The sequence below is a fragment of the Rutidosis leptorrhynchoides genome, chromosome 7 (genome assembly GCF_046630445.1).
Source record: "Rutidosis leptorrhynchoides isolate AG116_Rl617_1_P2 chromosome 7, CSIRO_AGI_Rlap_v1, whole genome shotgun sequence".
Taxonomy (NCBI): Eukaryota; Viridiplantae; Streptophyta; class Magnoliopsida; order Asterales; family Asteraceae; genus Rutidosis; species Rutidosis leptorrhynchoides.
In genome coordinates this window covers 48034091-48106179 of record NC_092339.1, presented here as the reverse complement: position 1 = coordinate 48106179, position 72089 = coordinate 48034091, and the positions used below count along the sequence as shown (strand labels likewise).

The 72089-nt window shown below is 33.2% G+C and overlaps 1 protein-coding gene and 1 long non-coding RNA gene across 2 annotated transcripts; one reads left to right on the top strand and one right to left on the bottom strand.

The window, feature by feature from the left end:
* Positions 1-38670: 38670 nt before the first annotated feature.
* Positions 38671-40294, bottom strand: LOC139856819 (monolignol oxidoreductase AtBBE-like 15). The gene has a single exon (XM_071845526.1). The coding sequence runs from the start codon at positions 40292-40294 to the stop codon at positions 38714-38716; it is 1581 nt and encodes a 526-aa protein (XP_071701627.1). The 3' UTR covers positions 38671-38713.
* Positions 40295-47056: 6762 nt separating this feature from the next.
* On the top strand, positions 47057-49250 carry LOC139857625 (uncharacterized). Its single transcript, XR_011762612.1, has 3 exons — positions 47057-47817; positions 48265-48339; positions 48496-49250. It is a non-coding gene; the product is annotated as an uncharacterized lncRNA (long non-coding RNA).
* Positions 49251-72089: the final 22839 nt, after the last annotated feature.

Sequence of the window (72089 nt, the reverse complement as noted above, 5' to 3'; positions counted from 1 at the left end):
TTCAAGGGTGTCCCCTGAGATCCATTTTTTTCGTCTCAACTTTATAATGGCAACAACAAAGTTCCGCGACTGAATCCCATGAGCTTGTTACTAAATGTGTTTTGACGGACCTTTGATTGTGTTTTTGGAGTATTCGGAAGTATTTTGAGTGACTCCTTGTATATTAGTTGATTAAGGACTTTGCTAGGTTGGATTACATGTGTTGGTTATGTTAGGAGATGGGGAAGTTTCATGTGTGTGATTCGCGTGTTGGCACTTGTGTTTATTTGTGTTGTATAATTGGTTAGTTTTGGGTCTAGCTCAATGTAATTGGTTTGTGTTAGTTCAAGTACGGAGTCATTCTATGTTAACTCAAGTAAATTGTAGAATATACTCAAATATATCATTAAATTGTATTTTTTTTTACCACAGAACTATTGGTTGAGTGGTAAAAAGCTTCAGTTGATTCTGGACCCGTATCCTTGAAAAAATAGGTGCAGGTTCAAATCCTGAGGGGGGGAGTTTTCTCCAAAGGTTGTGTCTCTGGTATCCTTCACTCTGTGCGGGCCAAGCACTTAACTTAAAGCATTCTGGGTACGCTTTGCGCGATGGATGAGAGGATTCGAGACCGAAATCGCCTTTCTAAAAAAATTGTATTTTTTTATTTATTTATTTATTTATTTATTTTTTATTTTTTATTTATTTTTTCTCTATTTATTGGCTGGAGGTTCTCTTGGAAAAAAAAATCTTTTTATATGGTGAACAGAGAGAGAGAGAGTAGTTGGTGCCATTTCCTTCAAAAAAGTCAAATGAAACGAGTTAATCATATAGAATATCAAGAGTAGTCAATAGTATTTCGTAGCGTAATATGAACTTATTTATAAAAGCTCTTTCTTTATATTAGCGTTTTATACTCTTTAATTCGGGTAGTACCTACCCGTTAAGTTCATACTTAGTAGCTAACATACCATTTCAACTACTACAATTCTATATGAAAAACTAATCACAAAAAAAAAATTATCATATTCAAACCTTTATACAATAACTTGCAAACTTACAATACCGCTATTTTACATATAGCATGAAATATAGCACATAAAACTTTGATACAAAGTAGTTGCGAAGATAATTCTAGTTAATAAATAAGGCGTTCAGCAAAGGCAATAAAGACACGTAATTCATACGTCCAGAAACAAGTCATGCATTCTGGTTTTACTAATACCACTTCCCATCCTTGGTTTTGTGGAACATAACCATTGTGACCGATAGTATGAAAATGTGTTGTAACATTGTCAAAAGGATGAAGGTTACGTAATGACCAACAGTCTCGTAATAACCTAAAAACCTCATTTCTTACCCCAATTACCGACTCCGTCACTTGTGGGAATGTTTTGTTTAATAGTTGTAGCCCGATGTTCTTGTTCTCACTTTGGTGAGAAGCGAACATTACTAACCCGTAAGCATAACATGCTTCTTTATGTTGCATGTTAGCCGCTTTTTCTAAATCATGAAGTCCTATATTCGGATATATTGAGTCAAAATAATTTCTTAACCCATTGCGTAAAATAGCATTTGGGTTCCCCGCAATATATGCGTCAAAGTAAACACATCGTAATTTATGGATTTTCCAATGTGATATCCCCCATCTTTCGAACGAAAACCTTTTATAAACCAAGGCATTCTTGGAACGTTCTTCGAATGTCTTACAAACTGATCTCGCCTTAAATAGTTGTGCCGAGGAATTCTGACCGACTCTAGACAAGATTTCATCAATCATGTCTCCGAGTAGGTCTCTTAAAATATTGGGTTGTCTATCCATTTTGTGTTTTTATACTGTAAAATAGACAAGAGTTAGATTCATAAAAAAAATACTTATTAATACAAGCAATTTTTTACATATATCATAAAGCATAAGCATACTATATTACATATATTACACCACACGAATACAACTATCTTATTCCGACTCGCTCGTTTCTTCTTCTTTGGTTTTGGTTCGTTTTGCCAAGTTTCTAGGGATATATGATGTTCCCCTAATACGAGCCGTCATTTTCCACATTGGTTTAGAAAAAATCTGGTGGTTTAGAGGTTCCCGGGTTATTGTCACAACTTAAGAAATACGGGTGTTGACGATACATATAAAGTTCATCGGGTTTGGAATCAAATTTCTCTATTTTTATGCCCTTTCCCTTATTGTTCTCTTTTGCCTTATTAAATTGTGTTGGGGTAATTTCTATAACATCATCGAAATCCTTGTCGGGATCCGATTCATCGGAGAATTGGTAATCCTCCCAATACTTTACTTCCTTGGCGGAAACACCATTGACCATAATTAACTTTGGTTGGTTGGTTGAGGATTTCCTTCTACTTAACCGTTTTATTATTTCCCCCACTGGTTCTATTTCTTCTTCCGGTTCTGATTCTTCTTCCGGTTCCGATTCTTCTTCCGGTTCCGACTCTTCTTCCGGTTCCTCTTCGGGAACTTGTGAATCAGTCCACGAATCATTCCAATTTACATTTGACTCTTCATTATTATTAGGTGAGTCAATGGGACTTGTTCTAGAGGTAGACATCTATCACATAATATCAAACACGTTAAGAGATTAATATATCACATAATATTCACATGTTAAAAATATATAGTTTCCAACAAAATTTGTTAAGCAATCATTTTTCAAGTAAACACGGTCGAAGTCCAGACTCACTAATGCATCCTAACAAACTCGATAAGACACACTAATGCAAAATTCTGGTTCTCTAAGACCAACGCTCGGATACCAACTAAAATGTCCCGTTCTTATTGATTAAAAACGTTCCATATTAATTGATTTCGTTGCGAGGTTTTGACCTCTATATGAGACGTTTTTCAAAGACTGCATTCATTTTAAAACAAACCATAACCTTTATTTCATCAATAAAGGTTTAAAAAGCTTTACATAGATTATCAAATAATGATAATCTAAAATATCCTGTTTACAAACGACTATTACATAATGGTTTACAATACAAATATATTACAACGAAATAAGTTTCTTGAATGCAGTTTTCACACAATATCATACAAGCATGGACTCCAAATCTTGTCCTTATTTAAGTATGCAATAGCGGAAGCTCTTAGTATTCACCTGAGAATAAACATGCTTTAAACGTCAACAAAAATGTTGGTGAGTTATAGGTTTAACCTATATATATCAAATCGTAACAATAGACCACAAGATTTCATATTTCAATATACATCACATACATAGAGATAAAAATCATTCATATGGTGAACACCTGGTAACCGACATTAACAAGATGCATATATAAGAATATCCCCATCATTCCGGGACACCCTTCGGATATGATATAAATTTTGAAGTACTAAAGCATCCGGTACTTTGGATGGGGTTTGTTAGGCCCAATAGATCTATCTTTAGGATTCGCATCAATTAGGGTGTATGTTCCCTAATTCTTAGATTACCAGACTTAATAAAAAGGGGCATATTCGATTTCGATAATTCAACTATAGAATGTAGTTTCACGTACTTGTGTCTATTTTGTAAATCATTTATAAAACCTGCATGTATTCTCATCCCAAAAATATTAGATTTTAAAAGTGGGACTATAACTCACTTTCACATATTTTTACTTCGTCGGGAAGTAAGACTTGGCCACTGGTCGATTCACGAACCTATAATAAATATGTACATATATATCAAAGTATGTTCAAAATATATTTACAACACTTTTAATACATTTTGATGTTTTAAGTTTATTAAGTCAGCTGTCCTCGTTAGTAACCTACAACTAGTTGTCCACAGTTAGATGTACAGAAATAAATCGATATATATTATCTTGAATCAATCCACGACCCAGTGTATACACGTCTCAGGCTAGATCACAACTCAAAGTATATATATTTTTGGAATCAACCTCAACCCTGTATAGCTAACTCCAACATTACTGCATATAGAGTGTCTATGGTTGTTCCAAATAATATATATACATGGGTCGATATGATATGTCAAAACATTTGCATACGTGTCTATGGTATCCCAAGATTAAAAAATATATTAGAATACATGTATAATACAATATAAATTAGCTAGGATATGATTTGTATAGATTTGTTAAACATTTCCCGTAGCTAAAAAGATCAAAAATATCCAATCTTGTTTTACCCATAACTTCTTCATTTTAAATCCGTTTTGAGTGAATCAAATTGCTATGGTTTCATATTGAACTCTAATTTAAGAATCCAAACAGAAAAAGTATAAGTTTATAGTCGGAAATTTAAGTTACATGTCAATTACTAAAGAGGTAGTCATTTCTGTCGAAAGAACGACATCTTGATGACCATTTTGAAAAACATACTTTCACTTTGAGTTTAACCAAGATTTTTGGATATAGTTTCATGTTCATATGAAAAATCATTTTTCAAGAAGAACAACTTTTAAATCAAAGTTTATTATAGTTTTTAATTATCCAAACCAAAACAGCCCCCGGTTTCACTACGACGACGTATATCTGATTTTATGGTGTTCATCGTGTTTCAAGGTTTTAAATCATTAAGTTAGCATATCATATAGATATAGAACATGTGTTTAGTTGATTTTAAAAGTCAAGTTAGAAGGATTAACTTTTGTTTGCAAACAAGTTTAGAATTAACTAAACTATGTTCTAGTGATTTCAAGTTTAAACCTTCGAATAAGATAGCTTTATATGTATGAATCGAATGATGTTATGAACATCATTACTACCTCAAGTTTTGTGGATAAACCTACTGGAAAAGTGACAAATGGATATATCTTCAAAGGATCTTGGATGGCTTGAAAGTTCTTGAAGTAGAATCATGACACGAAAACAAGTTCAAGTAAGATTTTCACTCGAAATAAGATTGTTATAGTTATAGAAATTGAATCAAAGTTTGAATATGAGTATTACCTTATATTAGAAAGATATATTACTATAAATAAGAAAGATTTCTTGAGGTTGGATGATCACTCTACAAGATTGGAAGTAAGCTAGCAAACTTGGAAGTATTCTTGATTTTATGAAACTAGAACTTGTAGAATTTATGAAGAACACTTAGAACTTGAAGATAGAACTTGAGAGAGATCAATTAGATGAAGAAAATTGAAGAATTAAAGTGTTTGTAGGTGTTTTTGGTCGTTGGTGTATGGATTAGATATAAAGGATATGTAATTTTGTTTTCATGTAAATAAGTCATGAATGATTACTCATATTTTTGTAATTTTATGAGATATTTCATGCTAGTTGCCAAATGATGGTTCCCACATGTGTTAGGTGACTCACATGGGCTGCTAAGAGCTGATCATTGGAGTGTATATACTAATAGTACATACATCTAAAAGCTGTGTATTGTACGAGTACGAATACGGGTGCATACGAGTAGAATTGTTAATGAAACTGAACGGGGATGTAATTGTAAGAATTTTTGTTAAATAGAAGTATTTTGATAAGTGTCTTGAAGTCTTTTAAAAGTGTATGAATACATATTAAAACACTACATGTATATACATTTTAACTGAGTCGTTAAGTCATCGTTAGTCGTTACATGTAAGTGTTGTTTTGAAACCTTTAGGTTAACGATCTTGTTAAATGTTGTTAACCCAATGTTTATAATATCAAATGAGATTTTAAATTATTATATTATCATGATATTATGATGTACGAATATCTCTTAATATGATATATATACATTAAATGTCGTTACAACGATAAACGTTACATATATGTCTCGTTTCAAAATCATTAAGTTAGTAGTCTTGTGTTTACATATGTAGTTCATTGTTAATATACTTAATGATATGTTTACTTATCATAATATCATGTTAACTATATATATAATCATATATATGTCATCATATAGTTTTTACAAGTTTTAACGTTCGTGAATCACCGGTCAACTTGGGTGGTCAATTGTCTATATGAAACTGATGTCAAAGCTAAGGGGTATAAAATACTATTAAATTTAGCAGGAAATACTATTAAATACGATACAATTTTACACAAGATATTTATTTATTTAGAGAATGGATATACTTAAACCTTGCTACAACACTTATAGGCAGTATACCTAATCGTACAGTAGTGTAGTTTTTAGTAAGTCCGGTTCGTTCCACAGGGAAATCTTTAAACAAAGCTTAAAGCTATATTAGTTTACTTTTATAAAAATACAAATATATATATATATATATATATATATATATAAGTAATATTATTATTATAAAGGGGGGTTTTTACCGTTTAATGACCGGTTTGTCGATTTTAAAACTTTAGTCGCAGTTAAAACCAAATGTAAAATAATAAATAAATACAAGACTTAATTTAAAGCGTAAAGTAAATAACGATAATGAAATTGCGAATAATAAAAGTGCGATAAAATAAACTTGCGATAATTAAAAAATGCGATAATTAGAAGTGCAATTAAATATAAAATAAAGGAAATTAAATATGAAATAAAAGAATTATGCTTATTTAAACTTCCGTAATCATGATGTTTGACGTGTTGATTTTAGTTTTATGCCCATGGGTTAATTGTCCTTTGTCCTGGATTATTTAATATGTCCATACGGATTTGTCCATAATACTCCATCAGTCATAAATATAAAGAGCGAAAGCCTTCGTCAAATTATTTTTATTCCCGAAGTCAAATATTCCAACTAATGGGGATTCGAATTGTAACAAGGTTTTAATACTTTGTTTAATGAATACACCAGGTTATCGACTGCGTGTAAACCAAGGTTTTACTACTTTGTTAACAATTACACCAATTACCCTTGAATGTAATTCACCCCTGTTTCAACAAGTCTATTAACTATTAATCCAGTTCCGTATCCGGTAAAATGAATAATTATTAGTATTTATAGATATCCCGCCCACCGTACCCAGTCAAGCGTATGTGGTTATATATAAATACGTCGAATTATAAGTTTGTATATTAAATTAACAAGGTATTGTTTAGTTAATATAAAACCCATTAATAGCCCATAGTCTAATTTCCACAAGTGTCGTTCTTTTGTCCAAACCCCAATTATGGTACAAAGCCCAATTACCCAATTTTAGTAATTAGCCCAACATCATGATTACTTCGGATTAAATAAGCATAATAATAACTTAGCTACGAGACATTAAATTAAAAAGGTTGAACATAACTTACAATGATTAAAAATAGCGTAGCGTTACACGGACAGAATTTCGACTTACACCCTTACAACATTCGCTAACATACCCTTATTGTTAGGATTTAAAATTAAAATTAAAATTATAATATATATATATATATATATATATATATATATATATATATATTACGTATATATTGAGAGAAGAAGGAAAAAAGATGAGAAAGATGATCAGAATTCGGTTTGCTTTATAGGGAGTTTCAAAACTTGGGGCTCCGCGACTCGCGGCCCTTTTAGCCTTCAAACTCCGCGAGTCGCGGAGATTGAAATTACAGCTCAGTCCCTTTTGGAGTCTTTCTTGTCGACGGTTTTAAATATTAATATAATATATAAATAATTATAAGAATTATTTAAATATTATATTATATTTATGTGCATAGTTGCCTTGTAATTTTTAGTCCGTTGCGTCGAGCGTTGAGAGTTGACTCTGGTCCCGGTTTCGGATTTTCGAACGTCCTTGCGTACAATTTAATATCTTGTACTTTGCGTTTTGAATCTTGTACTCTTGTAATTTCGAGACGTTTCTTATCAATAATTGGAACCTCTTTGATTGTCTTTTGTACTTTTGAGCTTTTTGGTCGTTTGCGTCTTCAATTCGTCGAATCTGTCTTTTATCTTCACCTTTTATTATTTAAACGAATATTACTTGTAAATAGAACAATTGCAACTAAAAGCTTGTCTTTCTTGAGGAATAATGCTATGAAATATATGTTCGTTTTTAGCATTATCAAATATTCCCACACTTGAGTGTTGCTTATCCTCAAGCAATATCGTCTTGAAATACTAGAATCACTTCTTTATTCTTCACACTTTGTACATCAGTGATTTCTATACGGCGGTATAAACAATGGTAGTAACGATGTGGTTTACAGTCCCACATGACTATAAAATTTAGATCCTTTAAGGAAATTGGATCTTTATGAAAACATTTGATCTTTTGAAAATTAAATCTAGTTTTTACCCTAGATAAGTTTTCCGGAATAACCCTTCACCGGTGTTTGCAAAATATTTTTGTGGTTTTGGTGTTTTTCAGATTTGAAAATTTTAGCTCAAAACTTATGGTTTTGTGTCACCCACTTGCTAACCTTGTATTTGGAAAGCAACACGTCCAGTTTACTTGTCCCGTATATTACCTTTCGGTAAACTACCGTCCGGTTGTAAAGGAAAGCGTTGAACAAGCAACTGTTAAGGCAATGTCTAATGACATGCATTTGATTATGGTCTATAACGTGTCAGACGCAATTACTATCCTTGGTAGGAGCAATAGTAAAGCTCACCCTTATGATTTTTCGGTCTGGCACAAGGTCCCGTCTTTGACCACTATGCAACCACCGTTCTTACGGTTGACACCCAATTTAGTTCATGTGACCTAATGAATTCTAGGTGAATTCCTAGGATTTTACGTTCAAAGGTAATGAACGCATTGAAAATAGGGTTTTCAGAAAACAAATCGGTTTGTAATTTTGATCAAAATATTTTCTCGTTCAAGTTCGAGTTTAGATATCATTGAATTCCATGAGTTTGTAATTCTCAATCTTTAAGGTCAATCTCAAGGATTGAGTAATATCAGTCTTAAAAGCTGATTTTTTGATCTTTAAGGAGATTATCCTTTCTGGGGATCTGATTCATTAGTCTTATCAAGATAATTTGCAAGGTGCCCCCCCATTGTACGAGATAAATCCTTCTCATGGTTAGGATAAATCTGACCACTTGGCGACCCTGTTTAATGCTGAGGTCCGTGGATTTCCTGCTGATTTTAGTGATGACTTTTCTAGATTTTTCATCAACCTACAGCTGGTCTGGACGACAACTTCATGACCTAAATCAAGAAGCGCGTTTCTTTTTCGGAAGACTTTACTTCCTTTTAATGATGGAATGGATTCATCGTGTAGATCCATCTTTCTTACAGTAAATCAGGTAAAACTTTTTAGTTTAGTCCAAAGCAAAAGTATTTTCAGTTATTTGTTACAGATATATGTGACATATGTTTAAGATAACTTGGTAAATTTTCCCACACTTGGCTTTTATTTTCCTTTTTATCGTCCTCTATTCCATTTTAAATGAATTTTAACATTTTGGTTTGTTTCTCAATTTATGTCCTTTCCGAGGTAACAATAATTTCGGTGTTAAAACCTAGTTTTATCGTTCATAAATATGTATAAACATGATTTTGAGTTCATTTAATTGAAAATTTGTAAAAATTTTACTAGAATTGGGTAGTCAGTATATAAGACTAGGGCTGTTCTTTATTATCAGAGAGCACTAGATTCTAATACAACTACTGCTTTACTAGTATTTTTAATGGTAACCAAGTGTTTAAGATAAAAATTTTAAAATCCGAAAGAATTTAACCCCTTCCCACATTTAAGATCTTGCAATGCCCTCATTTGCAAGAAATCAGTAACAATTTAAATTATTGAGGGTGATTTATGTGAAAATGATTAAATTTTACCAAAGTTTCCAAATATAATGGCGTTTGTTTGCTGAATGATAAATGGTGCACATCATTTGTTCATTCCGTCTTGTTGTTATTTCACATATATTTTGCATCTTGTCGTCAAAATTAGTTGCTTTTGCTGAACTTAATGCCAGTCTTTGAAAATGCGTTGTTTTACCCTGTTGTGTACATAAGATAAACTGCAAACATATATACATATTTTTGAAGTTTGGTATATTACCCCACATTCAAAAATTATTAAAATCTAAGAATAAAAGTTAGAAAATTATAAAAACTATTACAATATTAACATAAGTATTAAACGTATCAACATTACAAATTACAAAATAAATAAAACTAAGTAGACTAGGGATGATATTGATACCAATAGGGGTTCCAGGCATAACCATAGGTGCTATAGAATGCTTCGGCAGGGTTATACGTAGGATACGGTGGTTGCATCTCTATAGACCAGGGAGGGAATATGGGTTTTGGTGTAGGAATATAGTTTCTACCTATATGTTGGCAATGAGCTATGATTTGGTTCTGATGAACTTGCCAATCTTCAAATGCTCTCTGTCTAGCATTTTCGTACTCCTGTGAAGCTATAAACCTTTGCATTTCTTGCATCTCATTTCCCCCTCCTACATTACCTTGCTGTTGGCTTCTCTCAACCTGTGGATGTCTACCATGGTATTGTACTGCGGCGTTATTTCGCCTCTTCAAAACTTTCGCACCATGGTATACATTTAAACCTATAGTATCGCGGAGTTCTGGTTCTTCTACTAATAATCCCCCCCGACTTATATCCACACCGAGATATTCAGCAATCAAAGTAATAAAAATACCACCTCCTATTATGCTATGTGGTCTCATCCCCCTAACCATAGCTGATAAATAATAACCCACACAATAAGGTATACTTACAGCGCTTTGTGGGTCTCGAATACACATATGGTAAAACAAATCCTGTTCATTTACCTTTTCCTTGTTCTTACCTCTTTGTGTAATCGAATTAGCTAAAAACCTATGAATTACTCTTAATTCAGCTCTATCTATATCCAAATAAGAGTAATTTCCCCCTTTGAAACGATGATGGCTTGTCATTTGACTCCACACACCGTGTGTATCAAAATTTTCATCTATCTTTCTACCATTTAGTATCAACCCTCTACAATTGGCAGATGCTAACTCCTCAGGCGTATATATACGTAAAGCCTGAGCCATGTCTAGTAAAGACATGTGGCGCATCGAACCTCCTAACAAAAATCTAATAAAAGATCGATCGGTTAAACTAGCTACCCGATCATTCAACTCTATACTACACAACAATTCTTCACACCATACTTTATATACAGGTCTACGCATGGTGAATAAACGTACCCAGTCATTAAAAGTAGAATTACCATACCTCTGTACAAGTAATTCCCTAATTGGCTCGGCCAATTCTACAGCTTCTAAGGGTCCCCATTCTATGACCCTAGGTACCTCAACAACTTTGGAATGAAGAGTATGCAAACCCCTTTGATATTTTGGATAATCAATCCAAAGTCTGTCAAATCTCAGGTTCGGGTGCAACTCTTCCAAGTGCATATCAGAAAATGTCATGACTGGATGAGGTATATCCTGCTTGTAGTAGTGATCCACCTCCTGTTGTTCCGCATTCTCAGCAGGAGCATTGCGGGCTTGGGATGAAGATTCACCCCTTTCAGTCTGCAAAACACATCAAACACAATTTTTGTGCATCCAAATATGCATTAGTGTCAGCAAAATCATCAGTCAAAATAATTACAATGACATGATCAATTTATATCAAACTTAAGCTCATTTTTATATTTTCATCAAATCTACACTTTTTCAAATAAGCATATACGAAAATGTTCGCCAAGTTCATAAGCATTCAACTCAAATAACATGTCAAAATAATCATTACTAGCAATTAAACAAGTTTCAAATGGCATTATCTCTCAAAAATCAAGTTCATGAATTTTAGACTTGAAAAGGTCCACTTTAATTCTCAAAATCATGTTTAGGCTCAAAGTTTGGATCATTTAACTACCTAAACATGTTACACTACTTAATTTAGCAACAATTCATGACAAAAATCGGCCATAACCTGTTTATATCAAAAAGCCCTAAATTTGCTCAAGAACACAAACCCTAGATTACTCAAAATTTGAAGTTTAAGGCTTCTAATCATGTTAAATAGCATCAATCTAAGTTATACAAGCATAATACATAAACAATTTAAGCATAATTACACTAAAAAGCATCAAAATCAAATTGGGGAAAAAATTTGCTCAAGAACACAAATTTCGGATTAAATGGTGTTTAGGTGTAGAAATTTACCGTTTTTCTTGAGTAATTCCTTGATAGCATCCTTCTCAACATGATTTTAGTAAAAGATTTGAAGATTAATGGTTAAAAATTGTGATTTTGGGGTGTATTTTTCGGGTTTTTTGCGCAGGTTTTCGCAGTTTTTTTCTTTGTGGTGTGTTGGGACTGATCAGTTCCAGCTCTTATTTTTTTCTGTAATCCGATATCTCCGCGAGTCGCGGAGATTAAACCTCCAAACTCCGCGAGTCGCGGAGTTTGGTATTTTTTTTTTTTTTAAATCTTATACTAATTAAAACAATTAAGTAATTAATTTTAAAATTTTGTTTCCCTTGTTATTTAGGACGAGGTCGTTTCGGATCGATGTCCTAGTCCGTCCTTCGACAAAATTTTAAAATTTGTCTTTTTGTAGCGATTGTTTTAAAAGCTAAGATTTTTGGGTTTTTTAATGTTTTTGGCATACTTTAATTCAATAAGATTAAAAATAATGATAATAAAAGTTCTCGTCCCTCCCTCGGGTAAAGCAATTTCGGTTCAAAGACCTAGTCTTCAACTTACGACGAATTTTAAAAATCATATTTTTAACTTAATGAGATAAAGTAAATTTTTGTTTTTAAATTCACACAATTTAAATATAAAATTCAAAATTAATATTAAAATTCACACCAAACTTAATATTTAAAATGCATAAAATTAAAAATTCATATTTTAATAATTAAAAAAAAAAATTCACACCAAACTTAATTTAAAAATTCATATTATAAATTCACACCAAACTTATATTAATTTTTCAAATATTTACAATTTTAAATATATTGTTTTTACAAAGTTTACAATATTAATTTAAGATTTAAATATTAATTTTAAAAATATGGTAAAAATAAAATTAAAAAACTTTTTGGCTTTTTATCCTACTTTAATCAATCAAATATTATCAAAAATATACGCCCCTCTTTTCGGTAAAGTAATTTCGGTTCCAAGACCTAATTTAACTCATGACGAATTTTTGAAATATTTTGGGTTGATTGATTAAAGATATTTATACCTTAAGAATAAACGTTAAATTTCGCAGTGATGTAATAAATTTTTTGAATGATATCAATAATTTCGGTCGCCAAACCTAATTTTATTCAATACCAATTTAATACTTTATAGCGAACAAATTAGCGTTTATTATCAAAAGGTTAAAAATAAAAAAATAAAAAATAAAAACTGTACAAACATACCTGTGAAATAGATTTCTTAGTTATATGATCTATCCCATTCATAAGATAGTCGGTTTAATTGGTTTTCCATGGCTACATAGGCGTAACCTCGAGCATTCAGTGTCTTTTCTTCTAAACATATGAACGGTCCGTCTCTGCATAAAGTAACAAATTTGGTATTTGAATAGGTTTGATTATTTGAACATTTACCTCCATGTGACCATTTTCCGCATTTATGACATCTTTCTAGGTGTCGTGCTCTTCTTTTCGCTGCGGATTTTGATTTTCCTTTACCAAATTGTAACTTATTATCTTCGCATCTGGATTCTTTTCTAACTCCGTCCATTCTTTCTCTGATTACTGATACTATTTCACTCGAAAGTGTGTCATTATTACGTTTAGTGATCAAAGCGTGTAGCATTAGACCATGGTTTAGTTCACAGGCAGTCTTCATTTTATAAAAACCTAAAAAAAATAAAAATTCAGAATGGGGGGAGAAGACTAGTTCTTTAGGGTCTGCTTGGGAAAGACCATTCGGGTTCCATTTTCGAGAACTACACGAAAACAGACAATCTAACTCTAACAGAAATACATATTATCCTTTAAAGACTTGATTCTCCCCACACTTAGTTAGCTGTGGTGTCGAAATTGTGGTTAACTTCGTTGTTGACTTCCATCGGACCATGTATGTAATGTTTAACTCTGTGACCATTAACTTTAAATTCAATCCCATTTGAATTTATTAATTCTATCGTTCCGTATGGGAAAACTCTTTTGACTATGAATGGTCCAGACCATCTTGATTTCAATTTTCCAGAAAATAGCTTGAATCGTGAATTGAAAAGAAGAACTCTGTCTCATTCCTTAAATTCTTTTGAACTTCTGATTCTTTTATCATGCCATTTCTTCGTTCTTTCTTTATAAATTAACGAATTTTCGTATGCTTCATGTCTTAATTCTTCTAATTCGTTTAGTTGACTTAATCGTAGACGTCCGGCTTCATGAAAATCAAGATTACATGTCTTCAAAGCCCAAAACGCTTTGTGTTCAATTTCTACTGGAAGATGACATGCTTTTCCATAAACAAGTCTAAAAGGTGTGATTCCAATTGGAGTTTTGTAGGCTGTTCTAAAAGCCCAGAGTGCATCCTCCAATTTAATGGACCATTCCTTCGGATTTGATCCTACGGTTTTCTCTAGAATACGTTTTAAAGTTCGGTTGGTATTTTCAACTTGTCCACTTGTTTGTGGATGATATGCGGTGGAGATTTTATGAGTTACTCCATATCTTTTAAGAACTTTCTCAAGTTGATTATTACAGAAATGAGTACCCCGATCACTTATTAAAGCTTTCGGTGTTCCAAATCTTGCAAAAAGACGTTTTAAAAAGTTGACTACAACTCGTGCATCGTTAGTTGGGAGAGCTTGTGCTTCCGCCCATTTAGATACATAATCAATGGCTACGAGTATATATAGATTATTATGAGATTTTGGAAATGGACCCATAAAGTCAATACCCCAAATGTCAAATACTTCACATACTTGGATGACATTTTGTGGAATTTTATCACGTTGACTTATTTTTCTGGCCCTTTGACATGCATCACAGGATTCGCAAAGAAGGTGTGCGTCTTTGTAAATTGTAGGCCAATAGAATCCAGCATCATAAACTTTTCTTGCTGTTAGTTGAGGCCCATAATGCCCTCCTGTTGGTCCTGTGTGACAATGGTTTAAAATTTTACTAGCTTCATCTCCAAATACACATCGGCGTATTATTCCATCGGGACAACTTTTAAACAGATGTGGATCTTCCCAAAAATAGTGTTTTATATCACTGAAGAATTTCTTTCGTTTTTGGTACGATAATCCTTTTTCAAGAAATCCACAAACTAAGTAGTTTGCATAGTTTGCAAACCATGGAATTTCTTTATAATCTATCATCAATAGATATTCATCAGAAAAGTTGTCTTGTATGGCCGATTCATTTAGAACTTCTAATTCGGGATTTTCAAGACGAGAAATATGATCAGCGGCGAGATTTTCTGCTCCTCTTTTATCTCGGATTTCAATATCAAACTCTTGTAAGAGTAAGATCCAACGGATTAATCTTGGTTTAGCATCTTGTTTCGAAAATAGGTATCTAAGAGCAGAATGGTCGGTATAGACCACCGTTTTTGCTAGAACGAGATATGATCGAAATTTGTCAAAAGCAAATACAATAGCAAGGAGTTCTTTTTCAGTAGTTGTATAGTTCGTTTGTGCTCCTTGTAACGTCTTACTAGCATAATATATAGGTTGAAATCGTTTTTCAATCCTTTGTCCTAAAACGGCTCTCATTGCAAAATCACTTGCATCGCACATTAGTTCAAATGGTAGATTCCAATTTAGTGTTATCATGATCGGCGCATTAGTGAGTTTTTCTTTAAGAATATTAAAAGATTTGATGCATTCATCTGAAAAGATGAATGGAGCATCCTTTTCTAGGAGTTTATTCATAGGAGTGGCAATTTTAGAAAAATCTTTTATGAAACGTCGGTAAAAACCGGCATGCCCTAGAAAACTCCTAACTCCTCTAACATTGGTGGGATGTGGAAGTTTAGCAATTACATCTACTTTAGCTCTATCCACTTCAATTCCTTCTTTTGAAATTTTATGTCCAAGAACGATGCCTTCTTTAACCATGAAATGGCATTTCTCCCTATTAAGAACTATATTTGATTGTTCGCATCTAATAAGCATTCGTTCAAGATTAACTAGACATGATTCAAATGTATCACCGAAGACTGAAAAGTCATCCATGAAAACTTCCATGCATTCTTCTATCATGTCATGAAAAATCGCCATCATACACCTTTGAAAGGTTGCAGGGGCGTTACAAAGTCCAAATGGCATGCGTTTGTAAGCAAAAGTACCATAAGGGCACGTGAATGTGGTTTTCTCTTGATCTTCGGGTGCTATTGGAATTTGAAAATATCCAGAAAATCCGTCTAGAAAACAATAGTAACTATTTCCGGCTAATCTTTCCAACATTTGATCTATGAAAGGTAAGGGAAAGTGATCTTTTCTGGTGGCGTCATTTAATTTTCTATAATCAATACATACACGCCATCCTGTTACAGTCCTAGTAGGAATAAACTCATTTTTTCATTTGTAATGACAGTCATGCCACCCTTTTTAGGCACGCATTGAACTTGGCTTACCCATGGACTATCAGAAATTGGATAAATTAGACCTGCATCTAGCAGTTTAATAATCTCTTTTTTAACTACATCTTGCATATTATGATTTAGTCTTCGTTGGCGTTGCACATACGTTTTATGACCTTCTTCCATAAGGATTTTATGTGTGCAATACGAAGGACTTATTCCTTTAATATCATGAATCTTCCATGCAATGGCTGGTTTATGAGCTTTCAACACAGAAATGAGTTGTGATTTCTCATTTTCAGTAAGAGAAGATGATATTATTACAGGTAATTCAGATTCACCATGTAAATAAGCGTATTCCAAATGGTTTGGAAGTGGCTTTAACTCTAATTTCGGAGGTTCTTCTATCGATGATTTGTATCGATATCTGTCTTCTTCTTTTAGCATTTGAATTTCTTCTGTTGTTGGTTCATATCCATTAGCTATAAGTGTAGCTAACATTTTAGCTTCATCAATTGGTTCATTACCTTCTCCTAAAGAACATTCTCCTGTTCCTTGTAATTCTGGAAATTCTTCTAATAATTCTGCATGTGCATCTATAGTTTGAATATAATAACATGTATCATCTGCAGATTGTGGTTGTTGCATTGCTCTATCAACTGAAAAAAGGTAACACTCTCATCCTCTATACTTAGGATCAATTTCTTACCGAACACGTCTATCATTGCTTTAGCCGTGTTTAAGAATGGTCTTCCTAATATGAGAGGAACTTGAGAATCTTCTTCCATGTCCAAAACAACAAAATCTACTGGAAATACTAAATTACCAACTTTAACTAGCATGTTCTCCATTATCCCTCTAGGATATTTTATTGATCTATCGGCTAGTTGTATGCTTATTCTGGTTGGTTTCAATTCTCCAAGGTCTACTTTAGTGTATAGTGAATACGGCATTAGATTTATACTAGCACCTAAGTCTGCCAATGCTTCTATTGAACTAAGACTACCCAGAAAACATGGAATTGTGAAACTTCCTGGATCAGATAATTTTTCTGGTATCTTATTCAACAGCACTGCTGAACAATTAGCATTCATAGTAACAGCTGAGAGTTCTTCCATTTTCTTTCTATTTGAGATTAGATCTTTCAAGAATTTAGCATATCTAGGCATTCCTGAAATCACATCAATGAAAGGAAGATTTACATTTATCTGTTTAAACATATCCAAGAATTTGGATTGCTCGGCTTCAAGTTTCTCTTTCTTCATTTTACTCGGGTAAGGAAGTGGTGGTTGGTATGGTTTAACATAAGGTTTAGCCTTAACTGTGTTATCTTCATTAACCTTTTCAACTACCGGTTCTTTTTCCTTATCTTGATCAGGTTGTGGTTCTTGTTGAGTAGGAATAGCTTCATCAGAAGTTACAGGTATTTCAGGTGGTTTAAGTGTTGTACCACTTCTTGTGGTAATGGCTTTAGCTGTTTCATTCCGGGGGTTAGCATTTGTATCACTAGGTAGACTTCCCGGTTTTCTTTCACCTATTAACCTTGCTAGGTTACTTACTTCTTGTTCCAGATTTTGAATAGAAGCTTGTTGATTTCTAAATGCTTGAGCATTTTGTTCATTGGTTTGTTTTTGAGATGTGAAAAACTGCGTTTGAGTTTCAACTAGCTTCGTCATCATATCTTCTAAATTCGGCTTTTTATCATCGGTTTGTTGTGGTGGTTTGTTTTGAAAATTAGGTCTTTACTGATTGTAAGTATTATTGGATACTTGTTGATTGCTAGGACCTTGTTGGTTGTTGTATGGAATATTTCGGTTATAATTCTGGTTTTGATTGTAAATCGGTCTTGGCGGTTGATAATTATTCTGATAATTATTTCCAGGCTTTTGGTTTATATATGAAATATTCTCTCTTTGTTCCATTGTTAATTCAATACTGAGACAATCTTTTGTCAAATGTGGTCCTCCACACTGCTCACAACTAATTCGTATTGAGTGAATATCCTTAGTCATCTTTTCCATTCGTCTCTCCACAGCATCTATCTTTGCGGAAATAGAATCTAAGTCATGGCTAGAATCGGCTCTAGCTGCTTTAGATGATCTAACGATATCTTTTTCTTGGTGCCACTCATGTGAGTGGGAAGCAGTGTTATCAATAATTTTGTAAGCATCAGTTTCGGTTTTCTTCATAATAGAACCACCAGCTGTTATATCTATGTCTTTCCTTGTAGTGATGTCGCATCCTTGGTAGAATATTTGTACTATTTGACAGGTGTCTAAACCATGTTGCGGACATCCTCTTAACAACTTTCCATATCTTGTCCACGCCTCATATAGAGTTTCATTTAGCTTCTGTGTGAACGTAACAATTTCTGCTTGAAGTCTTACGGCTTTAGATGCCGGAAAGAATTGTTTAAGAAATTTTTCAACTAAAACGTCCCATGTATCAATCGCCCCTTCAGGTAACGATTCCAACCAATCTTTGGCTTCTCCCTTTAAAGTCCAGGGAAATAACATGAGATATATCTGTTCATCCTCCACTTCTCGGATTTTAAATAGTGTGCAGATCCTATTAAAGGTACGTAAATGTTCATTTGGATCTTCCTTCGGTGCACCACTAAATTGGCATTGATTAGTCACCATGTGTAGAATTTGTCCTTTGATTTCATAATCTGGCGCATTAATGTCTGGATGAGTAATTGCGTGACCTTGGCCAGTACGTTTAGCTCTCATTCGGTCTTCCATACTTAAAGGTTCCAGATTCTCCATAATTGAATTTGTTGAATCGGAATCACTAGAGGATTCTGATTTAATGGTTCGTTCCTCAACAATCTCTGTTTGAATGATTGGTGGTTCCGGAGGAAAGTTTAGTGGTTCAGGATCTACGAATCGTTCCTGAATATTTTCCGAATTCTCAATTGTGAGGTCGGGTTCAAAAAATGGATTATCGGAAATTTGAACTGAAGTACTTGGTCGACTGGATGACGATTCTAAAGAAAAATCAACGGCAGTAATATTTGCTAAATGTCTTGATCTAGTTACAGGTGGTGAACGTACAAAAGGTGGTGAACGTCTTGCTCGGTGCATTCACTGAATATCCTATTAGTTTTTAAAAGGAAAGAAAAATTATAATAAGTTATCCAATCAATAGACTTTTTTGATTTTGCCCACGTTTCGAATAGCCAAAAGATGCAGCAGAGGGGCAGGATTCGTTTGGTCTCAATATAATTGAGGACTGTTTGGCTCCAATAACCCGGTCCACGTACAAATCCAACTATTACTACGAACCAGAAAATTTTGATGTCTATCAATTTAACCACTTAAAATAAATTTTCGTAATTTTAAGAAATTTAGATAAGAAGTAGAATAAAAATCTATGTCCTAAAACTAGAATAGCGAGAAATAAGAAAGAAAAAGAGCTCGTCGAAAAAGGTCGAAAAAGAAAAATGGTTGAAAAATAAAAGGTGACGGAAAAATAAAAGAAACTTATAAAACTTAAAAATACTTGACTAACCTAACCTTATAACTACAACTAACTTAAAATTATAATCGCAAATTGAGATTACTAATTGGAATGATAATTGATACATAGGTAAAAGTCGTCTAAAAATATTAAAGCTTACAGGAAAAACTATATCCCAAAATAACTTAAAAAGAAACTAAACTTAAAAAGGCGTCGCAAAATTTTAAAGCACCTAAATCTTAGTCTAAAGAAAAAGCACTTAAGGAATTCTACGGCAAAGACTAAAAATCTAGAAGTAAAAATAACTATGGCAAAAACTAAGTTTAAAACTAAATATGAGCTAAAAATACAAAAGTTACGCTAAAACGATTAAAAAGGGACAAAATATAAAAATATACAAAAAGTTGTAAAAAATACAATTTTTATAAAAATATTATTTTTATATTATTTATTTATTAAAACTATTAATTTTATAATTTAATTAAACTAATTTAACTAAATAAAACAAATTAAATAAAAAGTAACTAAACTAATTAATAAATAAATAAAACCTATTTAGGGTTTTTAATTAAATAATAATAATAATAATAATTACACCGTAATTAATGCCTGATTAGGGCTTCTGTCGCGTGTCAGAGTACCTCCGCGACTTGCGGTATTCAAAGCATCAAACCTCCGCGAGTCGCGGGGTTCTAAAAATCAACTCAGGTACGTTTTTTATTCGACGTTTTTTTTTTTCTGTTTTTATATTTTCTGTTTATATTGTATAATAAAAACTTATAATTAAAAACTTAAATAAAAATAGAACTTACTTTATAATTTTTAAAAATATCTTAAAAATAGATTTATATATATTAAATTTTTTTATTTTTTCAGTTTTTTTATTTTTAAATAAAAATAAAATACTTAAATAAAACTTATATTTTTACAAACTAAAGAAACTTTATAAAACTTAAATATTTATCAAATTCCTAAAAATATTTATATTTTTGTTTTCTTTTTATATTTTCGAATAATTAAAAACGTATTTTTATAAAAACGAATTTTAATAAAAGTAAACTAAAAATCTTTTTTTTTATATTATATTAGCGTTGCGCTTCCGGCTTTTAAGAGATCCCCGGCAGCGGCGACCAAAAATACTTGATGTCAAAGCTAAGGGGTATAAAATACTATTAAATTTAGCAGGAAATACTATTAAATACGATACAATTTTACACAAGATATTTATTTATTTAGAGAATGGATATACTTAAACCTTGCTACAACACTTATAGGCAGTGTACCTAATCGTACAGTAGTGTAGTTTTTAGTAAGTCCGGTTCGTTCCACAGCGAAATCTTTAAACAAAGCTTAACGCTATATTAGTTTACTTTTATAAAAATACAAATATATATATATAAGTAATATTATTATTATAAAGGGGGGTTTTTACCGTTTAATGACCGGTTTGTCGATTTTAAAACTTTAGTCGCAGTTAAAACCAAATGTAAAATAATAAATAAATACAAGACTTAATTTAAAGCGTAAAGTAAATAACGATAATGAAATTGCGAATAATAAAAGTGCGATAAAATAAACTTGCGATAATTAAAAAATGCGATAATTAGAAGTGCAATTAAATATAAAATAAAGGAAATTAAATATGAAATAAAAGAATTATGCTTATTTAAACTTCCGTAATCATGATGTTTGACGTGTTGATTTTAGTTTTATGCCCATGGGTTAATTGTCCTTTGTCCTGGATTATTTAATATGTCCATACGGATTTGTCCATAATACTCCATCAGTCATAAATATAAAGAGCGAAAGCCTTCGTCAAATTATTTTTATTCCCGAAGTCAAATATTCCAACTAATTGGGGATTCGAATTGTAACAAGGTTTTAATACTTTGTTTAATGAATACACCAGGTTATCGACTGCGTGTAAACCAAGGTTTTACTACTTTGTTAACAATTACACCAATTACCCTTGAATGTAATTCACCCCTGTTTCAACAAGTCTATTAACTATTAATCCAGTTCCGTATCCGGTAAAATGAATAATTATTAGTATTTATAGATATCCCGCCCACCGTACCCAGTCAAGCGTATGTGGTTATATATAAATACGTCGAATTATAAGTTTGTATATTAAATTAACAAGGTATTGTTTAGTTAATATAAAACCCATTAATAGCCCATAGTCTAATTTCCACAAGTGTCGTTCTTTTGTCCAAACCCCAATTATGGTACAAAGCCCAATTACCCAATTTTAGTAATTAGCCCAACATCATGATTACTTCGGATTAAATAAGCATAATAATAACTTAGCTACGAGACATTAAATTAAAAAGGTTGAACATAACTTACAATGATTAAAAATAGCGTAGCGTTACACGGACAGAATTTTGACTTACACCCTTACAACATTCGCTAACATACCCTTATTGTTAGGATTTAAAATTAAAATTAAAATTATAATATATATATATATATATATATTACGTATATATTGAGAGAAGAAGGAAAAAAGATGAGAAAGATGATCAGAATTCGGTTTGCTTTATAGGGAGTTTCAAAACTTGGGGCTCCGCGACTCGCGGCCCTTTTGGCCTTCAAACTCCGCGAGTCGCGGAGATTGAAATTACAGCTCAGTCCCTTTTGGAGTCTTTCTTACCGACGGTTTTAAATATTAATATAATATATAAATAATTATAAGAATTATTTAAATATTATATTATATTTATGTGCATAGTTGCCTTGTAATTTTTAGTCCGTTGCGTCGAGCGTTGAGAGTTGACTCTGGTCCCGGTTCCGAATTTTCGAACGTCCTTGCGTACAATTTAATATCTTGTACTTTGCGTTTTGAATCTTGTACTCTTGTAATTTCGAGACGTTTCTTATCAATAATTGGAACCTCTTTGATTGTCTTTTGTACTTTTGAGCTTTTTGGTCGTTTGCGTCTTCAATTCGTCGAATCTGTCTTTTGTCTTCACCTTTTATTATTTAAACGAATATTACTTGTAAATAGAACAATTGCAACTAAAAGCTTGTCTTTCTTGAGGAATAATGCTATGAAATATATGTTCGTTTTTAGCATTATCAGAAACCTATTTCAATTAATCAGGACTTAACAAGTTTAATTGCTTAACATGTTGGAAACACTTAATCATGTAAATAACAATTTCATTTAATATATATATAAACATGGAAAAGTTCGGGTCACTACAGTACCTACCCGTTAAATAAATTTCGTCCCGAAATTTTAAGCAGTTGGAGGTGTTGACGTATCTTCTGGAAATAAATGCGGGTATTTCTTCTTCATCTGATCTTCTCGTTCCCAGGTGAACTCGGGTCCTCTACGAGCATTCCATCGAACCTTAACAATTGGTATCTTATTTTGCTTAAGTCTTTTAACCTCACGATCCATTATTTCGACGGGTTCTTCGATGAATTGAAGTTTTTCGTTAATTTGGATTTCATCTAACGGAATAGTGAGATCTTCTTTAGCAAAACATTTCTTAAAATTCGAGACGTGGAAAGTGTTATGTACAGCCGCGAGTTGTTGAGGTAACTCAAGTCGGTAAGCTACTGGTCTGACATGATCAATAATCTTGAATGGTCCGATATACCTTGGATTTAATTTCCCTCGTTTACCAAATCGAACAACGCCTTTCCAAGGTGCAACTTTAAGCATGACCATCTCTCCAATTTCAAATTCTATATCTTTTCTTTTAATGTCAGCGTAGCTCTTTTATCGACTTTGGGCGGTTTTCAACCGTTGTTGAATTTGGATGATCTTCTCGGTAGTTTCTTGTATTATCTCCGGACCCGTAATCTGTCTATCCCCCACTTCACTCCAACAAATCGGAGACCTGCACTTTCTACCATAAAGTGCTTCAAACGGCGCCATCTCAATACTAGAATGATAACTGTTGTTGTAGGAAAATTCTGCTAACGGTAGGTGTTGATCCCAACTGTTTTCGAAATCAATAACACATGCTCGTAGCATGTCTTCAAGCGTTGGTATCGTCCTTTCGCTCTGCCCATCTGTTTGTGGATGATAGGCAGTACTCATGTCTAGACGAGTCCCCAATGCTTGTTGCAATGTCTGCCAGACCTTGAAACAAATCTACCATCCCTATCAGAGATAATAGAGACGGGTATTCCATGTCTGGAGACAACCTCCTTCAAATACAATCGCGCCAACTTCTCCATTTTGTCATCTTCTCTCATTGGCAGGAAGTGTGCTGACTTGGTGAGACGATCAACTATTACCCAAATAGTATCATAACCACTTGCAGTCCTTGGCAATTTAGTAATGAAATCCATGGTAATGTTTTCCCATTTCCATTCCGGGATTTCAGGTTGTTGTAGTAGACCTGATGGTTTCTGATGTTCAGCTTTGACCTTAGAACACGTCAAACATTCTCCTACATATTTAGCAATATCGGCTTTCATACCCAGCCACCAAAAGTGTTTCTTGAGATCTTTATACATCTTCCCCGCTCCGGGATGTATTGAATATCTGGTTTTATGTGCTTCTTTAAGTACTATTTCTCTCACATCTCCAAACCTTGGTACCCAAATTCTATCAGCCCTATATCGGGTTCTGTCTTCCCGAATATTAATATGTTTCTCTGATCCTTTGGGTATCTCATTCTTCGACTTTCCCTCTTTTAAAACTCCTTGTTGCGCCTCATTTATTTGAGTAGTAAGGTTATTGTGAATCATTATATTCATAGATTTTACTCGAATGGGTTCTCTGTCCTTCCTGCTCAAGGCGTCGGCTACCACATTTGCCTTTCCCGGGTGGTAACGAATCTCAAAGTCGTAATCATTCAACAATTCAATCCACCTACGCTGCCTCATATTCAGTTGTTTCTGATTAAATATGTGTTGAAGACTTTTGTGGTCGGTATATATAATACTTTTGACCCCATATAAGTAGTGCCTCCAAGTCTTTAATGCAAAAACAACTGCGCCTAATTCCAAATCATGCGTCGTATAATTTTGTTCGTGAATCTTCAATTGTCTAGACGCATAAGCAATCACCTTCGTTCGTTGCATTAATACACAACCGAGACCTTGCTTTGATGCGTCACAATAAATCACAAAATCATCATTCCCTTCAGGCAATGACAATATAGGTGCCGTAGTTAGCTTTTTCTTCAATAACTGAAATGCTTTCTCTTGTTCATCCTTCCATTCAAATTTCTTCCCTTTATGCGTTAATGCAGTCAAGGGTTTTGCTATTTTGGAGAAATCTTGGATGAATCTTCTGTAGTAACCAGCCAATCCTAAAAATTGACGTATATGCTTCAGAGTTTTTGGGGTTTCCCACTTTTCAACGGTTTCGATCTTTGCCAGGTCCACCTGGATACCTTCTTTGTTCACTATGTGACCGAGTAATTGTACTTCTTCCAACCAAAATGCACACTTTGAAAACTTAGCGTACAGTTTTTCTTTCCTCAATACTTCTAGCACTTTTCTCAAATGTTCTTCGTGCTCTTGATCATTCTTTGAGTAAATAAGTATGTCATTGATGAAAACAATGACAAACTTGTCAAGATATGGCCCACACACTCGGTTTATAAGGTCCATGAACACAGCTGGTGCATTAGTTAAACCAAACGGCATGACCATAAACTCGTAATGACCGTAACGTGTTCTGAAAGCAGTCTTTGGAATATCATCTTCTTTCACCCGCATTTGATGATACCCGGAACGTAAGTCAATCTTTGAATAAACAGACGAGCCTTGTAGTTGATCAAATAAGTCGTCGATTCTCGGTAGTGGGTAGCGGTTCTTGATGGTAAGTTTGTTCAACTCTCGGTAGTCGATACACAACCTGAATGTACCATCTTTCTTCTTGACAAACAAAACAGGTGCTCCCCACGGTGATGTGCTTGGTCGAATGAAACCACGCTCTAAAAGTTCTTGTAATTGACTTTACAGTTCTTTCATCTCGCTGGGTGCGAGTCTGTAAGGAGCACGAGCTATTGGTACAGCTCCTGGTACAAGATCTATTTGAAATTCAACGGATCGATGTGGGGGTAATCCCGGTAATTCTTTCGAAAATACATCGGGAAATTCTTTTGCGACGGGAACATCATTGATGCTCTTTTCTTCAGTTTGTACTTTCTCGACGTGTGCTAGAACAACATAGCAACCTTTTCTTATTAGTTTTTGTGCCTTCAAATTACTAATAAGATGTAGCTTCGTGTTGCCCTTTTCTACACCATTAAGGGTTTTCCTTTTTCTCGTATAATGCGAATTGCATTTTTGTAACAAACGATCTCTGCTTTCACTTCTTTCAACCAGTCCATACCGATTATCACATCAAAACTCCCTAACTCTACTGGTATCAAGTCAATCTTAAATGTTTCGCTAACCAGTTTAATTTCTCGATTCCGACATATATTATCTGCTGAAATTAATTTACCATTTGCTAATTCGAGTAAAAATTTACTATCCAAAGGCGTCAATGGACAACTTAATTTAGCACAAAAATCTCTACTCATATAGCTTCTATCCGCACCCGAATCAAATAAAACGTAAGTAGATTTATTGTCAATAAGAAACGTACCCGTAACAAGCTCCGGGTCTTCCTGTGCCTCTGCCGCATTAATATTGAAAACTCTTCCGCGGCCTTATCCATTCGTGTTCTCCTGGTTCGGGCAATTTCTAATAATGTGGCCCGGTTTTCCACATTTATAACAAACTACATTGGCATAACTTGCTCCGACACTACTTGCTCCGCCATTACTCGTTCCGACACCATTTGTTCCTTTCGTTCTGTTAATCCCTGGTCCGTAGACCTCACACTTCGCCGCGCTATGACCATTTCTTTTACACTTGTTGCAAAATTTGGTGCAGAACCCCGAGTGATACTTTTCACACCTTTGGCATAGCTGCTTCTGATTGTTGTTGTTGTTGTTGTTGCGGTTGTTATTGTTGTTGGAATGATTGTTGTAGTTGTTGTTGTTGTTTTGCCGTTTATTGTAGTTGCGATTGATGTTGCGATTGTTGGGATAGTTGTTGTTTTGGTGACTCTTATCACTGTTTTCCTCCCACTTTCTTTTGACTAGCTTCACGTTGGCCTCTTCGGCCGCCTGTTCTTTAATTCTTCCCTCAATCTGGTTCACTAGTTTGTGAGCCATTCTACATGATTTTTGTATGGAGGCAGGCTCGTGTGAACTTATATCTTCTTGGATTCTCTCCGGTAACCCTTTCACAAACGCGTCGATCTTCTCTTCCTCATCTTCGAACGCTCTCGGACACAATAGGCACAATTCTGTGAATCGTCTTTCGTACGAAGTAATATCGAATCCCTGTGTTCGTAACCCTCTAAGTTCTGACTTGAGCTTATTGACCTTGGTTCTAGGACGGTACTTCTCGTTCATCAAGTGCTTGAATGCTGACCACGGTAGCGCGTAAGCAGCATCTTGTCCCACTTGCTCTAGATAGGTATTCCACCATGTTAACGCAATACCTGTGAAGGTATGCGTAGCGTACTTCACTTTATCTCCTTCAGCACACTTACTTATGGCAAAGACCGATTCAACTTTCTCGGTCCACCGTTTCAATCTGATTGGTCCTTCAGTCCCATCAAATTCTGAAGGTTTGCAGGCAGTGAATTCCTTGTATGAGCATCCTACACGATTTCTTGCGCCGTTAGCTGTGTTGCTAGATTCAGAGTTATTGTTGGTATGTAGCGCGGCCTGTACTGCAGCTATGTTTGAAGCAAGAAAGGCACGAAATTCCTCTTCGCTCATATTCAAGGTGTGTCGAGTAGTCGGTGCCATTTCCTTCAAAATAGTCAAATGAAACGAGTTAATCATATAGAATATCAAGAGTAGTCAATAGTATTTCGTAGCGTAATATGAACTTATTTATAAAAGCTCTTTCTTCATATTAGCGTTTTATACTCTTTAATTCGGGTAGTACCTACCTGTTAAGTTCATACTTAGTAGCTAACATACCATTTCAACTACTACAATTCTATATGAAAAACTAATCACAAAAAAAAAAAAATATATCATATTCAAACCTTTATACAATAACTTGCAAACTTACAATACCGCTATTTTACATATAGCATGAAATATAGCACATAAAACTTTGATACAAAGTAGTTGCGAAGATAATTCTAGTTAATAAATAAGGCGTTCAGCAAAGGCAATACAGACACGTAATTCATACGTCCAGAAACAAGTCATGCATTCTGGTTTTACTAATACCACTTCCCATCCTTGGTTTTGTGGAACATAACCGTTGTGACCGATAGTATGACAATGTGTTGTAACGTCGTCAAAAGGATGAAGGTTACGTAATGACCAACAGTCTCGTAATAACCTAAAAACCTCATTTCTTACCCTAATTACCGACTCCGTCACTTGTGAGAATGTTTTGTTTAATAGTTGTAGCCCGATGTTCTTGTTCTCACTTTGGTGAGAAGTGAACATTACTAACCCGTAAGCATAACATGCTTCTTTATGTTTCATGTTAGCCGCTTTTTCTAAATCACGAAGTCCTATATTCGGATATATTGAGTCAAAATAATTTCTTAACCCATTGCGTAAAATAGCATTTGGGTTCCCCACAATATATGCGTCAAAGTAAACACATCGTAACTTATGGATTTCCCAATGTGATATCCCCCATCTTTCGAACGAAAGCCTTTTATAAACCAAGGCATTCTTGGAATGTTCTTCGAATGTCTTACAAACTGATCTCGCCTTAAATAGTTGTGCCGAGGAATTCTGACCGACTCTAGACAAGATTTCATCAATCATGTCTCTGGGTAGGTCTCTTAAAATATTGGGTTGTCTATCCATTTTGTGTTTTTATACTGTAAAATAGACAAGAGTTAGATTCATAAAAAAAAATACTTATTAATACAAGCAATTTTTTACATATATCATAAAGCATAAGCACACTATATTACATATATTACACCACACGAATACAACTATCTTATTCCGACTCGCTCGTTTCTTCTTCTTCGGTTTTGGTTCATTTTGCTAAGTTTCTAGGGATATATGATGTTCCCCTAATACGAGCCGTCGTTTTCCACATTGGTTTAGAAAAACCTGGTGGTTTAGAGGTTCCCGGGTTATTGTCACAACTTAAGAAATACGGGTGTTGACGATACATATAAAGTTCATCGGGTTTGGAATCAAATTTCTCTATTTTTATGCCCTTTCCCTTATTGTTCTCTTTTGCCTTATTAAATTATGTTGGGGTAATTTCTATAACATCATCGGAATCCTTGTCGGGATCCGATTCATCGGAGAATTGGTAATCCTCCCAATACTTTGCTTCCTTGGCGGAAACACCATTGACCATAATTAACTTTGGTCGGTTGGTTGAGGATTTTCTTCTACTTAACCGTTTTATTATTTCCCCCGCTGGTTCTATTTCTTCTTCCGGTTCCGATTCTTCTTCCGGTTCCGATTCTTCTTCCGGTTCTGACTCTTCTTCCGGTTCCTCTTCGGGAACTTGTGAATCAGTCCACGAATCATTCCAATTTACATTTGACTCTTCATTATTAGTAGGTGAGTCAATGGGACTTGTTCTAGAGGTAGACATCTATCACATAATATCAAACACGTTAAGAGATTAATATATCACATAATATTCACATGTTAAAAATATATAGTTTCCAACAAAATTTGTTAAGCAATCATTTTTCAAGTAAACACGGTCGAAGTCCAGACTCACTAATGTATCCTAACAAACTCAATAAGACACACTAATGCAAAATTCTGGTTCTCTAAGACCAACGCTCGGATACCAACTGAAATGTCCCGTTCTTATTGATTAAAAACGTTCCATATTAATTGATTTCGTTGCGAGGTTTTGACCTCTATATGAGACGTTTTTCAAAGACTGCATTCATTTTAAAACAAACCATAACCTTTATTTCATCAATAAAGGTTTAAAAAGCTTTACGTAGATTATCAAATAATGATAATCTAAAATATCCTGTTTACACACGAATATTACATAATGGTTTACAATACAAATATATTACAACGAAATAAGTTTCTTGAATGCAGTTTTTACACAATATCATACAAGCATGGACTCCAAATCTTGTCCTTATTTAAGTATGCGACAGCGGAAGCTCTTAGTATTCACCTGAGAATAAACATACTTTAAACGTCAACAAAAATGTTGGTGAGTTATAGGTTTAACCTATATATATATCAAATCGTAACAATAGACCACAAGATTTCATATTTCAATATACATCCCATACATAGAGATAAAAATCATTCATATGGTGAACACCTGGTAACCGACATTAACAAGATGCATATATAAGAATATCCCCATCATTCCGGGACACCCTTCGGATATGATATAAATTTCGAAGTACTAAAGCATCCGGTACTTTGGATGGGGTTTATTAGGCCCAATAGATCTATCTTTAGGATTCGCGTTAATTAGGGTGTCTGTTTTGTAATTCAACCATAGAATGTAGTTTCACGTACTTGTGTCTATTTTGTAAATCATTTATAAAACCTGCATGTATTCTCATCCCAAAAATATTAGATTTTAAAAGTGGGACTATAACTCACTTTCACAGATTTTTACTTCGTCGGGAAGTAAGACTTGGCCACTGGTCGATTCACGAACCTATAATAAATATGTACATATATATCAAAGTATGTTCAAAATATATTTACAACACTTTTAATATATTTTGATATTTTAAGTTTATTAAGTCAGCTGTCCTCGTTAGTAACCTACAACTAGTTGTCCACAATTAGATGTACAGAAATAAATCGATATATATTATCTTGAATCAATCCACGACCCAGTGTATACACGTCTCAGGCTAGATCACAACTCAAAGTATATATATTTTTGGAATCAACCTCAACCCTGTTTAGCTAACTCCAACATTACTGCATATAGAGTGTCTATGGTTGTTCCAAATAATATATATACATGGGTCGATATGATATGTCAAAACATTTGCATACGTGTCTATGGTATCTCAAGATTACATAATATATTAGAATACATGTATAATACAATATAAATTAGCTAGGATATGATTTGTATAGATTTGTTAAACATTTCCCGTAGCTAAAAAGATCAAAAATATCCAATCTTGTTTTACCCATAACTTCTTCATTTTAAATCCGTTTTGAGTGAATCAAATTGCTATGGTTTCATATTAAACTCTAATTTAAGAATCCAAACAGAAAAAGTATAGGTTTATAGTCGGAAATTTAAGTTACATGTCAATTACTAAAGAGGTAGTCATTTCTGTCGAAAGAACGACATCTTGATGACCATTTTGAAAAACATACTTTCACTTTGAGTTTAACCAAGATTTTTGGATATAGTTTCATGTTCATATGAAAAATCATTTTCCCAGAAGAACAACTTTTAAATCAAAGTTTATCATAGTTTTTAATTATCCAAACCAAAACAGCCCCCGGTTTCACTACGACGGCGTATATCCGATTTTATGGTGTTCATCGTGTTTCCAGGTTTTAAATCATTAAGTTAGCATATCATATAGATATAGAACATGTGTTTAGTTGATTTTAAAAGTCAAGTTAGAAGGATTAACTTTTGTTTGCGAACAAGTTTAGAATTAACTAAACTATGTTCTAGTGATTTCAAGTTTAAACCTTCGAATAAGATAGCTTTATATGTATAAATCGAATGATGTTATGAACATCATTACTACCTCAAGTTTTGTGGATAAACCTACTGGAAAAGAGACAAATGGATCTAGCTTCAAAGGATCTTGGATGGCTTGAAAGTTCTTGAAGTAGAATCATGACACGAAAACAAGTTCAAGTAAGATTTCCACTCGAAATAAGATTGTTATAGTTATAGAAATTGAATCAAAGTTTGAATATGAGTATTACCTTATATTAGAAAGATATCTTACTGTAAATAAGAAAGATTTCTTGAGGTTGGATGATCACTCTACAAGATTGGAAGTAAGCTAGCAAACTTGAAAGTATTCTTGATTTTATGAAACTAGAACTTGTAGAATTTATGAAGAACACTTAGAACTTGAAGATAGAACTTGAGAGAGATCAATTAGATGAAGAAAATTGAAGAATGAAAGTGTTTGTAGGTGTTTTTGGTCATTGGTGTATGGATTAGATATAAAGGATATGTAATTTTGTTTTCATGTAAATAAGTCATGAATGATTACTCATATTTTTGTAATTTTATGAGATATTTCATGCTAGTTGCCAAATGATTTTTTTCACATGTGTTAGGTGACTCACATGGGCTGCTAAGAGCTGATCATTGGAGTGTATATACCAATAGTACATACATCTAAAAGCTGTGTATTGTACAAGTACGAATACGGGTGCATACGAGTAGAATTGTTGATGAAACTGAACGAGGATGTAATTGTAAGCATTTTTGTTAAGTAGAAGTATTTTGATAAGTGTCTTGAAGTCTTTTAAAAGTGTATGAATACATATTAAAAACACTACATGTATATACATTTTAACTGAGTCGTTAAGTCATCGTTAGTCGTTACATGTAAGTGTTGTTTTGAAACCTTTAGGTTAACGATCTTGTTAAATGTTGTTAACCCAATGTTTATAATATTAAATTAGATTTTAAATTATTATATTATCATGATATTATGATGTACGAATATCTCTTAATATGATATATATACATTAAATGTCGTTACAACGATAATCGTTACATATATGTCTCGTTTCAAAATCATTAAGTTAGTAGTCTTGTTTTTACATATGTAGTTCATTGTTAATATACTTAATGATATGTTTACTTATCATAATATCATGTTAACTATATATATAACCATATATATGTCATCATATAGTTTTTACAAGTTTTAACGTTCGTGAATCACCGGTCAACTTGGATGGTCAATTGTCTATATGAAACCTATTTCAATTAATCAGGTCTTAACAAGTTTGATTGCTTAACATGTTGAAAACACTTAATCATGTAAATAACAATTTCATTTAATATATATATAAGCATGAAAAAGTTCGGGTCACTACACAGACGGACCGAATGTGAATCTTGAATGGATCCTGGAGAACCCCCCCCCCCCCCCCCCCCCCCCTCTCTGGTCCATCTGGAGCTCCTTCTTTTAGGCAGATTGATTAAGAGAGTGAGTTGAGCGAGACTCGAACTCACGACCACAACTCCAACCCCAAACACAAGGAATGAGGATGTCACTTGAGTAGAAACGTCGTGGTGGTGGTGGTGGGGTGTGGGTGTGGGTGTGGGTGTGTGTGTGTGTGTGTGTGTGTGTGTGTGTATATATATATATATATATATATATATATATATATATATATATATATATATTATAAACTAATTATGGAAGCCTTAATAAATCGTCAAGCTTGATAGTTTTAAACGAGTGAGATTAAACTTGTGTGTTGGTGTAGAAAGTATTTACGATATATTTGTAATGATATAACGTGTTATATAAGATAATAAAAAAAAATATGTTCCTTTTTCAAGTAGATAAAATCATAAAGAAGAAATGGGAGGACTCTGAAGTGGGCGAACACTCGGCACCTTAATAAGTCATCAAATTTGGTGCTTTTTGATCTCCAGTTGCTATGACAATTTTACATATTTCTACCGAAGAAATCTCAATTGTCAGATTATGCCCTTGCAACTCTAGACTTTAAATAAACAAAATCCATTGAGAAACCCAGAGAAAGAGACTCATTTTATTTTGTTCATGTCAGAGCTTTCTGTTGGAGGATATTGATACAAATGGGAGATTGGGTCGACATCTCTGGGCATAGCCCTCGATTTATGTGTTATTTATCCATTTCTACTTTTTATGTCAATGTTGGTGACTGTAGATAACTCTCTTCAATTATTCTCGTTTTTCTGATATTGTAGTTTAATCGGTCAGAGCACTGATCTTTCGATCCATTTCCCCTGATTAAGAACTATGGAACCGATGTCTGTTCTTTCAAATATGTGTTATCATAGATATAAAAAAGGTATAAAAAAACTTTTAGAAAGAAAAAAAGGTAAAAATGTAAAAATAGAAAGTTAATTAATGCCGACGTCATAATTACGTCGTGTTTGCATGAGCATGACGTGAGCTATGTTTGGCACAGAGCTTTTTGGAGCTTATAGCTTTTAACTTTTTAAAAAAGCTTCTATCTAATAAAAAGTTTCGTTTAGTTATAAAAATTCAAACTTTTCTTGGGGTTGAAAAAGCTCTAAGAAGCTTCTTTTACAAACGCTATCTCACGTAGCGTTTAGGAGATGATAATAGCTTTTGGCATTTACATGACTTAAATACCCTTCAACTTATTATAAATAATTCTACGTAATCCAATAGCTTTTGGCCCATGTGGTTTTTTATTGTAACATATAGAGATAATAATATCAATATGTTTATTAATATAATCGATAACTTTTTTTGTCAATATAAACTTCTTTTAAATAGAGATAACTAGTTTAAGACCCGCAAAATTTGCGGGACTTTTGAATAGAAAGAATTTTTTGAATCAAAAATTAAATCGTTACACTAATAAGATTTTATACACTATTTGTCCGGTGGAAAGCATACTATAATGGGAATGGTTGTGTTCATGTTAGGGGTGTTTATCTAAACATTTTGAGAATGATTGGTAAGTTCAACTTGCACATAATCGATTTCTAATGTCGACTAACCATCACAAGAAGCTTGTAAATCCATGAACAACGACCTGTTAAGGTAAGTTGTTCCTACATCTAACATTTGGTTGACCTTCAAGCCGCTCGATTTGGTTAAATCTACAAAGAAATGTTTGCTGTAAACACTGTCCTGTCTAACAAATATATTGGACACTGATTGCTACTTCTTTTTCATTGTAACAACTATAGGTTGGGATTTATGTCCATATACAGTATATCAGATGATTCACTATAATATACCCGACCCACCCACCCATGTTGCCACCTTTGTCGTAAAATAAGAAAGATCCCATAAAATTAAGAATAGAAAAATGCAAAATGTTGAAAACGACTTTAACAGTACTTCAGGGCCCTCTTTAGAATAGTAGTTGGTGTTTGGGTATGTGTTTTAGAAGCTAACAGAAATATGTTACAGAACTCACCAAAACCCGCCCATTTCACTACATAAATAGCCTACAGTCGACTCGATTGAATATAGTTGTCTACTTGAGCAAATGTATTCGAAAAATGATCAAAATAAAAAATAAAATAAATAAAAAATAAAATAAATAAATAAATAAATAAATAAAATACCTCAATGGCACGAGCACAAGTTAATGGGTAAAAATAGCCACCATCAATTAGAATATTTATCTCAAATTAAACTATGCAGTTACAAAAGATTATGCGAATAATCTGCGAAATTAGAAATAATTGCATGAATGTCTAAGATTCAACTATTGAATACAATACAAGTATGTGAAATATTTGACTATTAAAGAGGCAAAAACACTAAAATGTCACCTTTTATTAATGAAGTGTCACGTACTCAAATACGAAACACCGGAAAGGGTACCCCTACTCTTAAATTTGAGATCTGGTAATATTTGATAGAAAGACTTTCTTAAAAGAAAAATTCATAAAATGACTAACCTCTCATGAATTGTACATAAGTTTGAATAAACTCAATAAAGGCAGAGAAAAATGGTAAGTCGGGAACTTTTCAAAACTCTACTAAACTATAGTCTATGGGGAAACAAAGTCTAATTCAATGACCCAATTTAACCCATTTGTAAACGAAATAATCCAATAGGTCGGAGCCTTTTTCATTTGATTTCACTTTAGTATTTAAATCTTTAAAAAACTATATGCGTCTACGGGAAACCAAGTGAAATGGGTCAAAGGTTACATATCTAATGAAACATATGTACCTAATAAAAATATTTACGGTCAAAGTTGACAAAGAAAGACTCCGAAAGTCAAAAGTCAAACGTGGACACCTATAGTCGGACGGAGGGAGTATGTGCGTAGGTTCTAAAAGCTGCGTTGCCGGAAGTATGACGGTTAGAGTTGTTGGAATAAAGACAAAAATTATTTGGGATGAAAAAAAAAAAAAAACCTCACAAAAGGACAAAGAAGTTACTATTGAGGAATAGTAACCATATTTGCTCAAATGTAATATTACCAGCGTACGATTCGAAATCCAAACCCTAGGGTTACATGACATATACGAACAACAAATTGATGAATCTAAACAACGGTTCACGCTATAATCGATCGATGAATTTGAATTAAACGGAGTGTAAACACGATTGAATCTATAAATTGATGTGTGATTACGTTGATTTTGAAATATATTTGGATTTTTTGTGAAAGAAGTGTGAAGCAATTTGGCCATTGAAGAAGTTGGTTGCCGAAGATGACCGTGGAAATGAGGAAAAATGAATTTGCTTTATAATTGTCGTTGTGTATATATAACCCAGGAGGAGAAGAGGAGTGGGTGGTGGTTGGGATGTGGGAGAAGAAAGCGCGAGAGACACTATCAGATGCGGTGGAGAAGATGGGAATGGAGGGAATAGAAAGTTAGGGATAAATATCTTTTAGTATGAAAGGACTAAAATGCCCTTACTGTTGAGGGAATGGAAAGTTAGGGATAAATATCTTTTAGTGTGAAAGGACTAAAATGCCCTTACTATTGATGAACAGTTGAAAAAATTTGGTCAATTGTAATATGTATAATTAATGATTAGGACACGAAGTCAAACGTGTCAAAATATAGTTGTAAAAAGATATTCAAAGAACAACTCACGAAGTTTTCGACAATGCTTAACTCAGAAAGACTTGTATTTGCCCTCAATAACGCAACTACATGGACGTCTTCCACAAATTGCAAGTCGTGTATCAATGCTATTTTCTACATTATCAACAGAAGAATCAAAACTTGCTCACTAATCAACATCTTGCTTAGTGTATTGTACGAATACACAACTATTGCTGCCAGTTAAAGTAAGTTACCCACCAATTGAACTGCACCATTACTGTTAGCTCCTCCCACATTGCAGACTATATTTCATGGCTAACAGTGTTCAAGAGGATGCATAGAAACATGTCTTCAACAGTTGTGTAACAATTAGAAAAATTTGAACACCTCATTAAATTCGTAATAGTTCGTGACAAGAATACTCACGGAACCTGGCCCTCGGTTAGAATTACATATAGTTTCAGCATTGCTATCTACTTCGTAGTGAAGCAGTTATTATAGAATAACACACAAAGCTTTCACGTTTTGATGCCATCTCTTGCTAGAAAAATCAGCTGCAATTTAAAAGCAGTAAAAGAAATGAGGACTACCATCTCTACGTATACTGAAATATAAAACCCAATAAATGATATAATCCATCTCTTAGTTATATAACTATTAATATACCTGCTTGTGCAGTGTCTAGTGCAAGGTAATCAAAATATATGTCCACACTTTCATTAATAAATATTAGAATTGATTCAATCTTTATTGACCTATCATAATATTGAATATCAAATTTAGATGTTTTCACACAACAAATTATACATGAAGTTTGTTCTAAATCATTAACATAGCACTCAATAATCAGTAACTAAGCTTGAATTTAACAGAATCGTTTTAATTTGATTTTCACTTTTATGACCTAAAAACTTAAATCACGGATCTCAGATCAAAAAATATTAGGGTTAGAAATTGACCACAAACGAAGCTAAACGGCGATGTTTATGATGTATCTACACTCTTACTTTCTTGAATTCAAAACTGGTTGATTTTTGTTGAACGATGAAGAACACCCTATTGAAGCTCGATTTGATAGTGGCCTGAAGTAAGAATTCATCAGCGATTTTGATGGTTGTCGTGTGTTGTTTTGAGAGGATTTTCCAAGCAATAATGATTGACGATTGATTCCGAAGATCGATTTTTTTAGAGGTAAATAGGTTGGTTTTTTATGCTCTTAAGTTTGAAATGAAAAGGTTTATTCAGAACCCCTATTTTTTCAAGTAGAGCCCGTGCATTATGTAAATTTGAAGGATATTTTAGTTTTTTTAATTCTAAATATTGAGATTATGAGGTCGTAACCATGACATGGCTATTTTATTGGTGTAGATTTTATAGATAATAAAGAATGAATGGTTAGGATTAGAGATTTTATTTTATTGTGACCTCATTTAATTTTTGTTATTATATATAGAGTAGATAGATCGATAGCATCCGGCAGATTTCATAATCAATTATTGGTGTATTATGGGTATACAAGTAGTTGTTTGCGTATACATGTGTTGTATATTTACTTGGTAAAACCATAATCGTAATCATATGAGTATCTATGTATTGTATGTTTGTTTAGTAAAATCTTGTGTGTTGGGTGTGTGTTTACCTTGAAGTCATGGGTTCAAGTCCTGTGATGGACATTATATATATATATATATATATATATATATATATATATATATATATATATATATATATATATATATATATATATATATATATATATATATATTCGTGTAAAAATCGTGGTGAATTTACCTTTTTTAGATTACGATATATGCGTTTATTAAGCAGTGTTTATATACTAATGATAAATTTAAATGTTAATTGTAATCAAATATGTTTTTTCTTCATGTCCTTTTTTGTCATTTCATCATTCTTTAACAGCACCAGCTACCTTGTCAAACACTTAAACATATCAAAAAAGCTTCAGCTACTAGCTACTAGATAACAGCTACAAACTAATAGCTACTGGCTAACAATTTTATCTCTTAGCTATTTTTAACAAACATACATGTGAACCCTCAAGAGCGTACCCCAATAGTATAATGGGTAATTTTTATACAAAGAATAAGTCAAGTATTTGTGCTTATGGGAAAAAGAAAAAAAAAAGTATACATCACTTAGATTGGAGACATAAACAATATGTGAATATTTAAATGAATTATACATTAATAATTTAAAAATTAGTTGGATCAACTATTAATACTTCAAATCAAAATATATAATACAATACAACTACTAATAATCGGGCACAGGTAAAGGTGGGATACTTTGTTCATTGCAAAAGTAATTAATTGGATCAACTTTACCTTTCACCATTGCCAACCTCTTAAAATTTCCCATAAAATACTTGTTTCCCCATCTCAATGCTTGCAAATACCCTGTGCCACATGCATTACCATTTGTACCCAAATCCAAATCTCTAAAATTCACATAAGCTTCCCTAGGGTTATTGGACACAAAAGGTGTCATTTTCTCATATACCCTTCTTATAGAAGCAACATGCTCTTTAGTTGTGTTAAACCCTTCATTCCATTGCATAACATATTGTATAATGTACAAATTCCCTTTTCTATGTGGATATGGAGTCGAAGATTCATCGATCTCACTCATCTTTCCACCGTGTGGTTCGATCGCTAGGATCAAATTCTCTTCCAAACACCATTTCCATATCTTTTCAAGTGTTTCCTCTGAAATCGGTTTTTTCACGTAATCCGATTTAAACTTGGAGTAATTTTTAGGCCAAGGTCTTCTTTCTATAAGAGCATCAACACTTTGTCCCTTTAAATAAACCGAATGATAAACCACTGATTCTATCCAACTCATTTCAATGCAATCTTTTTCCTGTAACCCTAATTCAGGAAATCTATCATTCATAGTTGCTATAAGCTCGTTTTTCGTCCCCAAAAACAAAGAGTTAAATGTTACCGCAAGAATCGTTGTATTTGACACTTGAACCGGACTTACAACTAGATTAATAAACAAATCTTCTGTTAGATTGTGCGCAATATATTGCCATTTGTGAACAATCTTGGTACCATTTGCATCTAGCATCTTAGAAATAGTAAAAACCGTAACTTTAGGTGGAACATAAACTAGATTAATCTTCCAAGATAATACAACTCCAAAATTTCCACCTCCACCACCTCTAATCGCCCAAAACAAATCTTCACCCATTAAATCCCTATCTAGTATTCGTCCATTTACATCGACTAAAAGTGCATCAACAACATTATCAGCTAACAAACCATACTTTCTAGCCATAGTACCAAACCCTCCTCCACTTAATTGTCCCCCAACACCCACTGATGTGCACTCGCCCGTAGGGAATCCAAGAACGTTACTTTTTCGAGACACCATATACGAAAGTTCACCTAGAGTGGCACCCGATTCAACCCATGTGGTATTAGTACTTAAATCGACCGTTACTGACCGAAGTTGGTTGAGATCAAGAAGGATAAAAGGGGTGTTTTCATAAGAAGTGTACGAAAGACCTTCGTAGTCATGACCACCACTTCGGATACGAATTTGGTGCTTGAATTGTACACTGCATATTATAGTAGATTGTACATGAGAATATGTCAAGGGTGTGATTATTGCTAATGGTTTTGGGTTTTTAGGGGTGTCAAATCTTAGATTTTGGATTGTAGATTGAAGAATTGTAGAGTATGAAGTGTTGTTAGGAGTGAAAACAACATTTGATAAGTTTCTTTGAGAGATGCAATCAAGAAAGTTATTAGAGCTTGTTGACGTGAAAAAACTAAGGGATAGAGCTAGAATAATTGTTATGACTGTGTATGTAAACAACTTAAATTCCATATTTGTGTGTGGTGTTTTTTGTTTGTCACATTTTCCATCATTTATATTTATATAAGCTATATTTTGAGACGGTTGTTTGTGTGTCATTAATCTGTCATCAACAAACAACTATATCAATTATTCAACTTTCAACGTATCAATATCAATATCAATATAAAAACGCGAAAACCCTACATGATGTTACGTGGGAGGACGTGGGAGCAATAATATGACTACATATAAATAAAAAATAAAAAATGAACACGTGTGATGATGTAGGAGTACGTGAATATAAATGTGTACAAGTCAAAATATATTATCTACAAGAAATTAAATTTGGTCCGTGAACTATAAGAAGTTTAATACCGATATCACTGTCTTAAAACGTAAATTTAGACGAGGCCTAAATACCGTTGGAGTATTTATCTCTTTTATTAATTAAAGATTAAAAAGAACCATTATCTCTCCTAATTAAACAACCTAACCCCTTTATGATCATAGGATCAAGTCTAACTTTTAATCACAACCATCCATTTGAGGTATTAGCTAACAAAAAAATTAGATTAGCTAATCATCCTGTTAAATGACTAAAATACCCTCATATTAAATTCTAATCAACAACAGGTACGACTCAATTAACCTCTGACATTGAATCAGAAAACCTAATTGTTCTTTCAAATCTAATCTCAATCTCTCTCTGACGATCTTCTCCTTACACAAATTATACGTTCACCTTAACAATCAAATGATTGATTGTTAAGGAAAACCATAACCTGCGAATAATAACTTCGATTAACCTGTGAAAAACGATCGATGATGACGGATTCTACATATGAATCGATTACAAAAACGATCATTGATAGGGCTATTCGATTCTCACCTCCTTAAAAAACGATCGATGACGAATTCTACATATGAATCGATGACAAAAATGATTGGAACAATGACGGATTAGGGTTTAAAATCGCTTAAAAGTCAATACTTTATCAATCTCGGTCAGGTATGTGGATTATTGTTATTTTGATTTCTGATTATTGTTATCTCGATTAGGGTTTATCAACCTTTTTGCTTTGCGTAATTGTTTTCTGATTTCTAAGTCGTTAATCAAACTGATGAAAGATTATTGCTTGCTTACGCATTAAACATTTATTTTATTATTGAATTGTTTTTTTTTTCCCGTTTCTAAGGTTCTATATTTTTTCTGTTTATCCTGGAATATTAAGTTGTTTCTTTGGTGACTGATGATCACCAATTAGTTGCAGCAAGTAAAACAAACTCAGGAACAAGATTTATCTATGCTGTATTATTTTTCATTTAGTTGACCACTCATGCTATGTAGCAGTAAGTAATGTTAGAGATCTTAGGCTTTTAATCGGTTGGTTTAGTGTATTATTAAAACTAATTTTTCAAACGTTTCAAATGCTTTTGATGACAGCATCATAAGGTCAAATCTAAATGCATTCTATTTTATAAAGCGACACCTAAAAAAAGGAAAAACTAATGGTTGCCCAGGTCAATGAATCTTTGCACTCCAGTTTTGTGTATTGCTTTATGATATTTGAGCTGAAAGAATGCTTATTGTTAGCCGACATGGTGTTTTTTGTGTGTTTTTTTTTCATATTTGATCTGAACGAATCTAATTTGTAACACTTCGCGAGTTTATTTAATTGTCTCATCTAACACATTCTCATTCTTTCAGTCAAAAATATCGTTACAATGCTAAGGAAAATTAAGATTAATAGGGGGCACTACATCTCACGAAACATTCAAGCAACGAATGTTGCTATTGCTTCAACTTTTCAGAATGTCGATCAACTATCATATGTAAGCAACGAAAGTCAGTCTCATGATGAAGAAAAGGTTAGTTTTTCTGCATTACATATAATCTGTGTACCGTTATATTCAACTAATCGTCACACACAGAAGAGAATACCCCACCACACAAGATTCGTTTTTTTATGCAACATAAAGTCGTTTACATGATGCACAAAGATATACAATGGTTTATCTCTAATTTTGCATTTACTAACTGGTGATGTCGTGATAAAGAATCATGGGTACTATATTGAAACTGTTAGCGTTGGGAGTTTACTTAAACTGTGGGTACTATATAGATATGAAAGTATGTTATCCAAAAATTACATGGGGTACTATATAACAGCACTAGAACCCTAATTTTATTAGTTGGAGTTGATGCAGGATTTAAAAGTTACTTAATGTAAGTGCATGAAAGATGTTTTTATAACTGTTGGAAGCAATTCTGATCTTTTACATTGTAATGTTATCTCAGCTACTGTTTTCTTTTTTAATCCAGCTCTGAATACTATGTATATAGAGTGTGTCAAAAGTGTATTTTGAAGTTTTAAGGTTAGTTTGGTTATATGGTCAATACAGTGGAACTTAGTCCATTTGAGCGTATGTTATTTAAATAAGAAATTTGTTGAATTGTGAGAGTGTTGAAAGTGGAAAAGATAGTGTAATTATAGTCAAAATGATGAAAAGTCATTTTATGACTATTTGGACTTTTGACCCGTTTGAATAAAAAATTGTCAAAATGGGTTTTTATCAATATGCACACATCCACTATGTTGAGTTAAACTGGGTTTTTATCAAATTAGGTTTTTTGTATTTCGATTATAATGATCTAATTTATGTCATTTTGAGAAAATTCGACTGAGGTATTGTGTTTTGTTTTATGTGTACAAATTCAAAAGTTCAAACTTTTCTTCTTTGTTAGTGTTTAATGTTTTAGGGTTTATTATTGTTTAATTCTTATGCAATAATTTTGATGGTTGAATATATAGAGCTGAACATAGAAAATAAGCATGAAAAAGGAATTGAAGCTTGATAATGTGGATCACTTAATCGAAGACAACCTCAAACACATCTCTTCTATGTGTTGAAGTAAACGGGCTAGAAGTAAATGGGTTAGCTATCACCCAATCTAACTTGTTAGAAGTAAACGGGTTGAAATTGCCACCTGGCTTACCCTCATAATGATGATTTATTGCTGTTTTACTTAAATTACAAGTGTGTATATAAATGTAAGTAATCAGTTAATGGGTTTAAATTGTGACTTCTTCTATAAAGACTCATGTTAAGTAGCTTCAATGCTTCTATTCAAATGCTTATAACTTCCTAATGATCGATGCAGCTTGTTCCGATCCTTCTTTATCATGCCGGTGATGTTTTTGGTGCTACGTGTATAGGTAATTACTTCTTTTCATTTTTAATTATTCATTACAAGATGCTTACTACCAACAATTCTTTCCGATCACTGTTGCTTTCAAACTTTTTTTGTTAGATACTTGGTCATTGTATCTGGATAAGTCCATGTGCCACAAAATCAATACAAAAGTTTTTCTGCGCCAAATTTATATCAAGCTTGAGATGTATGCCCCAAATTGACTTTCTTGGTGGATTTCACATGAAATAAGCTAGGTTTAATCAAGAGTCCTTATGGGGATTCGGGGGGGTCGGGTGGTGTTATTAACTGCAGCAGCAGGTCAGGAGGCACGTGGTTGAACATTAACAGCTTGAGCATTCCGTTTACTAATTCGTTTCGCAAGCAAATTGGAGATGTGCAAAGGATAAATATAGAAGGATAAATATAAAAGGCTGTTCCAGATTGAACAAGAGAAACCGTCGTTGCTGACAGAATTCGATGGGCATGCATCAATTGGGAGTTCACGTGAGGCTGGTCAAGGATTCCAACAAGACAAACGCAAGATGAACTGATCGAATTGGAGGCAGAAATCAATTGGATGCAACTTCAGATTCAACATCAAGACTTGTGGATAGGGAAACAAGCTAAGTAGCAACAGAGATGTGCAATTCACTACCCATCGATTGTCACAACTGATCAAAATTAAAGAGACGACCGGTTTGAGAAGAGCTTGACAAAAGAGGAATGGACTTAGATTCGGTGATGTGTCCTAGATTTAATGACACAACCAAATCCGTTGACCATGTTCGAGATTCAAGATATAGGCGGTTCACTCACGCTTAACGAGATCCAAATTCGTAGCTTCGAATAGATAAGTAAAAGATCAAAGGATTTTCGTTTGAGTTGGCAACAATGGTTAACTAAGCCAAGTGAAGTCGATTAGCATGGTAGTTTAGTAGTCCACTATAAATTGATTTCGCTAGCATATTAGTGGCAAAGCATGACAATAATTTGGGTACATGTATGGTAACCTTATACGTATGTAAATATTCACAGAAATGATAAAAAAGATTATTAGGTTTTCAAAAAAATTAAAATAAATTATTGTATGCTATTTTTTAACAGTTAATTTTGTCTAAAGTATGTTTATAAGTTGACGATTTACATTTTTCTTTCTTATTTTGCTTTTAATTACGTCAATATTTTAACTTTATTTTCCGAATCCCGCGAATTCGCGGGTCTTTAACTAGTTTATTATTTTATTATGCAAAATATAATGTAATATGGTGTATAATTGTACTCCACACCAGTGTTGTAAATCTCCTTATTTCTCCCCGAGATCTCCTCGAGATCTCGTTTTTGGAAGGCCGCAGAGACGAGATGTCCATCTCCCGAGATTTCTCGGTCAACAAGGTCAAACTTGGTCATAGTCACAATTTCTTGAATTTTCTCGCTCATTTCTCGAATTTTCTCATAATATCTCGTGATTTTTCGGATTTTCTCTCTCATTTCTTCGATTTACTTGTAAAATCTCATAAAAATATATATAAATGTACATATATTTATTTATTTATATATATTTACATTATAAAAACTAAAAAGTCAATGTAAGTCAACACCCGAGATCTCCTCGAAATTTTTTCGAGATGCCGAGATCTCCCCAAAAAATGTCCAAACGAGATCTCCCCGAGATCCGAGATCTCCAACCTTGCTCCACACATTGCCGCCTTACGAAAAAATAGCTGGTCAATAGTTGCTATTTTTAGACGGTTGTTTGTGTGTCATTAATCTGTCATCAACAAATAACTATAAATATCAACTATTCAAATTTCAACATATCAATATTAAAAACGCGAAAACCCTACAGGCCACGTACGTGGGAGCAACAATATATGACTACCTATAATGAAAAATAAAAAATAAACACGTGCGATGATTTATGTATAGGCGGATGGAGTACGTGAATATAATAATGTGTACAAGTCAAAATATTATCTACAAGAAATTAAATTTGGTCCGTGAACTATAAGAAGTTTAATACCGATATAACTGTCTTCAAACGTAAATTTAGACGACGGCCTAAATACCGTTGGAGTATTTATTTATTTTATTATGCAAAATATAATATAATATGGTATATAATTGTATTGTTTATTTTTTATTTTTATTTTTTTAAAAAGCAAGATGCATATATAAAAAAATGTCCCAAAAATATAATATGGTATATATTCGTACTCCACACATTGCCGCGTCTTAAGAAAAATAACTGTTTATTTTTAGATTAGTAGCATTTGCAATAACATATTTTAATTTAATGTATTTTACATTTAGAGAAAACATCATTCGATATGCAAATGAGCAAGATGGTCAATAATTATGGTCAGTTCATCGTCATCTTTGACCAGGAGTGAAGCCAGAGTTTCAAGTCACTGGGTGCACCGACTATAAAAGGTAAGATAAAATAATTCAATAAAATAGACTAAACTAGTTGTGGAGCCCTCGCTTCGCGCCGGAGGCTCCGTTTTAAATGCGAGTTAAAAAAAAAGTGTTGATCTATTTTGTAAAAAAAAAAAAAAAAAATCGACATCTAACATTGAAGGGTTGTTCATTTGTGAAAGTTGCTTCTTTTAGCGTTCGGGTTTTTTTTTTTTTTAAGTTAGTTGATCTATTTTGTAAAAAAAAGAATATTTTTCGATATCTTTTGGTAGTATTGAAGGGTTGTTCCTTTTATGAAAGTTGTTTTTTTATCGTTTGAGACACACAAAAAAAAGTAACACAATAGTAGCGTGGTGAGTGTTATTATTCAATATTTTTAGTGTTAGTGATGGGATAAATAATATTTTAGAATATAGGTATAAAATGAGGGGGGTCGATTTGTATTTTAATGAAAGTTAGGGGGTTGGGTGTGTGGAAAATGAAATATTAAATAGTACTATAAAATGAGGGGGTTCAATTTGTATTTTAATGAAAGTTAGGGGGTTGAGTGTGTGAAAAATAAAATATTAAATAGTATTATTCATAACTAATAAGACAAATTTTGTCTATTAGTTATATTAATAATAATAATAATAATAATAATAATAATAATAATAATAATAATAATAATAATAATATAATAACAAATAGTTATTAAATAGTAAAAATTGTGTGAGCGATTTATAATGAATGAGAAGGTTTTTGGTTAAATTATAAAATGTGAAAAAGTTGGCTATTAAAAGGGTGTGGTTGAATTGTAAAAAAATAAAAAGTTTGTTGTAAGCTGGTAAAGTTTTTAAACTTCACTATTCACTTGAACTTTGTCTTTTAGATATATATATAGATATAATTATTATACGATTTAATGAGAAAAAAAAGATAATCTATTTTACAAAATCAAATGAACTTTTCAAATAAATAATACATAATTTTTATTATAATAATTTTTTAATACCACATCAGATTTCTCTAGCCATTTAAAGAGGACCCCACTACTAACCTATGGCCTTTTTAATACGTTAATAATAATAATAATAATAATTTTTTAATGAAAAAATAGGTATGTTAATCCGTGACTTTTAAAGAGGACCTACCAATTTCACCTTCTTCAAGAAAATACACAAACCTCCATTAAACTTGAGTCCATCTTGCCATGACTAGAAAAAGAAGCCAAACCCACAAAATGATCAAAAACACATGAGTAATAGGCAGCTACTAAATCAGATTCACTGGTGGCACGTGACACCGGTGTTGTCAACGTGGCTCCGCCACTGTTTTCTATCACACAATCATCACGTCATATCATTACAAACTTACACTACTACAAAATTGAGAATACAAACCCCTATTGCAAACCTGTTTTTTAAAAAAGTGCAAAAAATCGGTTTAAAAAAAAATTGCAAACCCGTTAAAAAACAAAAAGGAAATTGGAGACCGATTTTAAATAAAAACGGGTTTCAAAAGCATACTTTCAAAACCTGTTTTAAAAAAAAAAACGGTTTGGACTTTCCAAACCTGTTTTAAAACAAAACAGGTCTCCAGTTTTCAATGCTAAAATAAGGCAAATAAAGCAGCTGGAGATGAAATTAATTGAGAGCTTAGCAAAAATTTCAAATTAAACACAACTACTCAAACTCAATGAAGTTGCCGGCGTCCGTTTTCTCCGATCTGCTTCAGCCATTTCAAATCATCATCGTCTTCATCTCCGATATGCTTTTTATACCGGTAACCGTTAAATTTTCTTTGACTTTACATTGACTCTAATGTTTATGTATGGCTTTAGTTACAGCGCGCTTGAGATCTAAATCTGTAGTTAATTGATTGAAGGAATATTGTTTTATGGTATTGTAATAGTAGCTTCATCCATTTTGAGGCGGCAGTTTTAGCAACACTTATAACGAAGGTTCACTTCTTTAGATTTCTTATCAATTTTAATTTATAAATTTATATATTTTAATTGTTGCTCTTAGATCTAGCTTGAATAGTTTTTTTAAATTTGAGTATAGTTTTTGAACTTAATTGTTACAATTGAATTTGCTAACAATCTTTTGATAGTTGTTGCTGTTTTACAATTGAATTTTCTTATATGTTATCTTGCTCTAAGTTGAATCGCTTTGTTTATTATTTGTGTTAATAGTTACGAGTACATTTTTAACCAATATAATCGAAATGTGTTTGTTTTCCATGGCTAATAACTTGATACCTTGAATTAATATGTTTGCTCTAAGATGAAGGGCTCATGAAAATACTTGATGTTGTTGTACAATTAATCGTTTGAAATTAATGTTTGTTAAGCTATTCAGTTACTTGTTGAAGGTAGGCATTAATTTACTTGGTTGATTGTAATTAGGTAATCGATGGCAGTTCCTAAGCTTGATAAGAAGATCGTCAAGAAACGTGTTAAGAAGTTCAAGATTGTAATTAGGTAATCTCTTTCCTCTTACACGTAGATACATTGTGTTTATGTATGGCTTTAGTGACTGGAATATTTCATCTTTTAGCTTAATTGTAGTTTCTTCTACAACATATTATTGACATAGTTGCATTGAGTGGCATGTTACTGAAATGTTCATTTGTGTAGGAAAACTGGCATACACCAAAGGGCATCGATTCACGTGTGAGGAGAAAGTTTAAGGGTGTAACTCTTATGCCCAATATCGGGTACGGATCAGACAAAAAGACCAGTCATTATTTGCCAAATGGTTTCAAGAAGTTTGTCGTTCACAATGCAAAGGAGTTGGAAGTTTTAATGATGCACAACAGTTTAATTTTATTCCATTATTTTTTAAGTCATAACTTTCATTAATACATCTATCGTGTAATTGTAAAGTGGTTTTGTAAATTTGATATATGTTCAAGACATATTGTGCAGAGATAGCACACAATGTATCTACGTGTAAGAGGAAAGATATTGTAGGTCAAAGATTGAAGGTCAAAGATTGAAGATTTGGACGAGATGAAGATTTTGAAGGTTAAAGAGTACAAGGATAATGGTATGAAGATTAAAGAATATGAAGACATAAAGATTAGAAGAGAAGATTGGATAAGCAAAAGTCAACTGCAATCAATGCTCGAGTCTACTTGAAATTTTCTGCTTTTTTGGTGGTGGATTTCAGGTATGAGTTTGGTTATTATTATAAAATGTTATCTTGTGTAGGTGAATGGTCTTCAAAGATTTAGTTATAGTTTTTGGTTTATGAATTGTATTTGGTTTAAAGACATTCAAGTATAAGTTAGGTAATAGTGTAGGCAATTGATGTTAAAGTGTTTCGGGTGGTCACTTCAAAACACCTGCCCTTTTGTACTCTTTTGAAGACATTAATTAGGAAATTTGCAAATAATATCCTGAGTAAAAAACAGGTTTCTATCAATTATGTGGTATGTATACTGCTTTAAAATAAATAAAAAAATATAAAAAATAGATAGCAAACCGGTTTCATGTAAAAAACAGGTTTGGAAGGTTGGATTTGCAAACCTGTTTTAGCTAAAAACCGATTTGGAAGGTTGGGTTTGCAAACCTATGTTAGCTGAAATCGTGTTTGGAAGGTTGGGTTTGCAAACCTGTTTTGTAACCGGTCTGGACTTTGCAAACCCCTATGGATACAAACCGGTTTTTAAAACCGGTTTGCAAACCCCTAAAAACCGGTTTGCAAACCTCTTTTTTGTAGTAGTGTTCATTACACCATAACACTGCCACACCAGCACTATACCTCACAAAAATACCCCATCACACTCCATCACGCCATCAACATTACAAATGGTCTTTTTTTTTTTTTACAACTGTTAGGATTACCCAATGGGACTTAACCACCCACGCGTTTATCTCTTACACAGTTATACCTGCTCTCCAACTGCGTGCCTAGGAGGAAACCTGCACCAATCCCATACGGGGCATGGAGAGTAAAACTCCCTCCCCTTTACCCCCAACGCGATGTGAAAAAGGTGTCATGGGTGGAACTTCATGATATGGATGAAATTGTGGGTTAATATGTAACCAACGGAGTGGTCTTAGTTTAGTTGTTTGTTGTAGTCGTTATTTTGTCTGAGCGGTTGTTTAGTTTTTAGTTTATGCATTACAAACTTTCAAATAGTCCGAGGGTAGTTTGGTAGGTGTACTCTTGGAATTTTTGCCTTAGCAAATTTCTAGTTGTGAGGCTTGCATGTTTTGGGCTTTTGTGCCTTTGTTGTTCTTGTTGGTGTTTTCAATTATACTCCGTAAAACATTATTATTATTATTTGTTGTGAAAAGATGTTATTCCAAAAGTCAAAAGTGGATGACAACTTTTACATATCACTATTTCACATGCTTCATAATTGAAGAATCTCAAATGTACAGATATTTTAGTAGTATATATATCGAGTAAATGTAACCATATGAGGTGCACCATTCTTACATATATATGAAATATATACTCCTCTCTCTCTCCGTTACTACTCTTTAATATTTAAGTATTGTATAAGCTTAGGCAAAAGGTAGTAATAAACTACTAAATTACAACACGTTATCAGCACGAAGTGCTCCGTATAATCAAAGTTTATCTAAGCAAGCAAAAGTCACTAATCAAGAAGTTTATTATGATTATGATTTATGTTGTTCATCTTTTTGATAATAGAAAATGTCGAATTTAAAAAAGCTTAAATTTGCTCCTTTAGAATCAAGTGGAAACAACTACTTAACATGGATTATGAATGTAGAAAAACATCTCGAATCAATTGGTATTTTAGAAACCCTGAATGAAAATAACAATTGTTCCGAACAAGAGAAAGCAATAGCAAATATTTTTCTTAGCAAGCATATTGACGAGTCTTTAGAATCTACATATTATATGATCGAAGATCCAAGTGTATTATGGAAAATACTCAAAGATAGATACGATATTAATTATCAAGAAATAACGGTGATCCATGAAAGAATAAAATTGAAGATGTTAGTAGGCGCTCTTATAAGAATCCCGGAGATTCTTATTAATGATTTGGTAACGTGGATCATCAGTCTAGTATTTCTTGAATACATGAACATCTTGTTTAGCTCTACAAATAAGTCCCAAAAGAAAAGAAAACGAGAGTAAATCTGTTGAAAAATCTTGATTAAATAAACCCTGAGCTACTGATGTGGTAGCACGGGGTTACGAAATAGTGTATATTTTTAATACGGAATGCTACAAAATTTAACAAGTTTTAATTAAATATTTACAAAATGGATATACCAAAACCTTGCTACAACACAATAGGCAGTGTACCTAGTCGCGAAGTAGTATAATTTTTAGTAAGTCCGGTTCGTTCCACAGGGAGACGGGCTTATGAAACACTTTATTTTTATATAACAATATATAAATATAAATATAAAAAAGGGGGGTTTTACCGTTTAATGACCGGTTTGTCGATTTTATATTTTAAAGTCACAATTAAAAGCTAATGCAAAATATTAAAAATAACTAAAAACTTAATTTAAAGAGTAAAGTAAATGACGATAATTAAAATGACAGAAATTAAAGTGCGAAAATTAAAAGTGCAATTAAATATGAAATAAAAGGGATTATGCTTATTTAAACTTCCATAATCATGATGTTCGGCGTATTAATTTTAGTTTTATGCCCATGGGTTAATTGTCCTTTGTCCTGGATTATTTAATCTGTCCGTCTGGTTTTTGTCCATAACAGTCCATCAGTCATAAATATAAAGTGCGAGTGTCCTCGTCAAATTATTATTATACCCGAAGTTAAATATTCCAACTAATTGGGGATTCGAATTGTAACAAGGTTTTAATACTTTGTTTAATGAATACACCAGGTTATCGACTGCGTGTAAACCAAGGTTTTACTACTTTGTTAACAATTACACCAATTACCCTTGAATGTAATTTCACCCCTGTTTTAATTATTCTAGTGGCTATTAATCCATTCCCGTGTCCGGTTAAATGAACGATTATTCGTACATATAAATACCCCGCCCATCGTGTCCGATCGAGTGTATATGGTAATTTATAGGGACGCCCAATTGTAAATCTTTATATTAACATTAACAAACTATCATTTAGTTAAACAAATATAAAGCCCATTAATAGCTCATAGTCTAATTTCCACAAGTGTCGTTCTTTTGTCCAAACCCCAATTATGGTACAAAGCCCAATTACCCAATTTTAGTAATTAGCCCAACATCATGATTACTTCGTTTTAAATAAGCATAATAATAACTTAAGTACGAAACATTAATTTAAAAAGGAGAACATAGCTTACATTGATTATTTATCGCGTAGTGTTACACGGACAGAGTTTCGACTTCAAAAACCCGTAAAATAACCTTTACATAACCCGAACTAATCTAATATAACACTAATCTATACTATATATACATATATATATTTATTTATATTATGGAGTATTATTATTATTATGTGTGTGTATTTTTTTTCGGACGAAAAATGGCAAATTTATAGACCAGGCCTGATTCTGATCCTCATGCGACTCGCATGGGAAATAGCCTTCTGGCCATGCGAGTCGCATGGCCACCAGAATCCAGCTCAATCATTTTTGTTTTCTTGTTCGTCGACATAATTTAAAATAAATATAAATATATAAATAATTAATATAATTATTTATATATTATATTTTATTCTTGTGCATAGTAGACTAGATATTTTTGGTCCGTTGCGTCGGGCGTTTCTTCTTGGCTCGGGTCCCGGTTCCGGATTTTTGAACGTCCTTTCGTATAATTTAATATCTTGTACTTTGCGTTTCGCAACTTGTACTTTTGTCATTTTTAGACGTTTCTCATCAATAAATTGAACCACTTGGATTGTATCTTGTACATTTGAGCTTTTTGGTCATTTGCGTCTTCAAATCGTCATTTTCGCCTTTTGTCTTCGCACTTATTTAATATAAACGATTACAACTTAAAATAGGACAATTACAACTAAATAATTTACATATTGGGAGGATATTGCTACTAAATATATGTTCATTTGGAGCACTATCAAATATCCCCACACTTGAACGTTGCTTGTCCTCAAGCAATACAGAACTTGAAATTAAATCACACGAATCACTTCTTTATTCTTCACACTTTATACATTAGTGATTTTGATACGGCGGTATAAACAATGATAGTAACGATGTGGTTTACAGTCCCACATGACTATAAAAATGTAGATCCTTAAGGAAATTGGATCTTTATGAAAACATTTGATCTTTTGAAAATTCAAGCTAGATTTTACCCTAGACAAGTTTTCTGATTTAATCCATTCTTTGGTGTTGCAAAATATATTTGTGGATCAATATTTTGGCTTAAAACTTTTAGGTTCGTGTAATCCACTGCTATCCTGGTATCGAAAAGCACACATCCAGTTTACTTGTTCCGTATATTACATTTCGGTAAACTACCGTCCGGTTGTAAAGGAAAGCGATGAACAAGAAACTGTTAAGGCAATGTCTAATGACATGCATTTGTTCATGGTCTAAAAACGTGTCGGATGCTAGAACTATCCTTGGTAGGAGCAATAGTAAAGATCATCCTATGATTTTTCGGTCTGGCACAAGGTCCTGTCTCTGACCATGCTATGCAACCACCGTTCTTACGGTTGACACCCGATTTGGTTTAGGTGACCTAATGAATTCTTAGTGAATTCCTAGGATTTTACGTTCAATGGTAATGAACGCATTGAAAATGGTTTTTCAGAAAACAAATCGGTTTGTATTTTTGATCAAAATATTTTCTCGTTCAAGCTCGAGTTTAGATATCATCGAATTCCATGAGTTTGTAATTCTCAATCTTTAAGGTCAATCTCAAGGATTGAGTAATATCAGGCTTAAAAGCTGATTTTTAATCTTTTAAGGAGATTATCCTTTCTGGGGATCTGATTCATTAGTCTTATCAAGCTAATTTGCACGGTGCCTCCCCATTGTACGAGATAAATCCTTCTCATGGTTAGGATAAATCTGACCACTTGGCGACCCTGTTTGATGCTGAGGTCCGTGGATTTCCAGCCGATTTTAGTGATGACTTTTCTAGATTTTTCGTCAACCTACAGCTGGTCTGGACGACAACTTCATGACCTAAATCAAGAAGCGCGTGTCTTTTTCGGAAGACTTTACTTCCTTCTAATGATGGAATTGATTCATCGTGTAGATCCATCTTTCTTTCAAAAGTATCACAATAAACCGGGTAAAACTATTAATTTAGTTCAAAACAAAAGCACCTGCAATAACTTTACAGAAACATGTGATAGATAATTTTTAATTGAATAACTTGGTACATTCTCCCCACACTTAGTTTATTTCTTTGCCTTTTTATTCTCTTCTATTCCATTCTTAAATGAATTCAAGCGTTTTGGGTTGTTTCTCAATTTATGTCCTTTTTAAGGTAACGATAATTTCGGTATTAACACCTAGTTTTCATCGTTCATAAATATGTATAAACATGATTTTAAATTCATTTAGTTGAAATTTTTTTCAAATTTTCACAAAATTTGGCAAATAAACCAAGTGTAAACCAGAGAGAATTTATAACCCTTCCCCACACTTGAGATCATGCAATGCCCTCATTTGCATGAAATCAGACTCTAATTATAAATTCATGAGGGTGATTAGTGTAGAAAAGTGATTAAGAATACCTAGTTTGTACTTACAAAGCTCGACGAATGATAGATGGCGCGCCTCATCGTTCATTCCTTCTTGTATTATCACACATGTTTTTCTTCAAAAATGGTTGCTTTTCTGAACTGTTTGCTAATCTTTGAAAATGCATCTTTTACCCTAATTTATTATGCATGTTTATTAACGAGTTATGCACTAACCCGAACCCCTAATTTAACGTTAAGTGGGGTTAGACTTCCCCACACTTAGCTGACGACATGTGAAATCGGTGGAATAAGTTCCACGAATTAAAATAGTGAGCCAGTTATTTGCATCTCGGGTGGTGTATAATATATCAATGGGTTTAAAGTTTAGACTCACCCGATCGTCACTACTTAATTCTTTTTTAAGTGTAGCTTTTAGTAAATGGATATGTCTCTTTTCTGGTTCTTGGTCAAATGGATCGATATACACCGACATACTTATATCTATAGGGTGGTCAATTCCAAAAGTGTCCTTCCGTTTATTCTCGGGATTAAAGTTTTCACCTCTATTACCCAATTGGGTGAAATCCGAGGTGTCATTATCTATTACAGCTCGTAGTTCATCTTCAGTAGATGACTCGTCTATTGAGAATATTGGGTTGGAAAGTTGTGGGATGGTAAAGTTCGGTTTGGCCTCGGGGGTAAAATTTTCAACGTTATCGTTTTCCCAAGAGTACCAATTTGTCACCCTTTCTTCTTCTTCATCCTCCATTGATGGATTGATTATTTCGTCGGTAGAGGCTAATGTGTCGATATGTTGTGAATTTGGTAAGACTGAATAAAAAGTATCATCGGGATAGTTGGTGATTTCGGAGCTCCCGAATTCATCAAAATTCGATGATTTGAGATTTTCTTGCACACGACTCCTCAGATCAACAGGTGTGTAATCTGATAGAGTTTCAGCTTGCCGGTTTACAAACTCTCTCATTTGTTCCTTTTGAGCATCAAGTTCTTCGAGTTTGATTTTCATATTGTCTAAAGAATTTTCGGACACGTAATTTTCCTCGTCTTCTGGTTGTTGAGTTTGGATATATTCTTGGGAATAATCCCAGTTTGAATTGCGTTCTTCATAATCGTTCCATTCAGGTTCTGTGGGTACGTAATTTTCCATAGGAACGTAATAATAACATTCCCATGTTGAGTGATAATCTCCACAGATTTCACAACCAGTTATTGTTTCATCGTTCGCGATCCAAGATTGACTGAACGAATTGTCATCAACACTCGGTTGAGAGTATTGATTTAATTGATTTTGGAGTTCAAAAAGAGTTTCCAAGGCCTTGTTTTCAAAATTTTCCATTTTATTGCGACGGCCAAATTTTAGCTACATTCACAAATGATCCTATTAGTTATAAAAATAGAAAAACTTATATAAGTTGTCCAATTAATAGACTTTTCTGATTTTTGCCCACGTTTTGAATAGCCAAAAGATGCAGCAGGTAGCCAGGACCCTTTAAATCGGAAGCCCACAACTAGCCACTAACAAATCCAACTATTACTACGAACCAGAAAAATGTCAACGTCCATTAACTTAACCGCTTAAATAATTTTTCTTTCCGTTTTGAGAATTAGATAAGAAATAGAGAAAATTCTAGGTCCTAAAAACTAGAGCGTCGAGAAATAAGAAAGAAATAGATTGCGCGTCGAAAAACGTCGAAAAATAAAAATAAGAAAGAAAAACGTCGAAACTTAAAAGTCTAAAAACTAAATCTAAAAAGTTGCGCCTAAAAGTCTAAAGGTAAATGCAATTCTAAAGGAAAAACGGCAATTTATTAGGCACTAAAATCTATAAACGGCGTCGCAAAATTCTAAAGCGCCTAAGTCTTAATCTAAAGAAAAAGCACTTAAGAGATTTTACGGCAAAGCCTAAGAATCTAGAAATATAAAATAATTATGGCAAAAAAAACTAGACTAAAAACTAACTACGAACGATAAAAATACAAATATTACGCTAAACGATTAAAAAGATACAAAATAGAAAAAGAAATAAAAAGTTATAAAATTATATATTTTTATAAAAATATTATTTTTATATTTTAAATTATAAAAGTATTAATTTTATATATTTAATAAACTAATTATAAGTAAATATTATAAATTAATAAAACTAAATAATATTAAACAAATAACCTAAATAGGGTTTTAATAATAATAATATAATATTACACCGTAATTAATGCGTAACTAGGGTAAAACCTGGCCTGTCAGCACCCATCATGCGACTCGCATGGGGTTCAGGCTACGGTCATGCGAGTCGCATGACCTGCAGAGCCGGTTCAAATGGGGGTTCAAACAAAGGTTCAATTTGTATTTAATTTATATTTATTTTTATTTTCTGTTTTTCTAATTTTTAATTTTTCTGTTTTAATATATAAAATATAAAATATATATATAATTTAAATAAAAACTTAATTTTACAAACTAAAATAAAATAAAAATACTTTATAATAAAAACATAAAAATAGATTTATATATATATATATAATTTTTTTCGGTTTTAAAAAATTTTTAATTAATTTTTTTTTTTTTTTAAAGATTTTATATTGTTTTTCTAAAAACAAAATATAAAAATTTCGCCGACTCCCCGGCAGCGGCGCCAAAAACTTGATGTGGTAGCACGGGGTTACGAAATAGTGTATATTTTTAATACGGAATGCTACAAAATTTAACAAGTTTTAATTAAATATTTACAAAATGGATATACCAAAACCTTGCTACAACACAATAGGCAGTGTACCTAGTCGCGAAGTAGTATAATTTTTAGTAAGTCCGGTTCGTTCCACAGAGAGACGGGCTTATGAAACACTTTATTTTTATATAACAATATATAAATATAAATATAAAAAGGGGGGTTTTACCGTTTAATGACCGGTTTGTCGATTTTATATTTTAAAGTCACAATTAAAAGCTAATGCAAAATATTAAAAATAACTAAAAACTTAATTTAAAGAGTAAAGTAAATGACGATAATTAAAATGACAGAAATTAAAGTGCGAAAATTAAAAGTGCAATTAAATATGAAATAAAAGGGATTATGCTTATTTAAACTTCCATAATCATGATGTTCGGCGTATTAATTTTAGTTTTATGCCCATGGGTTAATTGTCCTTTGTCCTGGATTATTTAATCTGTCCGTCTGGTTTTTGTCCATAACAGTCCATCAGTCATAAATATAAAGTGCGAGTGTCCTCGTCAAATTATTATTATACCCGAAGTTAAATATTCCAACTAATTGGGGATTCGAATTGTAACAAGGTTTTAATACTTTGTTTAATGAATACACCAGGTTATCGACTGCGTGTAAACCAAGGTTTTACTACTTTGTTAACAATTACACCAATTACCCTTGAATGTAATTTCACCCCTGTTTTAATTATTCTAGTGGCTATTAATCCATTCCCGTGTCCGGTTAAATGAACGATTATTCGTACATATAAATACCCCGCCCATCGTGTCCGATCGAGTGTATATGGTAATTTATAGGGACGCCCAATTGTAAATCTTTATATTAACATTAACAAACTATCATTTAGTTAAACAAATATAAAGCCCATTAATAGCTCATAGTCTAATTTCCACAAGTGTCGTTCTTTTGTCCAAACCCCAATTATGGTACAAAGCCCAATTACCCAATTTTAGTAATTAGCCCAACATCATGATTACTTCGTTTTAAATAAGCATAATAATAACTTAAGTACGAAACATTAATTTAAAAAGGAGAACATAGCTTACATTGATTATTTATCGCGTAGTGTTACACGGACAGAGTTTCGACTTCAAAAACCCGTAAAATAACCTTTACATAACCCGAACTAATCTAATATAACACTAATCTATACTATATATACATATATATATTTATTTATATTATGGAGTATTATTATTATTATGTGTGTGTGTTTTTTTTCGGACGAAAAATGGCAAATTTATAGACCAGGCCTGATTCTGATCCTCATGCGACTCGCATGGGAAATAGCCTTCTGGCCATGCGAGTCGCATGGCCACCAGAATCCAGCTCAATCATTTTTGTTTTCTTGTTCGTCGACATAATTTAAAATAAATATAAATATATAAATAATTAATATAATTATTTATATATTATATTTTATTCTTGTGCATAGTAGACTAGATATTTTTGGTCCGTTGCGTCGGGCGTTTCTTCTTGGCTCGGGTCCCGGTTCTGGATTTTTGAACGTCCTTTCGTATAATTTAATATCTTGTACTTTGCGTTTCGCAACTTGTACTTTTGTCATTTTTAGACGTTTCTCATCAATAAATTGAACCACTTGGATTGTATCTTGTACATTTGAGCTTTTTGGTCATTTGCGTCTTCAAATCGTCATTTTCGCCTTTTGTCTTCGCACTTATTTAATATAAACGATTACAACTTAAAATAGGACAATTACAACTAAATAATTTACATATTGGGAGGATATTGCTACTAAATATATGTTCATTTGGAGCACTATCAGCTACCTTGAGACTTGAATGGTTTGAATTTTCTAAGATGCCTAGCTTGTTATGTATCACTCATAAATAAATGGTTTTAGACCATAACTCATATGTTTTATTAAGTGTTATCTTTTATGTACTTCAGATTGTAACTTGTTTGCATGTAATATAATTTGATTATCTTGCTGAAATATAACTCATTATTTGCTTATCTTATTTGAAGTTTTAGTATGAATCCTGCTGAAATACAACATAAATTAAATGGTAAAGACCTATGTATTGCAGATAGTGGTAACATACACACTATGATCAAATCTAAGAAATATTTCATTGATTTAAATCAAATGAAGGAATTATAAATACTATATCAGGTCTTGCAAACTTGATATAAGGAACGAAAAAGGCAAAAACTCATATTACCAAATGGTACGAATTTTCTGATAAACAATGCCCTGTTATCTCCCAAATCAAAGAGAAATTTGTTAAGTTTCTCTGATATATATCATAATGGATATGATTATCAGTCAATGATAACCGAAAATGAGAAATATCTATGTAGCACCGAAAAGCGCATATGATGAAAAGCGCATATGATGAAAAGCGCAGCGCATATGATTAAACGTGCATATGATAAAAGGCGCATATGATGAAAAGCGCATATGATTCTAATGACCCGTCCTAATCCATCTGGACGAATACATTACAATTGGTTACATTGTGAGGTACTTGACCTCTATATGATACATTTTACAAACATTGCATCCGTTTTTGAAAGACAAACTTTCTTCACATCGAAAGTTGACGGCATGCATACCATTTCATAATATATTCAACTATAATTAACTTAATAATAATCTTGATAAACTCGACGACTCGAATGCAACGTCTTTTGAAATAGGTCATGAATGACTCCAAGTAATATCTCTAATATGAGCAAATGCACAGCGAAAGATTTCTTTCGCACCTGAGAATAAACATGCTTTCAAGTGTCAACCAAAAGGTTGGTGAGTTCATAGGTTTATCATAAAACAATAAAATTCATCATTTTGATAGACCACAAGATTTAAATCCTGCATGGTACAAATGGGCCCGAATCCTATACCCACCTGTAATGTACATGCGATATCTTTTAAATACAGTACACCTTTCTCGTGTACCAAATCCATTTTTCATAAATCTTAGTAACCGTACACATATCTCGTGCACAAAAATAACATACACATAACCTGTGTATAAAATCATTCTCTCGATACATAACATTCACTTTTCATTGCTTTCATAGCTTGGCTTGGTAACCGACCTTAACATATAATGCGCATAATAATATCCCCAAAACAGAACATCTTGTCTGTATAATAATCATATAAACTTCGAAGTACTAAACACCACGCCCAAGCCCTTCCATCTAGTGAACATTCTGGGTGGGGGTGTTAAACCCGGTAGCTACCTTTAGGATTCGCATCAATTAGGCGTGCACTAATTCTCAAAATTAGTGATATTCCCTAATTCTTAGGTTACCAAGAAATAATAATCAGAGGAAAAATATTCATATCAATTGTGGCAATTATCACGTCCACATAATTCAGTGGTGGCAATTATCACGTCCACATAATTCATTCGAGGAATGTTTTGCTTGTGTCTATCTCGTCAAACATTTATAAAAGCATTTTATGTATTCGCAGTTCAAAATGTATTTCAAAAGCATTTAATAAAGCAATTGTAAAAGTAGCGCATGTATTCTCAGTCCCAAAAATGTAAAGAGTAAAAGGGAATCAAATGAACTCACAATACTGTATTTTGTAGTAAAACTACATATGACGAAACTGAACAATGCAGGGTTGGCCTCGGATTCACGAACCTATATCATTTGTATATATATATATTAAATCATATAATTGTAACTGAACTAATTTATTTATTATATCCTTAATTTATATCTTATGTACATTTAATTTGTGTATGTATTCAAAATGGTTAATATTTATATAGTTATATTAATATATTTATATACATATTTGTTTTAATGTTTAAAAATCGATAGTTTGTTATTTGTAAGTATTTATATAAATAGTCTTAGTAGGTTTGATATATATAGTTATGTGAAATTTTAATATAAGTATAGTTTATATAATAAGCATATTTTATGTACAAAATATTTATCTGCTTAAAAATGATAGTTTTGATATTAATGATTTAAAAAAAATGATAATATTAATAATAATATTGATTTTTACTGTTAATATTGTTATGATAATGATTTTTGTAATTACATAATAATATTACTCATGATAATAATACTAATATTTACAAAAAAGATACTAATATTTATGATAATAATAATATATACAATTATGATACTTATAATATTAACAATTCTATTAATACTTATAATACTTATAATATTACAAAAAAGATACTACCTATATTAATATTAACAATTCTATTATTTATAAAAAGATACTAATACTAATATTTACAAAAAAAAAAAAATTAATAATAATTTGTATTATTTTCATAACGATAATAATAATAACCCTTCTCACCATAATGATAATAATATTAAAGTTTTTTTTTTTAAATTAATAATAATATCATAAGTAATACTCATAATAATAATAATAGATATGATACTTATATTTATGATAATAATAATAAATACAATTATGATACTTATAATAATAAATATAATACTAATAACAATAATAATCACAATAATAAACATAATAATAAATATCATAATAACTAATATTAATAATGATATAAATAAAATAAAGGTGTATACCCTCTCCAAGCTTTTTCTAAAAAGTAATGTCCTAGACGAGACTCGAACCCGCGACCTCACGCTAAAGCACAAACACCCTTAAACATATCACCATTTGTTTCTTTCTGTTATACATCGCATGTTTAGTCTTTTTAACCTGACAGTTCCCTTCTTCCATCCCAATTTCTCGGCCCAATAATTACAACAGAATTTGTCCTAATCAAAATAACAGCTCACGGCCCAACAAAGAACAAGCCCAACACATGTGGCCCACTTGTACTGCTATTTATTGATAAAAAAGAATAAACTGCACCCGCCTTGGTTCGAACTCGTAACCTCTTGCTTAACAAACACCCTTCCAATCCACTGAGCCATTTGTTCATTTTTGATTAAACTCGCCTGGTTATTTATTTACTAAGTATGAATCAGTTTATCTATATCCTACTTCTTTTCATCATCATTGTTATTTACTATTGTATCATCATCATTATTTTTTATCTAATCTTAACATCAACATCGATCATAATCATCTCGGCTTCATCATTACACCCGCATCATCATCTTAAACCATCATCATATATTATCGTCCTCTCATTTCAACATCATCGAGCATCGTTTATCATCATAATAATCATCACGATTACCGTATCCATCATCATCGTCTTCATAATCCAATCGTCCCGTAATCATTGTTCTCGTTGTTTAACCTCAACATTGTTACGTCCACTATCATCATAATCTGAGTATCTCACCATTATCAACCGAATTTTTATTGTTCTCATTTGCTCGGCACAACATAACGAATTTGGGCGCTGGTTCACAGCCCAATATATTGTAGTGACCCGAAATTTTCCATGTTTATATATATTAATTGAGATTGATATTTACATGATTAAATGTTTCCAACATGTTAAGCAATCAAACTTGTTAAGACTTGATTAATTGAAATATGTTTCATATAGACAATTGACCACCCAAGTTGACCGGTGATTCACGAACGTTAAATCTTGTAAAAACTATATGATGACATATATATGGATATATATATAGTTAACATGATACTATGATAAGTAAACATATCATTAAGTATATTAACAATGAACTACATATGTAAAAACAAGACTACTAACTTATTGATTTTTAAACGACACATATATGTAACGATTATCGTTGTAAAGACATTTAATGTATATATATCATATTAAGAGATATTCATACATGATAATATCATGATAATATAATAATTTAAAATTTCATTTGATATTATAAACATTGGGTTAACAACATTTAACAAGATCGTTAACCTAAAGGTTTCAAAACAACACTTACATGTAATGACTAACGATGACTTAACGACTCAGTTAAAATGTATATACATGTAGTGTTTTAATATGTATTTATACACTTTTGAAAGACTTCAATACACTTATCAAAATACTTCTACTTAACAAAAATGCTTACAATTACATCCTCGTTCAGTTTCATCAACAATTCTACTCGTATGCACCCGTATTCGTACTCGTACAATACACAGCTTTTAGATGTATGTACTATTGGTATATACACTCCAATGATCAGCTCTTAGCAGCCCATGTGAGTCACCTAACACATGTGGGAACCATCATTTGGCAACTAGCATGAAATATCTCATAAAATTACAAAAATATGAGTAATCATTCATGACTTATTTACATGAAAACAAAATTACATATCCTTTATATCTAATCCATACACCAACGACCAAAAACACCTACAAACACTTTCATTCTTCAATTTTCTTCATCTAATTGATCTCTCTCAAGTTCTATCTTCAAGTTCTAAGTGTTCTTCATATATTCTACAATTTCTAGTTACATAAAATCAAGAATACTTTCAAGTTTGCTAGCTCACTTCCAATCTTGTAAGGTGATCATCCAACCTCAAGAAATCTTTGTTTCTTACAATAGGTTATCATTCTAATACAAGGTAATAATCATATTCAAACTTTGGTTCAATTTCTATAACTATAACAATCTTATTTCAAGTGATGATCTTACTTGAACTTGTTTTCGTGTCATGATTCTGCTTCAAGAACTTCGAGCCATCCAAGGATCCGTTGAAGCTAGATCCATTTTTCTCTTTTTCAGTAGGTTTATCCAAGGAACTTAAGGTAGTAATGATGTTCATAACATCATTCGATTCATACATATAAAGCTATCTTATTCGAAGGTTTAAACTTGTAATCACTAGAACATAGTTTAGTTAATTCTAAACTTGTTCGCAAACAAAAGTTAATCCTTCTAACTTGACTTTTAAAATAAACTAAACACATGTTCTATATCTATATGATATGCTAACTTAATGATTTAAAACCTGGAAACACGAAAAATACCGTAAAACCGGATTTACGCCGTCGTAGTAACACCGCGGGCTGTTTTGGGTTAGTTAATTAAAAACTATGATAAACTTTGATTTAAAAGTTGCTATTCTGAGAAAATGATTTTTATTATGAACATGAAACTATATCCAAAAATTATGGTTAAACTCAAAGTGGAAGTATGTTTTCTAAAATGGTCATCTAGACGTCGTTCTTTCGACTGAAATGACTACCTTTACAAAAATGACTTGTAACTTATTTTTCCGACTATAAACCTATACTTTTTCTGTATAGATTCATAAAATAGAGTTCAATATGAAACCATAGCAATTTGATTAACTCAAAACGGATTCAAAATGAAGAAGTTATGGGTAAAACAAGATTGGATAATTTTTTCTCATTTTAGCTACGTGAAAATTGGTAACAAATCTATTCCAACCATAACTTAATCAACTTGTATTGTATATTATGTAATCTTGAGATACCATAGACACGTATACAATGTTTCGACCTATCATATCGACACATCTATATATATTTCGGAACAACCATAGACACTCTATATGTGAATGTTGGAGGTAGCTATACAGGGTTGAGGATGATTCCAAAATATATATAGTTTGAGTTGTGATCAATACTGAGATACGTATACACTGGGTCGTGGATTGATTCAAGATAATATTTATCGATTTATTTCTGTACATCTAACTGTGGACAACTAGTTGTAGGTTACTAACGAGGACAACTGACTTAATAAACTTAAAACATCAAAATATATTAAAAGTGTTGTAAATATATTTTGAACATACTTTGATATATATGTATATATTGTTATAGGTTCGTGAATCAACCAGTGGCCAAGTCTTACTTCCCGACGAAGTAAAAATATGTGAAAGTGAGTTATAGTCCCACTTTTAAAATCTAATATTTTTGGGATGAGAATACATGCAGGTTTTATAAATGATTTACAAAATAGACACAAGTACGTGAAACTACATTCTATGGTTGAATTATCGAAATCGAATATGCCCATTTTTATTAAGTCTGGTAATCTAAGAATTAGGGAACAGACACCCTAATTGACGCGAATCCTAAAGATAGATCTATTGGGCCTAACAAACCCCATCCAAAGTACCGGATGCTTTAGTACTTCGAAATTTATATCATATCCGAAGGGTGTCCCGGAATGATGGGGATATTCTTATATATGCATCTTGTTAATGTCGGTTACCAGGTGTTCACCATATGAATGATTTTTATCTCTATGTATGGGATGTGTATTGAAATATGAAATCTTGTGGTCTATTATTATGATTTGATATATATAGGTTAAACCTATAACTCACCAACATTTTTGTTGACGTTTTAAGCATGTTTATTCTCAGGTGATTATTAAGAGCTTCCGCTATCGCATACTTAAATAAGGACGAGATTTGGAGTCCATGCTTGTATGATATTGTGTAAAAACTGCATTCAAGAAACTTATTTTGTTGTAACATATTTGTATTGTAAACCATTATGTAATGGTCGTGTGTAAACAGGATATTTTAGATTATCATTATTTGATAATCTACGTAAAGCTTTTTAAAACCTTTATCTATGAAATAAAGGTTATGGTTTATTTTAAAAATGAATGCAGTCTTTGAAAAACGTCTCATATAGAGGTCAAAACCTCGCAACGAAATCAATTAATATGGAACGTTTTTAATCAATAAGAACGGGACATTTCAGTTGGTATCCGAGCGTTGGTCTTAGAGAACCAGAATTTTGCATTAGTGTGTCTTATCGAGTTTGGTAGGATGCATTAGTGAGTCTGGACTTCGACCGTGTTTACTTGAAAAATGATTGCTTAACAAATTTTGTTGGAAACTATATATTTTTAACATGTGAATATTATGTGATATATTAATCTCTTAACGCGTTTGATATTATGTGATAGATGTCTACCTCTAGAACAAGTCCCATTGACTCACCTAATAATAATGAAGAGTCAAATGTAAATTGGAATGATTCGTGGGCTGATTCACAAGTTCCCGAAGAGGAACCGGAAGAAGAGTCGGAACCGGAAGAAGAATCGGAACCGGAAGAAGAATCGGAACCGGATGAAGAAATAGAACCGGTGGGGAAAATAATAAAACGGTTAAGTAAAAGAAAATCCTCAACCAACCGACCAAGGTTAATTATGGTCAATGGTGTTTCCGCCAAGGAAGCAAAATATTGGGAGGATTACCAATTCTCCGATGAATCGGATTCCGACGAGAATTCCGATGATGTTATAGAAATTACCCCAACTGAATTTAAAAAGGCAAAAGAAAATAATAAGGGAAAGGGCATAAAAATAGAGAAATCTAATTCCAACCCCGATGAACTTTATATGTATCGTCAACCCCCGAAGTCCTTAAGTTGTAACAATGACCCGGGAACCTCTAAACCACCAGGTTTTTCTAAACCGTTGTGGAAAACGACAGCTCGTATTAGGGGAACATCATATATCCCTAGAAACTTGGCAAAACGAACCAAAACCGAAGAAGAAGAAACAAGCGAGTCGGAATAAGATAGTTGTATTCGTGTGGTGTAATATATGTAATATAGTGTGCTTATGCTTTATGATATATGTAAAAATTTCTTGTATTAATAAGTATTTTTTTTATGAATCTAACTCTTGTCTATTTTACAGTATAAAAACACAAAATGGATAGACAACCCAATATTTTAAGAGACCTACCCGGAGACATGATTGATGAAATCTTGTCTAGAGTCGGTCAGAATTCTTCGGCACAACTATTTAAGGCGAGATCAGTTTGTAAGACATTCGAAGAACGTTCCAAGAATGCCTTGGTTTATAAAAGGCTTTCGTTCGAAAGATGGGGGATATCACATTGGGAAATCCATAAGTTACGATGTGTTTACTTTGACGCATATATTGCGGGGAACCCAAATGCTATTTTACGCAATGGGTTAAGAAACTATTTTGACTCAATATATCCGAATATTGGACTTCGTGATTTAGAAAAAGCGGCTAACATGCAACATAAAGAAGCATGTTATGCTTACGGATTAGTAATGTTCGCTTCTCACCAAAGTGAGAACAAGAACATCGGGCTACAACTATTAAACAAAACGTTTCCACAAGTGACGGAGTCGGTAATTGGGGTAAGAAATGAGGTTTTTAGATTGTAACGGGACTGTTGGACATTACGTAACCCTCGTCCCTTTGACGACGTTACAACACGCTGTCTAATCAACGGCCATAACGGTTATGTTCCACAAGACCAAGGATGGGAAGTAGTCCTAGTAAAACCAGAATGCATGATTTGTTTCTGGATGTATGAATTACGTGTCTTTATTGCCTTTGCTGAACGACTTGTGTACTAGCTAGAATTATCTTCACAACTATCTTGTATCAAAGTTATTGTGTGCTATATTTCATGCTTTATGTAAAATAAGCGGTATTGTAAGTTTGTAAAATATTGTATAAAAGTTTGAACGCGAAATATTATTATAATCAGTTTTTCATATAGAATTGTAGTAGTTGAATTGTATATTAGCTACTAAGTATGAACTTAACGGGTAGGTACTACCCGAATTTAAACTTATAAAACGCTAATATGAAGAAAAAGCTTTTATAAATGAGTTCATATTATGCTACGAAATACTATTAACTACTCTTAATATTCTGTATGATTAACTTGTTCCATTTGACTATTTTGAAGGAAATGGCACCCACTACTCGACACACCGTGAATCTGAATGAGGAGGAATTCCGTACTTTTCTAGCTTCAAACATAGCCGCAGTACAGGCTGCGCTACATACCAACAATAACCTTGGATCTAGCAGTACAGGAAATCGTGTAGGATGCACCTACAAAGAATTCACTGCCTGCAAACCGTTGAAATTTGATGGAACCGAAGGACCGATCGGATTGAAATGGTGGACCGAGAAGGTCGAATCGGTGTTTGCCATAAGTAAGTGTACTGAAGAGGACAAAGTGAAGTACGCTACGCATACCTTCACAGGTTCTGCGTTAACATGGTGGAATACCTATCTAGAGCAAGTGGGACAAGACGATGCGTACGCACTACCATGGTCAGCATTCAAGCACTTGATGAACGAGAAGTACCGTCCCAGAACCGAGGTCAATAAGCTCAAGACAGAACTTAGAGGGTTACGAACCCAAGGATTTGATATTACCACGTACGAAAGACGATTCACAGAATTGTGCCTATTGTGTCCGGGAGCATTCGAAGATGAGGAAGAGAAGATCGACGCGTTTGTGAAAGGATTACCGGAAAGAATCCAAGAAGATATAAGTTCACACGAGCCCACCTCCATACAACAGGCATGTAGAATGGCTCACAAACTAGTGAACCAGATTGAAGAAAGAATTAAAGAACAGACTGCTGAAGAGGCCAATGTGAAGCAAGTCAAAAGAAAGTGGGAGGAAAAAGTGATAAGAATCACCAATACAACAACAACAGCAATTACAACAATAATCGCAACAATTATCCCAACAATCGCAACATCAATCGCAACTACAACAAACGGCTCAACAATAAAAACAACAACAACAACAACAACAACAACAACAACAACAACAACAACAACTACAAAAATCATCTCAACAACAATAATAACCGCAACAACAACAATCAGAAGCAGCTATGCCAAAGGTGTGAAAAGTATCACTCGGGGTTCTTCACCAAATTTTGCAACAAGTGTAAAAGAAATGGTCATAGCGCGGCGAAGTGTGAGGTCTACGGACCAGGGGTCAATAGAACGAAAGGAACAAATGGTGTCGGAACGAGTAATGGCGGAGCAAGTAGTGTCGGAGCAAGTTATGCCAATGTAGTTTGTTATAAATGTGGAAAACCGGGCCACATTATTAGAAATTGCCCAAATCAGGAGAACACGAATGGACAAGGCCGTGGAAGAGTTTTCAATATTAATGCGGCAGAGGCACAGGAAGACCCGGAGCTTGTTACGGGTACGTTTCTTATTGACAATAAATCTGCTTACGTTTTATTTGATTCGGGTGCGGATAGAAGCTATATGAGTAGAGATTTTTGTGCTAAATTAAGTTGTCCATTGACGCCGTTGGATAGTAAATTTTTACTCGAATTAGCAAACGGTAAATTAATTTTAGCAGATAATATATGCCGGAATCGAAAAATTAAACTGGGTAGCGAAATATTTAAGATTGATTTGATACCAGTAGAGTTAGGGAGTTTTGATGTAATAGTTGGCATGGACTGGCTGAAGAAGGTGAAAGCAGAGATCGTATGTTATAAAAATGCAAATCGCATTGTACGAGAAGAAGGAGAACCCTTAATGGTGTACGGAGAAAAGGGCAACATGAAGCTACATCCTATTAGTAATTTGAAGGCACAAAAACTAATAAGAAAAGGTTGCTATGCTATTCTAGCACACGTCGAGAAAGTACAAACTGAAGAAAAGAGCATCAATGATGTTCCCGTCGTAAAAGAATTTCCCGATGTATTTCCGAAAGAATTACCGGGACTACCTCCACATCGATCTGTTGAATTTCAAATAGATCTTGTACCAGGAGCTACACCAATAGCTCGTGCTCCTTATAGACTCACACCCAGCGAGATGAAAGAACTGCAAAGCCAACTGCAAGAACTATTAGAACGTGGTTTCATTCGACCAAGCACATCACCATGGGGAGCTCCTGTTTTGTTTGTCAAGAAGAAGGATGGTACATTTAGGTTGTGTATTGACTACAGAGAGTTGAACAAACTTACCATCAAAAACCGTTATCCACTGCCGAGAATTGACGACTTATTTGATCAACTACAAGGCTCGTCGGTTTATTCGAAGATCAATTTACGTTCTGGATATCATCAAATGCGAGTAAAGGAGGATGATATTCTAAAAACTGCTTTTAGGACGCGTTATGGTCATTACGAGTTTATGGTTATGCCGTTTGGATTGACTAACGCACCAGCTATGTTCATGGACCTTATGAACCGAGTGTGTGGGCCATATCTTGACAAGTTTGTCATTGTTTTCATCGATGACATACTTATTTACTCAAAGAATGATCAAGAGCACGAAGAACATTTGAGAAAAGTGCTAGAAGTATTGAGGAAAGAAAAACTGTACGCTAAGTTTTCAAAGTGTGCATTTTGGTTGGAAGAAGTTCAATTCCTCGGTCACATAGTGAACAAAGAAGGTATCCAGGTGGACCCGGCAAAGATCGAAACCGTTGAAAAGTGGGAAACCCCAAAAACTCCGAAGCATATACGTCAATTTTTAGGATTGGCTGGTTACTACAGAAGATTCATCCAAGATTTCTCCAAAATAGCAAAACCCTTGACTGCATTAACGCATAAAGGGAAGAAATTTGAATGGAAGGATGAACATGAGAAGGCGTTTCAATTATTGAAGAAAAAGCTAACTACGGCACCTATATTGTCATTGCCTGAAGGGAATGATGATTTTGTGATTTATTGTGACGCATCAAAGCAAGGTCTTGGTTGTGTATTAATGCAACGGACGAAGGTGATTGCTTATGCGTCTAGACAATTGAAGATTCATGAGCAAAATTATACGACGCATGATTTGGAATTAGGCGCGGTTGTTTTTGCATTAAAGACGTGGAGGCACTACTTATATGGGGTCAAAAGTATTATATATACCGACCACAAAAGTCTTCAACATATATTTAATCAGAAACAACTGAACATGAGGCAGCGTAGGTGGATTGAATTATTGAATGATTATGACTTTGAGATTCGTTACCACCCGGGGAAGGCAAATGTGGTAGCCGATGCCTTGAGCAGGAAGGACAGAGAACCCATTCGAGTAAAATCTATGAATATAATGATTCATAATAACCTTACTACTCAAATAAAGGAGGCGCAACAAGGAGTTTTAAAAAAGGGAAATTTAAAGGATGAAATACCCAAAGGATCAGAGAAGCATCTTAATATTCGGGAAGACGGAACCCGGTATAGGGCTGAAAGGATTTGGGTACCAAAATTTGGAGATATGAGAGTAATGGTACTTAGAGAAGCTCATAAAACCAGATACTCAATACATCCTGGAACGGGGAAGATGTACAAGGATCTCAAGAAACATTTTTGGTGGCCGGGTATGAAAGCCGATGTTGCTAAATACGTAGGAGAATGTTTGACGTGTTCTAAGGTCAAAGCTGAGCATCAGAAACCATCAGGTCTACTTCAACAACCCGAAATCCCGGAATGGAAATGGGAAAACATTACCATGGATTTCATCACTAAATTGCCAAGGACTGCAAGTGGTTTTGATACTATTTGGGTAATAGTTGATCGTCTCACCAAATCAGCACACTTCCTGCCAATAAGAGAAGATGATAAGATGGAGAAGTTAGCACGACTGTATTTAAAGGAAGTCGTCTCCAGACATGGAATACCAATCTCTATTATCTCTGATAGGGATGGCAGATTTATTTCAAGATTCTGGCAGACATTACAGCAAGCATTAGGAACTCGTCTAGACATGAGTACTGCCTATCATCCACAAACTGATGGGCAGAGCGAAAGGACGATACAAACGCTTGAAGACATGCTACGAGCATGTGTTATTGATTTTGGAAACAGTTGGGATCGACATCTACCATTAGCAGAATTTTCCTACAACAACAGCTACCATTCAAGCATTGAGATGGCGCCGTTTGAAGCTTTTTATGGTAGAAAGTGCAGGTCTCCGATTTGTTGGAGTGAAGTGGGGGATAGACAGATTACGGGTCCGGAGATTATACAAGAAACTACCGAGAAGATCATCCAAATTCAACAACGGTTGAAAACCGCCCAAAGTCGACAAAAGAGCTACGCTGACATTAAAAGAAAAGATATAGAATTTGAAATTGGAGAGATGGTCATGCTTAAAGTTGCACCTTAGAAAGGCGTTGTTCGATTTGGTAATCGAGGGAAATTAAATCCAAGGTATATTGGACCATTCAAGATTATTGATCGTGTCGGACCAGTAGC

Coding starts and splice junctions, on each gene's coding strand:
- LOC139856819 (XM_071845526.1), bottom strand. CDS start 40,294: ATGGAATTTAAGTTGTTTACATACACAGTCATAACAATTATTCTAGCT.